The following is a 72,089-nucleotide window of genomic DNA, read 5'->3' on the forward strand; positions in this document are numbered from 1 at the left end:
ATGATATATTAATTCATTTAGATAAATATTTTAAATTAGAATATTCCGGAAACTTTTTGTGCAAGTTATTTGAGTTGGGAAAAGATTTTCTATTTGTGGAAATAAGCGTAAGAATAATTTAGAAAATCGAAATCTTTTTAGTTTAGGTAATTATATGCGTCTAATATTTTATTTTTGGGATTTATTTAGAGAGTTTGTAGAAACCTTAGGACCAAGTTTTAAGATACCTTATTAAATTTAGGCTTTGTATATTTGTCTGCCTATATAAGAAACCCAATAGATTAACAAGAGGCTCGTACAGAACTCGAACCCCAAGTATGCTCTTCTCCCTTGTATGCTTTCGATTTATTTGTGTGTAACAAGTATTTGTTTGGTGTTGACAACTATTTTTTATTTATAAATAAATAATACTAGACCATAATCAATTCACATTAGTTTGATATTGAGTGATTTTTCAGTTCTGACCACTAACAACCGATTTATGTAATCTTATGATATTTGACATAAAACCAATTTAGCCAATAAGGAATAAAGAGCATCTTCAAAAATGTAATTATTGCATCATCTAATCAACATAATTTATATATCACTACTAGAAAAAAAACCTTAGACATCGGTTTTTAACCGATGTCTATGTAAAAAATGTATGATGTCTTCGCGACTGATGTTAAATGTATTTTCTCATAGACATCGGTTAAAAACCGATGTCTATGTAATATTACACATCGTTTCTGGAAAATTTCTGAAGTCTAATTCACATTGATGTTATATAATTGTTTAATGTCAAGTTCAGAAATGTAATATTAGGACGATTAGGCCTGTTTAAAACTATAACACACAATCAATATTTATAAAATAACATCGATTACAAATAAAAAACCGATGTCTATATCTTATTAGACATCGGTTAAAAATAAAACACCTGGTTGACTTGGTCAACAGAGACATATTTATCCTTCTTATGGCCTTGTCGATTGAAATCCACAAGTGTGAAGCCAAGATCGTCGATCTTTATGCCTTTATCATTCTCTGCCCATTTACACAAGAAGAGCGGAGCTTTGAACTCATGGTAATCCAACTCTCATACTTCCAAGATTATGCCATAAAAGGTCATATCACTCTCAATGGGGTTTAAATCTTTCGCACTGGAGACCTGGACTGCCTTAGCAACAACAGAAACTCCACTATTTTGAACAACCCGCGCATCATCTCGGTCTTTCATAAAGTATCGGACTCCATTGACTGAGAAACCTTGATAAGTTAAAACAGAAAATGATGGTTTTCCAGCGAGTCATCGTATCGTCTCTGAAACAGCATCGGGATTTCCCTTCATTTCACTACTTACCTATACATAATATTATATAATAAAAAAATCCGTCAGTTGCAAACTACAACTAACAACTATTTAAGTAGACACTACACAAAACCTACTTTTTTTTCAAACCAATCGGCAAATAGCCGATTGTGCTCTCCCATGAGCCAATGAACACTTTTTTTCTTCCCTCGGTAAATTTCATCCAAATACTCCTTGTGCATTCTGAGAATATGCATAAATATTAGAAATAACCCACAAAAATTATATCTTCAAACAAATAGGACAAGTTAATAAAATAAACGTACACGATATAGGGATACACTTCATCATTATTTTGAAGGACATGCAGATGAGTCTCATCTCGCTCTTTTTCTTCCACGACCTTTATTATCGCGGCAGATAATGGACCAGATTGCTTGCCTTGCTCAACTGGAAGTCTGGCTCATAAATTCTGTGCAGAATTCTACTGATTCTTCTTTAAGGTAGCTTTCTGCCATACAACCTTCAGGATAATATCGGTTTCGTACGGAGCTCTTTAGCACTTTATTGAATCGTTCGAAGGCATACATTCATCTATAAAATACCGGTCCACATAAACGCACTTCTAGGACCAAGTGGACAATAAGATGTAACATTACATCAAAAAATGATGAAGGGAATTTTTTTTCTAGATCGCATAAGGTTATTATTACATCTGACTGCAATTTATCGAGTTTTGAGACATCGACAACTTTGCTGCATAAAGCATTAAAAAAGAAGCACAGTCGTATGATTGTGACCCTAACATTTTTCGGGAGAACAGATCGAATGGCAACAGGGAGGAGTTGTTGGAGAAGGATATGGCAGTCATGGGACTTAAGCCCGTATATCTTCAAATCAGACATGGATACACAATTTTTTATGTTTGATCCATGTCCAGAGGGAAGTTTCATAGACAAGAATGAGTTCAACACTTTCTTTTTTTCGGCCTTCGACAAAGTAAAAGGGGAAGGGGGCAGATAGGTCTTCTTTTCTCCTACTTGAGGAGCTAAATCATGTCTAACACCCATATCAATCATATCACGACGTGCCGCCTCACTATCTTTTGACTTTCGCATATTTAATAACGTCCCAAGCAGATTATCACACACATTTTTCTCGATGTGCATAACATCGAGACAGTGGCGAACATGATGATATTTCCAATATTCTAACTCAAAGAAAACAGATTTTTTCTTCCATGGACATTCCACCTTCTTCGACTTCTTCACCTCTTTTCCAAAACAAAAATCAATTCGTTCCTGACGCGCTAACACTTCTACTCCGGAAAGGGGTTGACATGCGTTCCCCAACTCTTGTTGTTCGTTAAAGGCCGCCTTATACCTCCTATAAGGGTGCTGCCTAGGCAAATAACGGCGATAACCTTGGAAGCACATCTTCCTACTGTGACTTAAATATTTAGCCACAGTATCGTCACCACAAATTGGACAACTCTTATAACCCTTATTCACGCAGCCTGACAAGTTTCCATATGCTGGAAATTCATTTATAGTCCACAATAAAATTGCTTTTTAGAGTGAAATATGATTTACTATAGGCGTCATAAACGTTTGGTTTACCTTCTTCCAAAAGTTTTTTCAGATCATCAATCAACGGTTGTAAATAAACGTCGATGTTATTTCCCGGCTCATGTGGACCAGGAACTAAAACTGACAACATCATGAACTTCCTTTTCATGCATAACCACGGAGGAAGATTGTACTGTTACCAACACAATTGGCCAGCAAGTATATTGATTGACTAACCCATTAGTATGTGGGTTGATACCATCCGCTGATAAAGCCAACCTAATATTCCTAGATTCACTACCAAAGGCAGGCCACCGGTAATCGATATTCCTCCAAGAAGGAGAGTCGGCCGGATGTCGCATCTTGTCATCATTTATTCGCTGATTTGCATGCCAAGTCATGAGTTCAGCAGTAGAGGGAGATTTAAATAACCGTTTAAATCTTGGAATTATAGGAAAATACCACATGACCTTGGTTGGAACATTGACCCTAAGTTGGCCATTCTTCCGTACTTTCCAACGTGACAGCTTGCAATGAGGACACTGAGAAGCATCAGAATGTATGCCCCTATACAGTATACAATCATTGGGACACGAATGAATTTTTATATACTCTAGACCTAAATCGGATAAAGTTTTCTTCGCTTCATATGCGTTAGGAGGCAACACATTATCTTTGGGAAGGATCGAGCCAACTGAAGAGAGCAGCTCAGTAAAGGCAGTGTCGCTAATACCAAACCTAGCTTTCCAATTATGCAATTTTAACATTGACTGTAACTTTGTGCACTCGCTGCCCTCAAACAACGGTTGTTCTGCATCAACAACAAACCTCTGAAAATCATATGAATCCTTATCGTAATTACCCAAATTAAAAGCCGCTTCACAAACTTCAACAGTTTCTGATGCAGCAAAGTGCTATGTAGGTTGGTCTGAAGCAGGACGTGTACTACCTATAGAAGGCCTAGTACTCCTAGTAGATTTTTCTTCATGCCAAATCCAATCAACATACCCCAAACTAAAACCATGATCGTAGATATGTCCCCTTATGATTTTGGTTGAGAATTTTTTAAAATTCACACATCGACCACATGGACAAGGAATTCTTTTAGGATCTTTACAATTTTCTTCAGCGAAAATCAAGAATTCTTCGACAACAATTTCAAATTCTAAAGAATCCCTATCTTTCGATATCCACGACTTATCCATAACTGAAAATGTATGACCAGCAATCTAGCAACCTAACCACCTGATGGTCATTTCAACATCAAATATTAGAGTAAGTTTATATATCATTTATATTCATTATATACTCATAATTCTACTATACTATATTTCTTGGTTATTGAATATAAATATTTATTAATATAAAATAGATATGCTATGTTTTATGTTTTATCCTTATTATGCAGCTAAAATACATACTTAATACTAGGAATTAGCGGTATATATTTATCACAAGTTATGCATCGCTTAATTACTTCATGCTAAACAAAACCAAGAAAGTCAACATTGTTTAACTAGCATAATCAATACATGTGCACATATTCAAGCGCGAATTAATAACAAACATGCCCTTAAAAAATTGAAAGATTTTACACAAATGACAACTAGTACATTCATGGCATCTCATCTATTAAAAGAGAACGATACACTAAATCTGATACATAAACAACAATCCAAATCAAATAATGTATACATAAATAATGACAGATCGGTTACTAGTGAATCCCTTCCTACATAATATATACATAAAAAAGGAAAAAAAGGAAATGAATAAGAATTTATAACCTCCTTCTTGAAGTAAAATGTGCAGGCACTGTCAAATTCCGAGACTTGATGAGATAATCTGCAAATGGACAAAATCGAATTTAAAAACATAATATTACTTAAAACTTTAAACGGACAAAAATCGGAAGATATCAACTAGAAAAGAAAAATACATGGAAATATCAAACCTAATTAATATATTTAGGCAAACCTAAATATATATACACAAGAACACAAACCTAATTTATGTTAAAAAAATGCAGATTTATGTAAATATATATACATGCATATTTAAAATAACTCAAGAAAAAATATAAAATTAGAGTACAAACCTTATTTGGCTCAATGAATCTCAAAACCTGTTCAAAAAGGAAAAAACCCATTAAAATTTATGAACAAACCCTAATTGAACAAATGTAACCTAATCGAACATACAAACCTAAATAAACAAACATACTTGTTCAGAAATTCGGGTTTCTCGTAGATGGATTTTGATTAACTGATGGTGTTCTTCAATTTGGGGTTTAATTAAAACCTATGTACTTATTATAAACTGATATGGTGTGTGTGAGAGATAGAGAGAGATGGAAGAGAGAGAGGGAGAGAAGCAGAGAGATGGAAGAGAGAGGGAAAGAGAACCAGAGAGAGTGAGCTCAGAGAGAGTGAGAGTGAGAGAGCAGAGAGAGTGAGAGTGAGAGAGAGAGAGAGACAGGAAAAATAATTAGGGGGGAAACGGGTTTTTTTTGGTTAAGAAGGGCGGGGAATATTTGGGGAATAAGGGGGGAAAGTTTCCGTGTATTTTTTTAAATTTTTTTAAGTTAACCATCGACAAGGTTGTAAAATACAACCGACGTCTATAAAATAAAGACATCGGTTATATAGAAAACCGATGTCTAACTAACGTTTTTCATTTTTGAAAAATAAGTATAGACATTGGTTATTTTCTGGACCGATGTCTAAAACAATAATTAACATCAGTTTTAAAATAACCGATGTCTAAATGAACTTTAACATCGGTCGTCTGAGCAACCGATGTCTAAGGACCGATGTCTATTGACAGAATTCTAGTAGAGTATGTAATGAATGCTAACAACTATTATAAAGTTTTTATAGTCATAGTATAAATGTACTATTCATACACTGCATTCCTTAATTAATTTTAGAAACTTAGTTCAATTAGTATATGGTGATTAAAAATATAATAATCTTTTCAAAAATACTATGACTATAACAATTTTATGCTTAATTTTACAACTCGCCTATTTTATAAAAAATTATTAAATCAAGAGAAAAGTGACAACCACATCTCACCTATTTTTATAATAGTAACCCGTTAAGTAATATACAAAATTAAAGTGATAGATTATACGTGTTTTCTACGCTTCATCATTAAATTAATTTTTTTAAATTGACGCAATTAGTATCTTGGTGATTATACTGTGTAAGCTGATATAAAATAAAAACAATTTTTTTCATTTTTGTTATACACTTCACTCCTTAACTAATTTTAGGAAATTTATTCAATTACTATCTTCATAATTAACGATGTAATAATCTTTTTTATATTAATATGACTATAATAACTTTATACATGTATTTATGCACTCAAGAGAAAATTGACAACTAATTCTCACATAATTTTATAAAAATAGTTAATTAATAAATATACAAAATTCAATCTGGAGATTAGATGTGTGTTCCACACTTCATTCCTAAACTATTTTTTTAAAATTTAACGATTAGTATTTTCGCGATTGCTGTGTAAATTGATATAAAATAAAAGCAAAAAAAATCATGTTTATTTTACACGAAATTTCTTAACAAATTTTACCAAATTACTGCAAATAGTATCTTCGTGATTAATAATGTAATAATCTTTTTGTATTATACTATGATTATAACAAATTTATGTTTAATTTAAGAATTCGCCAATTAATCAACAACCTTCCACCCATTTATATAAATATAACTAATTAAAAAAAGTCTTTTCAAGTCTCAGTATTAAAATTTTAGATATGAAATAAACTTTTTTAATTTGTAGCATTTTTATATTTAAATAGCCATACTGTAAGACCAGTTCATATATTGTAACTCAGAGCTTCTAAAGATACGTTGTCAAGGAGATTCTCAAAAAATTATGGGTTAGTAATCAGCTTTTAGTTAATATTAATTATTGCATAGTTATGTTTAGTGTCACGTCTATTGGCTTAACTATTAATATTTTTCACAAACCGATTTTCTTACATAGCCGAATACCTTTCATTCGATTTCTTCACTCAATATGTAGAATACTAATTTCAGATTACGAGTCTGTGTTACCATTTTGTAGCCTTCCAAGACTAAATAAGGAGTTTCCATTGGTTGTACTATAATTCTTTTGGAAGATCGGGTAAATCACGTTATATGCATATTTTAATATTATTTTCATAAACCTTCATAGTAAAAATAGACATTTTTAACAATTTCTTTTCCCTGTTTGTCAACATAATCGTATGCAGGCTTTTTTAGGACAGACTTATGGAATGCTTTGGGAATTAATATTATTGAGGGACAACAGTATGAAATATCTAATTTTCTTGCTACACATGCGACTAGAAATTTTAGACCTGTTCCATCTGCCTTAAAAATAATTTTCTCAAATTCAATCATGGTCCATTTAATTCATTAAAATCACGAAGTGGTCAATTTACCACACACATTTTCAAATTTGTGCAAGTGCTGCTTTAGCTATAAATCCGGTTAAATATGCCTTTAATCTGTCATTCGTCATTGATATGATTATATTTCTCGACACTTATCTTATACAGAAATCATATCAAATATATTATTTTTTTACATTTCAACATGTCATTTTTCAGATGTTATTAGAGTAGTCGAACATCTACAACCAATGATTAACATGAACCCGATATTTGGACTCAAACCTCTGATAAGATTATAACTTTATCATGGCAGGTTTTAATCAATAAGTTATAAATAGAATAAATTAACTAATTATACAATAACTTAACTTTTAAATTTAACTTTCCATTTTAATTGTTACAAGGTACCCTGTTAAAGTGAATATAGTGAGTAAATTAACTCAAAGTATAACACCTTAATACGAATATGTTTTAGACATGTCGGTCATAGTTATTTTGTCAAGTGCAAAAGTTATGATGGATAGAGGTAAGCCCTTAGATTTCATTCATGATATTTAAATAAAAATGTAATTAAAACTTTAAACTATGCTTAACTTATGTTAAATGTATTGTTTTTAATTTCATATATTGTTTCAATCACTAATACTCGAGCATCTAGAATTTATATTAACGAGGGTTACGTTGAGGTTTGGAATTTCATGGCACTGGTATGAATATAACAAATTGTATTAATTATTTCTATAATAAGTTTTTCTTAACAACAAAATCTTAGTGTATTATTTATTTTTACAGGCTTGATATTATTGGATATGATTGTCCTAATAATGATGAATCAATGAAATCATGTATTTATGACTTTTACAAATATTTGAAATTTTAAAATTAACTAATATTTAATTTTTCATACAGTAATGTAGTGTAGGTCAAGAATGTGTGTTATTAAATATGATCACGCTGCTTCTTTAAATTTATATAACTAACAATTGAACTAAAACTAATAAACATTTTTTGTCTAAACTTGTAGGAGAAATGAGCTATACTGACATTTTTTGTCTAAACTGGTAGGAGAAATGAGCTATATGTGTTCGTTTGTTTAACTAAAAAAATAGTACTCTACCAATTTATGTAATTCAATTTTAGCATCAAATATAATAAATTTAATTATCAACAATTATTCAACATATCGTTCATAAATATTAAATTTAATTATTTGATGTACATAAATCATATATTATTGTTATAAAATTATGTAAGATATGAATATGTTATTGGATTTTCTCGGTTTTGGGTTTGGATCAGGTTTGGAACGAATTTCGGGTCGGTTATCGGTTCGGTATACCTAAGATCCAAATTCATATCCAAACTCTTTTGGGTCTAAAAACAACATCCACTTCGAGGTCCTATTTAGGGGTTGTTTGATTTGTGGGTTGAGAGGGTTGGGCTGGGCTGGGTTGAGGGGGGTTTTTAAAAACCATGTTTGGGAAATAATTTTTTTAGGAGGGTTGGGTTGCAGAGGGTTTTGTGAAGGGTTGGAGGGGTTCATTTCTCCTGAAAAAATGCGATATTTCTAACACCCCTTTCTTATTATTTCTCCCCAATTACACTTCTGTTACTCTAGGTCTTCTAGCTCCGCTCCTCTCGACTCTCGATCTCTCCTACGTGAACATCTCAAGGTATATTTTCTTTCTCTCTTCCCTTAATCTCTCTCTCTCTCTCTCATCTTCTCTTCGTTCTTTCTCTATTTCTCTCTCCCAATCTCTCTCTCCCTCTCTCTCCATCTATTATCTCTCTCTCTATCAAAGTAACTATTTCTCTCTCGCATTTATTTTGTGGATTTTTAGATTTTTGTACATGGCCATATTTTTGTACTTATGAAATTTGAAATGTGCTTAACTTTGTGCGAGAATTGCTCTGTTTAGAAGGTAGATTTTTTATAATTAGCAGTGTGTATGTTTATGATGGCGGGATTAGTTGATTATTTGTATTAATTGGATAATTTAATGCCTAATTTTCATGTTTGTGTTAATATTGTACGGGGCTCAACCTAGTTTAATATTGTTACTGCGGTGTGAATTTGAAAATCTTTAGTTCTACTTTTCTTAGATTTTTCGATTTCTTGTTGTTTCGAATAATATAGAGTAACATAATTTGTGTAAAATGACTTTTTCGTCTTATGGGTTGTAATTTATTGATTGACTTGTGGTGTAAAATTATAATCTGAAAAGAAAGAAAAATATGAAATCGTACAGTGGAGTAGTTCTATTATTCCTAGTGGACTAACAATGAGATTTACAGAAGGGGGGTTGAATGTAAATCTCAAAACTTTTTCAAGTTTTGAGCAGTTTTAAAGGCTTTGTGTTCAAGATAAACAAGTGTGTGAATTGCTTTAAGCTAATACAGACAGATATATATTCAAGCACTAATGTAAAGAACACAACATACCTTAAAAACTTTTCTGGTGGATTGTTGTTCCACCAGAGATGGTATTTCAGAAAATCTGTGATTCAAGAAGTTGATCACAGCTGCGTCCTAGTACAAACTAGATAATTTTTCTCTCAAGATTTTTCTAAACAGCTCTGGAAAAATTCTCATCTAATTACTAGCTGCTACTTGGTTTATATATCACCAAGTTTACAAGTGAAGACAAAGATAAAAAGTACAATAATAAAATAAGTTCTCCACTTGTTTCTTCTCCATTTTACTCCAGTGCATTGTTGACTATTGCCTCTTTATACTAGAGTAGAACGGCTGCTTTTTCTGATGTTCCTGAAATAGGCTACCACATCTCAGTTGTCTCTGTCAACCCATGTGCCTCTGTTTGTAGGTACAACTACCACTTGTCAACTGCTATTTAACAGAACATCCGTTGAAGCCTTCATCCGTTGATGGCTTTATCCGTTGATGTGTTAGCAGTTGAAGCTCTATCCGTTGATGCACTCATCCGTTGAAGGATGTTATCCGTTGAAGCTTTAGAGACATCCGTTGAAGCTTTGTTTCTCATCCGTTGAAGGTCTTTAAGTTATCCGTTGACACCATTTCATTTATACAAAATTACAAGGCATGAAATACTTACAATTGGCCTTCCTATCTGCATATCCTCTAGTAGTCAACATGACTTATAATTTCCCTCAACATTTAAGAATTTATATCTCAAATTCAGAGACTAAAATGTGCTACAACACTAGACTTATTTCTAAGTAAAGCTACACCATCAACGGATAGCCAAAATGGTCTTATCCGTTGAGGCTACAAACACTAGATTTCTACTTAAGTGTTTTGTTAAACATATCATCAAACTAATGCACATATATTCCTAACAAGTTCTGATGCAGCCTCTCAAATATAGTATAGTTTAGTGGATGATAACTTTGAGTGTGTATGAGGATTAGTCATTCATTCAAATATGTTGAGTTTGTTTTCTCCAGGAAAGCTCGAAGTGCCGCTTACTCTGGTGTTTGTATATATTTACTAATTGCAAAAAGGACTAAGACAAGTAAATTTTTATTATTTCCCGTCTATAAATATCCACCTCTTTTCGCTTTCAGCAATTCATGGAAGAATGAATCGGGAAAAAAGTTAGTCTTTTTGTGTAAATTATAATCAATATCTATAAACTAATCAATCCTCTAAAATTTGGATAGTAATGTACAGGTCTGGAAACTACTGGCCATTTTGTTGATTTCGCTTTTGTGGATGTTGCCAAGAATAGGAGTACTTAGTCGAATATAGAAATAGTCGTGATAGTAACTTCATTTAGCACTCTAATAACTGAAATTAAGTGCTGATCTAAATCAACAAATTGCAAACCGCTAGTTCGGTTATCTACTTGTTTAAGAACTGCAGTTAGTCTTTTGGCTTCTTTGCTACTGCTTCCCACCAACTTATACCTCAAGCCTCTGATTCATATACATCATACATATTTGTCAGGTTCAATGTACATAGATAACACTAGCCATAAAGTCTCTATTTCAGTTTTTTTGGTCCCTTGTATGATAATTGAAGAAAATTGTAGCTGTACAAGTTAAGTTTTTGTCTCATGTTTGGTAAGTTGCTAAAATCAGCTTCTAATATTGGCCCAAGAACCCACTCACTTCAAAACTTTCTAATACAACACGATATCAACTTAGTAAAAAAATATTCATTGAACATAGCAATGTTGATTATAGTCGATTATGCTATTCAAATTTAGTAGAATCTAGAGTTGTACCAGTGTGGCAACGTAGAATCTTGGGTTGTACCAGTGTGGCAACTTAAATGATTTACTTTTCTTCTTCCAACAATGTTGATTATAGTCGATCATGTTGGAAATAATTTAAATTTGATTTATGTTTTGTATTTGAAAAAAGAAGCTGTTAACCCATGTAAACAGCTAGGAATTAGTCGTAGTGTTATCCCTCAGATATTTTAGGATCGTGGAGTTAGTCGAGCAAATGTAGGAAGTAGTTGCAATTGTTTTAGGATAGGAGTCCTCGAATCTCTGGTTACTATTTATTCTGTAAGTGAAGAGTAGAACAAATATTGCCTAAGAAATAAAAACTTTGTCTTTCCAGTTTTATACGTGTTCCTCTGTGTGTGTGCATATGTTGATATATCCATCTAGTTTCATCATCTGGTATCAGAGCAATTGTTATAAGATGGATACAGGGAAAGGCAAGGTCGGGTATGTGGGGCTAACTTACCCAATGTTGGCTAAAGGAAACTATACGGCGTGGGCATTGAAGATGAAGGTTTTTATGCAGGCCCAAGGTGTGTGGACTGTTGTAGAACCCAGTGATGAAAAGACACCGATTGAGGATAAAAGTGATAAGGTTGCCTTGGCTATGATCTACCAAGGCATACCGGAGGAGATTTTACTGTCAATCGCAGGAAAGAACACGGCAAAAGAGGGCTGGGAGGCCATCAAAGTTATGTGTCAGGGAGCCGAACGTGTAAAGAAAGCCAAGGTTCAGACACTCAAGGCGGAATTCGAGTCGCTGCACATGGAGGACAGTGACCAGCTTGAGGAGTTCTACATGAAGCTCAATGGACTGGTATCTACCATTCGAGCTTTAGGAGAAGAGATGCAGGAGTCATATGTGGTCAAGAAACTGCTACGAGTTGTTCCATCTAGATTCCTGCAAATAGCTTCAACAATAGAGCAATTTGGAGATTTGGAAAGCATGACAGTTGAGGAGGCGATTGGATCTCTCCAAGCTCATGAAGAGAGACTGAAGGGTCAAAATTTAACCACCGGAAGGAGCCAAAACAGTACTGTTGGGAATAAGTTACTATTAACAGAGGAGGAGTGGTCTAGACGTGAGAAGAACGAAAACAAACTCCTGCTCACACGGGAGGAATGGATAAAATGATCAAATAGAAAGACTTCTGATGGGCAATCAAGCTTTCGAGGACGAGGTGGACGTGGTTTTCAGGGTGCTGGTCGTGATAAAGATGGCGTGAGGTGTTATAATTGCAATTTGCTGGGTCACTATGCTGCAGAATGCAGGCGACCATGTAGAGAAAGAAACCAAAAAATGGAGGCAAACCTGGTTCAAATCAAGGATGATGAGCCTGCATTGTTGCTCTCTGAGTTAGACGAGAAGAAGATCTTAATGGTGTTGTTGAACGAGGAAAGCGTTGTTCCAAAATTGGAGATGACCGGAAGGGAGAAAAAGATATCTCAAGTATGGTATCTAGACAATGGCGCAAGTAATCACATGACTGGAGACATATCAAAAATTTTCACTTTGGATGAAAGTGTGACAGGAAAAGTAAAGTTTGGAGATGGATCAACGGTATGCATTAAAGGGAAAGGTTCAATCGCATTTAAGTGCAAAAATGGGGAAACAAGAGTGTTTAAGGATGTGTTTTACATTCCAAATCTTTGTAACAACATTCTTAGTCTTGGTCAAATGTCAGAAGACGGAAATAAGGTGGTATTGCAAGATGATTTTCTGTGGATATATGACAATGGTGGGAAGATGTTGATGAAGGTGCAAAGGACGGCCAACCGTTTATACAAGATTATGCTCGAAGAAAATTCAGAAGTCTGCCTGCTAACAAAAGCTCAAATAGATTCATGGCTTTGGCACGCTCGTCTGGGCCATGTAAACTTTGATGCAATAAGTCTCATGAACAGAAAAGAGATGGTAAAGGGTTTGCCAAAGCTGGTACATCCAAGAACTGTGTGTAGAGGCTGTTTGATGGCAAAACAAACTAGGGCTCCGTTTCCGACTCAATCGAGTTACAAGTCAGGGAAGGTGCTGGAGCTAATCCATGGGGACATTTGCGGACCAATCACTCCATGTACACCAGCTGGAAAGAGGTATTTTTTGCTTTTGGTTGATGATTTTAGTCGTAAAATGTGGGTCTTTTTTCTGTCCACTAAGGATGAAGCAATAGACGAGTTCAAGAAATTTAAGAAGCTTGTGGAAAATGAATCTGGTGAAAAAATTAAGACACTACGTACAGATTGAGGGGGGAGTTCTGTTCTCAACCATTTGCAAAATTTTGTGAGGATAATGGGATTGTGAGACAATATACAGCTCCTTACATCCCGCAGCAAAACGGAGTTGTAGAGCGACGAAATAGAACAGTAGTATCCATGGCTAGAAGTTATCTCAAAGAAAAGCAAGTCCCATCAGAATTATGGGGTGAAGCCGTACGACACTCCGTGTACGTGCTCAACAGATTACCCATACGAGGTCTCTCTTCCAATACTCCATATGAGGCGTGGTCAGGTAAAAAGCCTGATGTTGGTCACATCAGGACATTTGGTTGTTGTGCCTATATGAAAATACCTGGAGTTTATACCAAAAAGTTAGATGATCGCTCAAGGATGGTGGTGTACCTCGGGAGAGAGCCAGGGATGAAGGCCCACAGGTTATACGATCCAGAGGAGAACAGAGTTTACATTAGTAGAGATGTGGTCTTCGATGAGGGAAAATCGTGGGTCTGGAGTGATATTGATGGTACAGTTACAAAGAGTCAAGCTCAGTTCACCATTACTGGGCATCCGTTTTCAACAGAAATAGATGAAGAAGCTGTTTCTGAACCTGACACTCCTGTACAAACGCCACAATCAAGTGACAATGAACCAGAGACTCACACGCAATTGTTTGAGTCAAGTCAAGGTGGTACCGAAAGTTCTGAAAACAGCAGCACACCTAAGCAGTACAGGCTGTTAAACGACATCTATGCTAACACGGAGGAAATTGAACTCGAGGAGGATGAGTTGTTATTTGTGGGTACTGAAGAACCAGTCACGTACAAACAAGCTATCCAAGGAAAACCATGGGAGGAAGCCATGAAGAGTGAGATCGAGGCAATAGAAAGAAATAATACTTGGAAACTTGTGGCACTACCACTTGGGCATAAACCGATCGGCTTAAAATGGGTATACAAGTTGAAGAAGAATATTGATGGTGAGGTTGTGAAACATAAGGCGAGGCTTGTCGCGAAAGGATACGTACAAAAATAAGGGGTGGATTTTGAGGAAGTGTTTGCACCTGTTACTCGTTTGGAAACCGTGAGATTACTCCTGGCATTGGCTGCGAAAAACAGATGGGAAGTACATCATCTTGATGTTAAGTCAGCCTTTTTGAATGGAGATTTACAAGAGGATGTGTACGTACAGCAACCTGAAGGTTTTGTGAAACAAGGCAAGGAACACTTGGTTTATAAGCTGGTGAAGGCTCTCTATGGACTTAGACAAGCGCCACGGGCTTGGTATGCAAAGTTAAATAAGTGTTTAGAGAGTTTGGGTTTCATAAAATGCCCTCATGAACATGCTGTATACACTAAACAGGAGAAGGGTGAGACATTGATTATTGGAGTGTATATTGATGATTTATTGATAACAGGGACAAGTGTTTCCATGATTCAGCGGTTTAAGGAACAAATGAGTGAGAAGTTTGACATGAGTGATCTGGGGAAACTATCTCATTACCTGGGGATAGAGGTGGTGCAAACTAAGGAGTATATAGAGCTCAAGCAGACATCTTATGCTAGGAAGGTGTTGGAAAAGAGTGGTATGTCAGAGTGTACACCGACTAAATACCCTATGGAACCCGCTTGTCAACTCCATAAAGATGAAACTGGAACACCCGTGGATCCAACCATGTTCAAGAGCATCGTAGGTGGCTTGAGATATCTGGTTCACACTAGACCAGATATCGCTTTTGCTGTTAGTATAGTCAGCCGTTACATGGAACGGCCCACTGAGATGCATCTCCAAGCTGTGAAATGAATTCTAAGGTACTTGAAAGGAACGCTAAGTTATGGATTGGTGTATTCAAGCGGGAGCAGCAACAATATATTGACGGGGTATTCTGATAGTGATCTGGCTGGGCAACTCGATGATCGGAAAAGTACGGGAGGGATGGCGTTTTATCTCAACGATAGTCTAATAACGTGGGTATCTCAAAAACAGCGTTGTGTGGCCCTATCTTCATGTGAAGCCGAGTTTATGGCAGCTATTGTGGCTGCTTGCCAAGGTATATGGCTGAGAAACTTACTTGGGAGACTTACTGATGCTAACATTGGTCCAGTGATACTCTACATAGATAACAAGTCTGCAATAGACCTCGCAAAAAATCCAGTGTTTCATGGACGCAGTAAACATATTGATATTCGATATCATTTCATCCGTGAGTGTGTTGACAGAGGTGAGATCGTGATCAGACACATTGGAACAGGCAGTCAACGAGCTGATGTGCTGACAAAAGCTATGGCCACTGTGAAATTTGAAAGGATGCGTTCGCTGCTTGGCATCAGAAATCTCAAAACCCAAATTTAAATTAAGGGGGTGCTTGTTGGAAATAATTTAAATTTGATTTATGTTTTTTATTTGAAAAAAGAAGCTGTTAACCCATGTAAACAGCTAGGAATTAGTCGTAGTGTTATCCCTCAGATATTTTAGGATCGTGGAGTTAGTCGAGCAAATGTAGGAAGTAGTTGCAATTGTTTTAGGATAGGAGTCCTCGAATCTCTGGTTACTATTTATTCTGTAAGTGAAGAGTAGAACAGATATTGCCTAAGAAATAAAAACTTTGTCTTTCCAGTTTTATACGTGTTCCTCTGTGTGTGTGCATGTGTTGATATATCCATCTAGTTTCATCATCTGGTATCAGAGCAATTGTTATAAGATGGATACAGGGAAAGGCAAGGTCGGGTATGTGGGGCTAACTTACCCAATGTTGGCTAAAGGAAACTATACGGCGTGGGCATTGAAGATGAAGGTTTTTATGCAGGCCCAAGGTGTGTGGACTGTTGTAGAACCCAGTGATGAAAAGACACCGATTGAGGATAAAAGTGATAAGGTTGCCTTGGCTATGATCTACCAAGGCATACCGGAGGAGATTTTACTGTCAATCGCAGGAAAGAACACGGCAAAAGAGGGCTGGGAGGCCATCAAAGTTATGTGTCAGGGAGCCGAACGTGTAAAGAAAGCCAAGGTTCAGACACTCAAGGCGGAATTCGAGTCGCTGCACATGGAGGACAGTGACCAGCTTGAGGAGTTCTACATGAAGCTCAATGGACTGGTATCTACCATTCGAGCTTTAGGAGAAGAGATGCAGGAGTCATATGTGGTCAAGAAACTGCTACGAGTTGTTCCATCTAGAATCCTGCAAATAGCTTCAACAATAGAGCAATTTGGAGATTTGGAAAGCATGACAGATGAGGAGGCGATTGGATCTCTCCAAGCTCATGAAGAGAGACTGAAGGGTCAAAATTTAACCACCGGAAGGAGCCAAAATAGTACTGTTGGGAATAAGTTACTATTAACAGAGGAGGAGTGGTCTAGACGTGAGAAGAACGAAAATAAACTCCTGCTCACACGGGAGGAATGGATAAAATGATCAAATAGGGAGACTTCTGATGGGCAATCAAGCTTTCGAGGACGAGGTGGACGTGGTTTTCAGGGTGCTGGTCATGATAAAGATGGCGTGAGGTGTTATAATTGCAATTTGCTGGGTCACTATGCTGCAGAATGCAGGCGACCATGTAGAGAAAGAAACCAAAAAATGGAGGCAAACCTGGTTCAAATCAAGGATGATGAGCCTGCATTGTTGCTCTCTGAGTTAGACGAGAAGAAGATCCTAATGGTGTTGTTGAACGAGGAAAGCGTTGTTCCAAAATTGGAGATGACCGGAAGGGAGAAAAAGATATCTCAAGTATGGTATCTAGACAATGGCGCAAGTAATCACATGACTGGAGACATATCAAAATTTTTCACTTTGGATGAAAGTGTGACAGAAAAAGTAAAGTTTGGAGATGGATCAACGGTATGCATTAAAGGGAAAGGTTCAATCGCATTTAAGTGCAAAAATGGGGAAACAAGAGTGTTTAAGGATGTGTTTTACATTCCAAATCTTTGTAACAACATTCTTAGTCTTGGTCAAATGTTAGAAGACGGAAATAAGGTGGTATTGCAAGATGATTTTCTGTGGATATATGACAATGGTGGGAAGATGTTGATGAAGGTGCAAAGGACGGCCAACCGTTTATACAAGATTATGCTCGAAGAAAATTCAGAAGTCTGCCTGCTAACAAAAGCTCAAACAGATTCATGGCTTTGGCACGCTCGTCTGGGCCACGTAAACTTTGATGCAATAAGTCTCATGAACAGAAAAGAGATGGTAAAGGGTTTGCCAAAGCTGGTACATCCAAGAACTGTGTGTAGAGGCTGTTTGATGGCAAAACAAACTAGGGCTCCGTTTCCGACTCAATCGAGTTACAAGTCAGGGAAGGTGCTGGAGCTAATCCATGGGGACATTTGCGGACCAATCACTCCATGTACACCAGCTGGAAAGAGGTATTTTTTGCTTTTGGTTGATGATTTTAGTCGTAAAATGTGGGTCTTTTTTCTGTCCACTAAGGATGAAGCAATAGACGAGTTCAAGAAATTTAAGAAGCTTGTGGAAAATGAATCTGGTGAAAAAATTAAGACACTACGTACAGATTGAGGGAGGAGTTCTGTTCTCAACCATTTGCAAAATTTTGTGAGGATAATGGGATTGTGAGACAATATACAGCTCCTTACACCCCGCAGCAAAACGGAGTTGTAGAGCGACGAAATAGAACAGTAGTATCCATGGCTAGAAGTTATCTCAAAGAAAAGCAAGTCCCATCAGAATTATGGGGTGAAGCCGTACGACACTCCGTGTACGTGCTCAACAGATTACCCATACGAGGTCTCTCTTCCAATACTCCATATGAGGCGTGGTCAGGTAAAAAGCCTGATGTTGGTCACATCAGGACATTTGGTTGTTGTGCCTATATGAAAATACCTGGAGTTTATACCAAAAAGTTAGATGATCGCTCAAGGATGGTGGTGTACCTCGGGAGAGAGCCAGGGACGAAGGCCCACAGGTTATACGATCCAGAGGAGAACAGAGTTCACATTAGTAGAGATGTGGTCTTCGATGAGGGAAAATCGTGGGTCTGGAGTGATATTGATGGTGCAGTTACAAAGAGTCAAGCTCAGTTCACCATTACTGGGCATCCGTTTTCAACAGAAATAGATGAAGAAGCTGTTTCTGAACCTGACACTCCTGTACAGACGCCACAATCAAGTGACAATGAACCAGAGACTCACACGCAATTGTTTGAGTCAAGTCAAGGTGGTACCGAAAGTTCTGAAAACAGCAGCACACCTAAGCAGTACAGGCTGTTAAACGACATCTATGCTAACACGGAGGAAATTGAACTCGAGGAGGATGAGTTGTTATTTGTGGGTACTGAAGAACCAGTCACGTACAAACAAGCTATCCAAGGAAAACCATGGGAGGAAGCCATGAAGAGTGAGATCGAGGCAATAGAAAGAAATAATACTTGGAAACTTGTGGCACTACCACTTGGGCATAAACCGATCGGCTTAAAATGGGTATACAAGCTGAAGAAGAATATTGATGGTGAGGTTGTGAAACATAAGGCGAGGCTTGTCGCGAAAGGATACGTACAAAAATAAGGGGTGGATTTTGAGGAAGTGTTTGCACCTGTTACTCGTTTGGAAACCGTGAGATTACTCCTGCCATTGGCTGCGAAAAACAGATGGGAAGTACATCATCTTGATGTTAAGTCAGCCTTTTTGAATGGAGATTTACAAGAGGATGTGTACGTACAGCAACCTGAAGGTTTTGTGAAACAAGGCAAGGAACACTTGGTTTATAAGCTGGTGAAGGCTCTCTATGGACTTAGACAAGCGCCACGGGCTTGGTATGCAAAGTTAAATAAGTGTTTAGAGAGTTTGGGTTTCATAAAATGCCCTCATGAACATGCTGTATACACTAAACAGGAGAAGGGTGAGACATTGATTATTGGAGTGTATATTGATGATTTATTGATAACAGGGACAAGTGTTTCCATGATTCAGCGGTTTAAGGAACAAATGAGTGAGAAGTTTGACATGAGTGATCTGGGGAAACTATCTCATTACCTGGGGATAGAGGTGGTGCAAACTAAGGAGTATATAGAGCTCAAGCAGACATCTTATGCTAGGAAGGTGTTGGAAAAGAGTGGTATGTCAGAGTGTACACCGACTAAATACCCTATGGAACCCGCTTGTCAACTCCATAAAGATGAAACTGGAACACCCGTGGATCCAACCATGTTCAAGAGCATCGTAGGTGGCTTGAGATATCTGGTTCACACTAGACCAGATATCGCTTTTGCTGTTAGTATAGTCAGCCGTTACATGGAACGGCCCACTGAGATGCATCTCCAAGCTGTGAAATGAATTCTAAGGTACTTGAAAGGAACGCTAAGTTATGGATTGGTGTATTCAAGCGGGAGCAGCAACAACATATTGACGGGGTATTCTGATAGTGATCTGGCTGGGCAACTCGATGATCGGAAAAGTACGGGAGGGATGGCGTTTTATCTCAACGATAGTCTAATAACGTGGGTATCTCAAAAACAGCGTTGTGTGGCGCTATCTTCATGTGAAGCCGAGTTTATGGCAGCTATTGCGGCTGCTTGCCAAGGTATATGGCTGAGAAACTTACTTGGGAGACTTACTGATGCTAACATTGGTCCAGTGATACTCTACATAGATAACAAGTCTGCAATAGACCTCGCAAAAAATCCAGTGTTTCATGGACGCAGTAAACATATTGATATTCGATATCATTTCATCCGTGAGTGTGTTGACAGAGGTGAGATCGTGATCAGACACATTGGAACAGGCAGTCAACGAGCTGATGTGCTGACAAAAGCTATGGCCACTGTGAAATTTGAAAGGATGCGTTCGCTGCTTGGCATCAGAAATCTCAAAACCCAAATTTAAATTAAGGGGGTGCTTGTTGGAAATAATTTAAATTTGATTTATGTTTTTTATTTGAAAAAAGAAGCTGTTAACCCATGTAAACAGCTAGGAATTAGTCGTAGTGTTATCCCTCAGATATTTTAGGATCGTGGAGTTAGTCGAGCAAATGTAGGAAGTAGTTGCAATTGTTTTAGGATAGGAGTCCTCGAATCTCTGGTTACTATTTATTCTGTAAGTGAAGAGTAGAACAGATATTGCCTAAGAAATAAAAACTTTGTCTTTCCAGTTTTATATGTGTTACTCTGTGTGTGCATGTGTTGATATATCCATCTAGTTTCATCATCTGGTATCAGAGCAATTATTATAAGATGGATACAGGGAAAGACAAGGTCGGGTCTGTGGGGCTAACTTACCCAATGTTGGCTAAAGGAAACTATACGGCGTGGGCATTGAAGATGAAGGTTTTTATGCAGGCCCAAGGTGTGTGGACCGCTGTAGAACCCAGTGATGAAAAGACACCGATTGAGGATAAAAGTGATAAGGTTGTCTTGGCTATGATCTACCAAGGCATACCGGAGGAGATTTTACTGTCAATCGCAGGAAAGAACACGGCAAAAGAGGGCTGGGAGGCCATCAAAGTTATGTGTCAGGGAGCCGAACATGTAAAAAAAGCCAAGGTTCAGACACTCAAGGCGGAATTCGAGTCGCTGCACATGGAGGACAGTGACCAGCTTGAGGAGTTCTACATGAAGCTCAATGGACTGGTATCTACCATTCGAGCTTTAGGAGAAGAGATGCAGGATTCATATGTGGTCAAGAAACTGCTACGAGCTGTTCCATCTAGATTCCTGCAAATAGCTTCAACAATAGAGCAATTTGGAGATTTGGAAAGCATGACAGTTGAGGAGGCGATTGGATCTCTCCAAGCTCATGAAGAGAGACTGAAGGGTCAAAATTTAACCACCGGAAGGAGCCAAAACAGTACTGCTGGGAATAAGTTACTATTAACAGAGGAGGAGTGGTCTAGACGTGAGAAGAACGAAAACAAACTCCTGCTCACACAGGAGGAATGGATAAAACGATCAAATAGGGAGACTTCTGATGGGCAATCAAGCTTTCGAGGACGAGGTGGACGTGGTTTTCAGGGTGCTGGTCGTGATAAAGATGGCGTGAGGTGTTATAATTGCAATTTGCTGGGTCACTATGCTGCAGAATGCAGGCGACCATGTAGAGAAAGAAACCAAAAAATGGAGTCAAACCTGGTTCAAATCAAGGATGATGAGCCTGCATTGTTGCTCTCTGAGTTAGACGAGAAGAAGATCCCAATGGTGTTGTTGAACGAGGAAAGCGTTGTTCCAAAATTGGAGATGACCGGAAGGGAGAAAAAGATATCTCAAGTATGGTATCTAGACAATGGCGCAAGTAATCACATGACTGGAGACATATCAAAAAATTTCACTTTGGATGAAAGTGTGACAGGAAAAGTAAAGTTTGGAGATGGATCAACGGTATGCATTAAAGGGAAAGGTTCAATCGCATTTAAGTGCAAAAACGGGGAAACAAGAGTGTTTAAGGATGTGTTTTACATTCCAAATCTTTGTAACAACATTCTTAGTCTTGGTCAAATGTCAGAAGACGGAAATAAGGTGGTATTGCAAGATGATTTTCTGTGGATATATGACAATGGTGGGAAGATGTTGATGAAGGTGCAAAGGACGGCCAACCGTTTATACAAGATTATGCTCGAAGAAAATTCAGAAGTCTGCCTGCTAACAAAAGCTGAAACAGATTCATGGCTTTGGCACGCTCGTCTGGGCCACGTAAACTTTGATGCAATAAGTCTCATGAACAGAAAAGAGATGGTAAAGGGTTTGCCAAAGCTGGTACATCCAAGAACTGTGTGTAGAGGCTGTTTGATGGCAAAACAAACTAGGGCTCCGTTTCCGACTCAATCGAGTTACAAGTCAGGGAAGGTGCTGGAGCTAATCCATGGGGACATTTGCGGACCAATCACTCCATGTACACCAGCTGGAAAGAGGTATTTTTTGCTTATTACAGCTGGAATAGATTAAATCTTTGAAATATTATTGAATGAAATAAAGTTATGAGATACTTCATTAAGTCCCGATATATATATATATATATATATATATATCCGCATATATATCTCTTTATACATTTCCTGAAAACCTCTATCATGTAAAGTATGAACAGAGTTTGTAACATCCAATGAATTTTTGGAAAGGAAAAGAATTGTGGCATAAACCCGATATCTTGCTGATCAGGCAAAGATACCAATAAGTAACCTTTTCTACTGTAGATGGATGAATTCCTCGCCGGTCATCACCCTGGCCGCATTCGGACCTCGCGCTAGACCGTTACCCGGCCACTCACGCGTGGATGGACTATCACCCAGCCTCTTACACCTTCATAGACCGTACCCCGGCCTGTCGCTTATGCCGACTCAATCAGATGGACTTACTTCCCGAACATTGGGTAAGTAATCTAATTGTTGTCTCAAAACAGCAACCACGTTGCGAATATAAAATACACCACAGAGCCGGATCCCTCAGGTTTTGAGCGAGTATTTAAATCCCCTTGAAAGGAAGATCTTAAATATAAAAATGAGTTTTTGGGATCCGCTCTAACCTTTAAAAATTATTTTGAAGACTTGAAATTTTTTTTAAGAATGTTTGGAGAAATGCTGATTTAATGAAATAAATCAGTCCCGGTATATTAGAAAATATCTGAATATTATTAAATAATATTCCCATAAGGATAATCTCTATATAAATAACTTGAAGTAGAAGTTGTAAAACTTATACTTGAAATGAGTATTAAATAACCAAAGATATACTTATACGAAAGTACTATCTTTATTTGAATAATCAAAAATAAGTTTGATTATCGACACCTTATTCTTTAATAAAATAAAGAATATATTTCAGTAAATAATCGGAGTCATAGGTCCTCAAATGAATATTCAAATAATATTCAATAAATAATATAAAGTGAGTCATAAATCCTCGAATGAATATTCAAGTAATATTCAATAAATAATATAAAGTGAGTCATAAGTCCTCGAATGAATATTCAAGTAATACTCATCAAATAATATAAAGTTATCGAATAAACCTTATTCGATTAATAGTTTCTAAAAACCATATCAATATATATATATATATCATAAACTGGGAACATCAACTCCCGGTTTTAGAAAAGGGTTCACCTTTGGGTCCCCTATACTCAGGGTATACGCAACTACTGCTTATCTCTAGCATAGGATTATATATGGATCAAACTGGTATGCGTCTAGTGGGGTAAAATTGTCATCCTTCTTACAGGTGTCTCTACAGAATAGTGTTTTACATGGTGTGCATTCTAGGACTGGCTTACCAAGTTGTTTACTGTGACATCTTTGACAACTACGAACTTTCTTGTTCAAAACAAATCCAAGGCGGTGGTGGTGGAGTGTAGATTTAGCAAAATATTTATGCCCAATCTTGACATTTGAGTAGTGGCGATAAGATGACATCTCGAAGCAGTATCCAAGATGAAATGAAAGATCGCAATCACTGCAATGGTAGAACCAGAAATTAGTATTAATTTCCTCGGAGCAAAACTCGCAGTTGAACTCGTAGTCATGATTCATGACCATGCCCGCATCATATCTCAGGTAGAGGGGGTGAGGATCCCAGGGGTGTGTAACTGTTCTTGGCTTCATGCTACAGCCTACGCATATATAGAATTCACATTGTTCACACCGGTGCTTGCTGCAGTACTCCTTGTAATATATTCCACATGCATTACAAGCGTGACCAATTGTAAAAACTTGATCTAGTTGGTGACGATGAGCCTCATGTTTGATCGTTTTAGGTAGGTTCCAGCATTCAATATGAATCTTCCTGTAACGCCCGTCTGAATAATATTCCAAGTACATGCCATTGCCGTAACCTCCACACCAATCACACTTAAAAATCGTGCATTGCTCTGTGGACATGTATGATCTGTATATCTTACCTGGGAATAAGTCCTTCACAAGAGAACGGGAAATCTCAGCACAGACTTTGTGCAGAAAGAATTTACAAAGAACACATCCAAAGAATTGATCGCCATCTGTTCGTATCGGTTTGATACAGCCATCACATAGCAACTGATCTGTTCCATCATCACCTTTCTGATCATTTAAATCATTACTAGTAATGAGTTGTAAAGGATGTTCGTGACTCCAATGTTTATCTTCTGCACTAAAGTTGTTATCCACCATCAACTTGAGAAATTGTTCGACTAACAAATTTCGGGATGATTCATCAGCTGCTGGGAGGTGTACCAAATTGGAATCATATGTTTCATATTCGCTTGATCTGAAAATAGCAATATTACACAAGTTATATGTCGGGAAATAACATAGCTAAATATAGAATTAGATTAAAAAAGATACTACTATAATATTACTACATCTGATAATGCCATGAAACAAAAAGAACAAAAAATTGTCAGCACAGTACCTTGATCTGGCACAGTGAAGATGGGTTAAAAATGTGCATTCATCCCTACATTTGTAATACCAACTGAGTTGACTAATATTTTCACTGCAGAGTCTGCACCACAGATTATACGCGTGATACCGTTGTGGACGACCGTAAAAGAGGAAGATAGGGTGTTCATGGAGAGATTGAAACAGGTAAAGGAGGTTAGGAGCATCAGCACAACTCTTGTGGATCCAAAACCGACATGTCGTGCATTTATAAGACATGTCTCTAATATTCTCCTCTACATTGCAAGCATCACATTTGAACGAGCAAGGGCGATGGATTAAGGCTAATGAGTGTTGAGGGTGAGCTACATGAGTAATTGTGAGCTCCTTGGCTTGGAACATTGCGCATTTGAGGCAAAGACAGAATTTGAAATGGGAATTGCAATAACCAGAGAGTAACTCAATGTCACAAATGTTACAATGGCACTTATCGCCTTCAATGCCTAATTCTATTTGAAACAGCGTTTGTTTTTTACGGGGATCGGAACTGAGGACAAGGAACTCTTTTCGGTTGGTTGGATTTTCGATTTTATCTGGTAAATTTGCGCATGTTTGGTGGAGTAAAAATTTAGTGCAGCTATTGTATGTAAGATCAGTACTGGTACCTGGGGTTGTGATGAAGCTGCTGCAACTATAAATAAATGATCTGCATGAAACTATTTCTTCTCTGCAACAAAAACACACATCACCTTGCCTTGCAATGTACTTTTTATTCAGGGTAAGTGGATGCTGGTGGCAGAAATGCTTCATTTCCATGCTTGTTTTCTATTTTCTTGCCTTCAATTCTTGTACAATTATATCTATCACAGAAGAATAAAGTATAGTAGAACTTCTATACTTCTATCTATTACCATATATATTATTACTATATATAGACCTGATAGTTGCTTCCACTCGATACCAAGGCATGAACAAAGAAAAGAATAAGTATTAATCACTTAAAGTAAAAGAATTTAAACCAAGTTCATTTCGTTGCTTAAACTTTAGCAAAAGTATTGTTTATTCATGCTTTGTCACTTTCTCTTTTTTTTGGAAAAATTAAAAATGGATTCAAGAGTCTTTACAGATATCTCTTCTGGCTAATAAACTACTTTACTTATAAAATCGTAACTACTTATTTTGAATTGTTTGTCGACCCAACTTATAAGTTGAATTTACAACTTATAAGTTGAATGTTAGTAATAACATACTTTTTTTCAACTTATTTTGATTTTTCACTTTTTTATTAATTTTAGTTTTTTAATATATGTTTTTAAATATTAAGTTAATTTAAAATTTATGAATTAAGATAATTATATTTAAAAATTATTTATTTTAGTTCATTTAAAGTTAAAAAAAAATGACTTATAAGTAAAATTAACCAAACACTTATATAACTTATAAGTATTTATCTACTTATCAATTTAAAGGCACTTATTAATTTTAAATCATAAATTACTTATTTTAACATTTTCCAAACGGGCACCTAGCCTTCTGTTAGTATTATTTTCACAAGTAAAATAATTATGAATTTTTTAGTTTAATAGATCGGGTATAACTTTATATTTTCTTACAAATATTAAAATTTGTTATAGCGAATTTGCAACATTACTAGGGTATTTATTTCCACAAGTTACATCACCGAGTGTTTTTTATTTATCAACAAATGTTCCCCAATTAAGGTGCAGTTATATAATTTAACATATGTAATTTAAAAGAAATAATAAAAGTAAGATTTTTGGTTGCAGAACGTTGCAAAATGTGCAAAGCAACTAGGGTTGTCCAGACATGCTGTGAAACACGACATGGTAAGCTTTAAATAATTACTGAGATTTAAATGGACGGCGGATAGTTTTAGCACATTGTGCAATGATTCATTAGGATAAAAGAGAAAACAAAAATACTTAATTTAATTTTACTCACAAGAAAATTAGGGTATTTTCAGCCAATTAAATCCGACCGCGCGTAAATTCTACCATATTCGGTCGAATTTAGTAGGTGCGGCTAAATTCGAAATAACCCGGTCAAATTTACGGTTATTTTCGACTAACTTATCTTTTCGGTCGAATTTAGCACGAGGAAAAAAATGCGGGAACAATCCCGCCAAAAAAAAATCCGCGTAATAAATTCGACCGAATTTGGTCGAATTTAATAAGTGGGATCGGCGGGAAAAATTGCCGCCCTTTAATTTAATATTTTCAGTAGGCAGGGAATTTCCCTCTAAAAAATAAATTTGAATAATTTCTGCTATTTTCGATCAACAGCAGTCGAAATAATATAAATTCAACTGACCTTGGTGGAACGGAGATAAATTCGACCGTAGGCGGTTGAATGTTATATTTTCGACCTAAGGTAGTTGAAGGTATATAAATTTAACTGACCTTGGTGGAACGGAGATAAATTCGACCGTAGACGGTTGAATATTCCTAACTTCGACTACAATGGGAAGCATTTATTGACATACTACATTCAACTGTGTCTGGTGGAATTAAATCTTACTATATTCGACTAGCTGCGGTTGAATGTAAATAAATACGACTATAACCAGTAGCATAAATATAAATTCGACTGATTTTAGGGCGTTACTAAATTCGACCGCTTCTGGTGGAATTAACCCGTACTAAATTCGACCATTTCTGGTTGAATTAACCCGTGCTCATTTCGGAAACCCTACCCCTTTCTGCATTCCAGTAGTCGTTTTCTCCATTCTTTCTCCCTCCATTCTTTCTCCCCATTTCACTACTTTTTTTGCTTTTCTACTAAAAATTACTTCTTCATGTGAGCATCTCAAATCTCAAATCATCAAGTAAGTGTAATTCTTTTACAGATTTTTATTTTAAATAGTTTAATTGTGATAATCTTTATGAATTTGAGTAGATTAAAAAAAAATTCAAGAATAATGTGATTATTATTTGTTTATTTTTTTATTGACTAATATGGTATTTAATAATGAGATAATCTTAGTTTCCATAATTAAATTGGTAATTTATTTTTATTGATTATTTTGTAGATGACATCCGATCGTAGTTGGATTGGTCGTCATCGATTTAACGAGGCAAAATATTTAACGGAAGATTACAAAAATGGTGTGGATAATTTCATTAAATTTGCTATTGAAAATCTTGATCCCGAAGACAACGGTCTTATAAGATGTCCGTGCAAAAATTGTGGTAATGAGTACTACAAGTATCCTAGTACCGTGAAAGTTGATTTGTATCGACATGGTATTATGCAATGGTATACTAGATGGGATTGTCATGGGGTAAAAGATGTGTTGCGCAACGATGTTGGAACGGGTTTTGGCAATACTAGCTACAGAGATGATGATATGTATGATGCACATGATGATGATTTTGAGGATTGCGAAGATTTTGATGAAGAACCGAATGCAAAAGCAAAAGAATTTTACGAGATGGTAAATACCGCTTCCGAACCAATATATCCAAATAATGCCAATTTTACAACATTGGACTTTGTAATGGAGTTGCTTCGTTGGAAAAATAGGCATAATTGTAGTAATAATAGTTTTGATGGCTTGCTACACCTCATTGGATTAGTATTGCCTAATGATCATAAGTTGCCTGAGAAATACTACACTGTACGAAAGATGATTAGAGGATTGAACATGAAGTATGAAAAGATTGATGCTTGTGAGAATGATTGCATGTTATTCTACAAGGAACACAGTGAGAAGACCAAGTGTGATATATGCAAAAGAGACCGCTACAAAGTGCAAAAAGATCCTAAAAAACAGAAGATCCCGCGTAAGATCTTGCGTTATTTTCCTATTATCACGAGATTGCAGCGTTTATTCATGGCTGAGAAAACAGCAAAATGTATGAGATGGCATCATGATAGAGTTGTTGTTGAAGGTCAATTAAGTCACCCAGCAGATGGAGATGAATGGAAACAATTTGATCGTAGATTTACACGATTTTCAAAGGAGATTAGAAATGTTAGACTCGGACTCTCTACTGATGGATTTGATCCCTTTCGCGATGCTCATGCCAAGGAGTATACTGTATGGCATGTGGTGATTGTTGTGTATAATCTTCCCCGCTCTATGTGTACTAAGGCTCCATACATGTTCATGCCTCTTCTTATTCCCGGACCAACGGATCCTACAAAAGACTTACATGTTTATCTTAGATCGTTAATTGATGAGTTGAAATTATTGTGGCATACCGGGGTGGAAACATATGACATATATTCACGTACAAATTTTATGATGAAGGCTGCACTTTTCACGTAATGAAAAGTACTGGGATGAATTAGCGGTGTTTGTAATGAAAAATACTGGGATGATTTAGCACTTTGCTTTATTAATTGTAATTTTACTAATGGTTACATGTTTGTATTTTTATCATTTTTGAATGTTTATTTGGGGATTATAATTGCAAAATGAGATGTGAGTGGTATTACTATAAATAGGTAGCAAATTTATAAATTGCATATTTAATTTGATTGGAAAGCAATTAAAGCTTTAGCATGTTAAATACTACTGAAGTTAGACTAATATAGCTTGAAAAAAAAATCTGGTATATTATATTCGACCAGAAAAAGTAAATTTTATAGATAAAATCAACCAAAGCTGGTCGAATATAGTGTGTGACCATATCAGGCCGAATTTATATTTAACCAAAGATAATCGAATTTGGTATCCGACTATATTAGGTCGAATTTAGGTATGACCAGATTTGGTTGAATTTAGTATTTTGGCGGGATTTTTGATTTTTTTTTAAAATTATTTGAAATTTCATTCAAAAAAATTGCAAAATAAATTAACACAAAAAACAGTCGAATTTAGTTGGTCGAATTTAGTCGGTCGAATTTAGGGCGGTCGAATTTAGATAAATTCGACCGAAAAAATTCGGCCGAATTTCTTGTAGTGATTGTAATATTTTTTAACTTTCTTTCTTTTTCCTTCCTAAAAACTCTTGAATAAATTTAAGAATGCAAGTTTTTCTAGTTTTATTCTTTTCACTCAAAAAATATTTGTGAGACCTTGCAAATGTGACCCAGATTTGTGTTCTATTATGCTTTTTTTTTAACCAGAAAAAGTAAATTTTATAGCTAAAATCAACCAAAGCTGGTCGAATATAGTGTGTGACCATATCAGGCCGAATTTATATTTAACCAAAGATAGTCGAATTTGGTATACGACTATATTAGGTCGAATTTAGGTATGACCAGATTTGGTTGAATTCAGTATTTTGACGGGATTTTTGAAATTTTTTTAAAATAATTTGAAATTTCATTCAAAAAAATTGCAAAATAAATTAACACAAAAAACAGTCGAATTTAGTTGGTCGAATTTAGTCGGTCGAATTTAGGGCGGTCGAATTTAGATAAATTCGACCGGATTTGTCATTTTCGACCCGCCTCTGTTCGACCAACACAATGCCGGTCGAATTTAGCTAAATTCGACTATTTTCGGTCGAATTTAGCTAAATTCGACCGAAAAATTCGGCCGAATTTCTTGTAGTGATTGTAATATTTTTTAACTTTCTTTCTTTTTCCTTCCTAAAAACTCTTGAATAAATTTAAGAATGCAAGTTTTTCTAGTTTTATTCTTTTCTCTCAAAAAATATTTGTGAGACCTTGCAAATGTGACCCAGATTTGTGTTCTATTGTGCTTTTTTTTTAACTTCTAGTGTGACAAAAATATCACCTAGTGTACATCTTTGAAATAATTAATTTTATATAAATAATTATATCTTCGTAAAGTAATAAGGGTGTTTGTGTGGGGTTTTAAACTCTGATTTAAAGTAATTTATAACTTAAAATTAAAAAATTTGTATTTGCATAATGATTTAAAATTAAAAGAGTTCAAAAACGTAAATATTATTCATAATTTTGTATTTGTATTTAAAGTAAAACGTAAGTTCAAAAGATATATTTTTTCACTTGACTTAAATATTATTCATAATTTTGTTTGACGGAATTAATTTATGCTATCATCTACATGTATTATATATGTTTTTAAAATTTTATAACTATTAAGTAATTATATAAAATTAAAATTTTCACAAATACATTAAAAACGGATTTTCATCTTTTCACTTTGACCAACTTTAAATCATAAAAAAATTCAAAATTAGCAAACGAATCATAGTCACGTAGATCACATTTAAAATTCGTTTCAGAATAAATAAATACAATTAAAATAAAAGCCACCAGTTAGCTCAGTCTATATATATATAAGTGGGTGAGTATTTTCCTCATTAAACACGCTAATAATTTTACACAATTATTAATTACATAAACAATCACTTACTAATGGATCCTGTTGAACAATTATTGAAGTCATTATTTTTGTGCTCTGTCTGCTACCACCTACCACTAAAACTTCATTTTCATGCTCTCACTTAGAGTAAAAATGTCTATATATGGTGAAGCAGACACTAATACTTGATTATGTAAAACTGTGAATCATCAAACATGAAAATGCATCTAAAATTACATTCAGATGAGTTTATTTTCATGATCCTCCTCCTCTTTATAGCAGTCCTCATTTGCATTAGCCATAAGCTGGTCAACTCTAAATTCATTCTTATGAACAACTTGCTTCTGTACATCTTGAAACCTTCTGCAACTACTAAGAGCATATATCCGGATGGATTAAGACGAAGCAGGTACGAAGAAGAAGGCGAAAATCGAGGTGAAGAATGTTCGGTTTGCTTATGTGAAATCAGACAAGGTGATGAAATCATGCGACTTCCTTGTCATCATTTTTTTCATGCACTTTGTTTAGACAAATGGTTGGTTTCTTATGGCCATCTTACTTGTCCTTTTTGCCGTGCTTATTTATCGCCGTCTTCGCCTTCTTCTGCCACAACTAGAGTTCTGTATTCGGAATCAGAAGCTCAAGAAGTTATATCGTTCAATTTTTTCAGTTCGCGTCCTTCTAAAGGAAGAAATTGTTGGGGACTCATATAAAGTGCACCTGTATTTGTGTAATCTTTTTCTATGTTTTAATTAGAGTGTATATTATATATCAGTTCCAATTATCAAGGAACTAGTCGCTCTAAAATCTCAAGAATAAGATCATTCCCCAGATCTTATGTTGGTATTCTAACACTGCTCATCACTCGAAACCTCGTTTATGGGTTGAAGAGTGGATCACATGCACCCATCTTTGCGACATTAATTTGCTTTTCATGTCCAAATATAGATGACACCGACAATATACAAGGTTTAATCTCAGCACAAACAAATTGACCAATCTCTCTTATGGCCGGTCATACAGCTGATGCGAGAGTCATACCAACTGCTGTTCCTATCTTTCTATACGAATCATCGAGCGAGTAAAAGAAGACTTATTCTAGTTAACTGTACACTTGCGAGAGAACCTTCGAGTGATATGCATACCTCAATTTTTTAAATACTACCGGTTACTGCAGATATTTCCAGTAATTAATGGAACACGGAGCAAGTAGTATAATTATATATTCACAGATTCATCAGTGACAGTAGTGACACTTTGTCAAGCCTCGTGCATGTTTTAAAATTTGAGCAACTATGCTCCTGACTCTGCCTCATCTAGCAACCAGCCATGAAAAGAGGGAGAGAGAGCGAGAGGGGGAGAGAGAGCGAGAGAGAGAGGGGGGGAGAGAGAGGGGAGAGAGGGGAGAAGGAGAGAGAGATCGAGGGAGGGAGGGAGGGAGGGAGGGAGGGAGAGAGAGAGAGAGGGGGGGAGGGGGGAGAGGGGGAAGCAGAGAGAGAGATCGAGGGAGGGAGAGAGAGAGAGAGATCGAGGGAGGGAGAGAGAGAGAGAGGGAGGGCGCGGGAGAGAGAGAGGGGGAGAGGGAGGGAGCGCGAGAGAGGGAGGGAGAGAGAGGGCGGGAGAGAGAGAGCGGGAGGGAGAGAGAGAGAGAGAGGGAGAGAGAGAGCGAGAGAGCGAGAGCGTGAGCGAGGGAGAGAGAGAGACCTCTTAGAAGCGCGGTTCAATGCAGGAAAGTATCAGCAAAAGAGATGAGGCTTGTTATTTAGTGTCGATGGTGGCGTTTAAGCAATTAAATGTCGAGAGTTGAATCTCACTTTGAATTGGCTAATTGTTTCCTGAGATTTGTGTGGCAAAATTGGAGGTGCGAGGCTGGCAACACAGCTTCAACTCACAAGCTTACTGTTCGAAGGAATCATAACAGCTGATAACTTTCGTCATCTCACAACTAAAAACTTACTTACTAGACTGCGGATCAAATACATAATCAAAGGCTTTTGTTCGGCTGATCAATCCGACAAAATACATATAAAAACAGAGTGTCACATTTCCGGTAACTCATTTTAAATCTTTAACAAAGAATATTTGTTCTACTTGTTTATCGGTATGAAAAGCCTAAGCATATACGCACTTTCATAATTTGTTAAAGATTTAAATAATTTATCAATCTACTTCATTGACAAGTTCAAGCCATCAACATTATCAGCTTTTAAAATCATCTTAATATTGTAACTTGTAAGTTATATATACTGTTTTAGCATCTTATATGCTCTTCTTTATCGGCCTGGCGTTTTAGGTGCCTAAAAAAGTTCATGGCTTCGTTTTTTGTACCGTAAGGTGTCTAAAAGAGGTCATGCGGTTCGGGTGCCTAAAAGAGGGCATATTCGAAATTGAGGTCATGCAGTTTAGGTGCTCAAAAGAGGTCATGCTCGATTTTTTACCAAAGAGGTCATGGTTTCCACTTCGGTAACCGACAATACCCTGGATATTTTCTGAAAGTTTCACTTTTCCCCTAAGTATCAGATATTCCGTTTACATATGTAACAAGAGCATAACTTATGAATCTCACTGAAAATACATACACATTGATGATTATTCATTGATTAACAGAAGCAACAAGGATAATCTTTATATGACATTACAGAAAAAGGAAGAAACAGCAAACATCAATATAAACAGATACATTCACTTTCTATTAACTCATTCTTAAAGATCTAGAATTGAAAAATGAAATTTAAGTTCTGAAAATATAAGTCTTGTATTACTTGATCATTAGTCTCAGATCTTCAAGATTTGATTTCCATCTTTCTTACTTGCACTTCTCCAGCCATGATGATGATGACTGAAGATCCATCTCCAAACCTTCTGTCCTTTACTTCCCTTATTAATCCTCTTCTCATTCACTGTAATTCTGCATGATCCTCCATGTCCAGCCATCTTGTTTTCCTTCAGGTTCCCAAATTTTCTTCCATTTTCTGATCCTGAGACTGCAAAATCACTCATCTTCAAAGCAGAGTACTCTGTTTTCGGCTCGGATGATGATGATAAATCAAGCTTCAAGTCTATAAATCTTGAATCATCCATACCACTAAACTCACTTTCTGGAAACACACACTTCTTCATCTCCTCAGTCTCTAACAACCCTCTACTGAATCCACTCTTTCTAGGCTCTGAAAAGTCTGAAATCTTCGCGCTTTCGACATCCATATACCCTCTACTGAATCCACTTCTTCTTGGCTCTGACTCATTAAAATCAGAAATCTTAGCACTTGAAAATGCAAAATCACTACTTTCATGATCAGGGTCATTCAAGAAATGATTACCTCTAAAACTACAAAGAGATCTTGATCTAGAAACACCCATATAATCAGACACACACATCTCACTTTTCTCACACACACCACTCTGTTTCTCCCTTTTCTTCCTAAACAATTTCCCAAACTTCCAAAACTTATTACTCCTCTTAACTTCAGTACAAGTACTATTACTCCTCTTCAACACTACAACTTCATCATCAGATTTCTCAGTTTTGAGCTGATCAGTCTTCTCATTCTCAATCAAAAATGAGATTCTACCAACACTCCCAATCTCCATAGTACTACAAGAATTTCGATACGAAGAAACATCAGAACAAGAACATGAAGACAGCCTTTGTTCACCACAATCTGAACAAACCAACTTGATCAACCTTTCTTTAAGACAAAATGGACATATTCCAACAGAACTAGAAGAAGGGTGTTTTTTACATGGCAAAGAATATGCATAAAAATCAGGATAATTGTTATTCCCACTAGATTCTTCAACAGACTTGCCTCTTTCCCTCATGACTACAAGATCAAGAACCTAATAAAAACCGTAACCAAAGGACTCTTACGCGAAAAATCCTTTTAACGGATAAATATATGTAGTAACGATAAATTATATATGTGGATATGTGTTACAAGTAGATATTTGATCAAGACAGATAGATATATAAAGATGATAACATAGCATAGCCCTGCATTTCTTGAAAAAAGACAAATGCAACAGATAATATGTAGGACTAACAAGAATCTTTGGTGAAAATATTTTGGCCTTAAAATTTGGTTTTATGCAGATCTGAGAAGGGCTAGTAATAGCAACAAAATTGCAAACAAGATAGATTTGTATACAGAAAATGTACAGAGACAAAAGGTTGAGATAACATGCCTTCTTAAATACTGTTGTGTCTTGTATATATAATAGTAGGGACATGTGTTGTCTTGCTTTTTATTTTAAACGGGAATTTGTCAAGGTGACTAAAGCTTTGTTTTGAATTTAGGGTCGTTTTTTCATTGTTTCTAATTGTCACATTTTCAAGAATCGAAATTAAATGTTAAAGTTATTGTTTTAAAGTTAGATTAAATCAGCTTCGTTTTGTTTTGCTCAATGTTTACCTTCGTAATGTTGAATGTAGGTGGATGTCAAAAAAAAATGTTGAATGTAGTGTTTCAAGCAAGGTTATAAAATTCAAAAATCAATTATACTTAATTGTATTTTGTTGGAAAATATGGGTATAAGTCCCATATTGGTAAGTCATATTTTTGAGCATTATGACTAAAAGATGTGTGAGATATGATGATATTCTCTTAATAATGGAAATTATTATTTTCCATTAGAATTTGGCTCAAATATTATGGCATAAATTAATTTGATTTTGTTTCAGATTAATTGATATGGTGTATGTCTTGATATATTTAATCTGATTCTGTTTCAGATTATTTATGGAATAGAGTAGCTTGCAAGTATTACACCGATTCCATAATTAATGATATTTAATTATGGAAAAGAGTAGCGCACAAGTCTATCTACACCTATATAAACACCTATAAGGCGTTAGGGTTAGACACACCAAAAACATATTCGCCTCTAAACACAAATCTCTCTCTCTCGGTGATAGTTTCGTGCCCGTTCAAGCTCGCTGAAGGTGCTCGTTATCCGTAACGCCGCCGCTACCTCGTTTTATCCTGGGAGGCTATCGACTCGCACATACGGTGAGAGGCGAAATAGCTTTAAGGAGACAGTTTCAACTGGACTCGAGGATCTCTTTTTGTTTATATCTTTTCTTCCTCCGTTTGATTTCGTTTACTCACGCACACACTTGTTTGATTATTTGTATTAATCGCAGATTGTTTTCACAATCTTAAAGCTATCTTTTTTATATACATCTGTGACTGATACATCTGTATCTGCTTGTTTTGTTGAGTAACAGATCGATGGAGAACCAAACTATGAACGATTCGATGAACATGACGGCTGATCCCAACGCACAGATCACTGGATCTGATGGGGTTCACCAGCAGCCGATTAACCCTAACGCACGGATCGTACGATCTGATGGGGGTCAAACGCCTGTTGGACATGTGCCTTCGGGACATGTGCCTGTGGGACACACTGTCATTGGACAGTTTAGTGTTCCTCTTGGACAGATATCGGCAGGATTCACTCCTCCGATCATACCTGCGGTGCCTACTGGTGTGCATACACCTGTAGTACAGACGCACGTACCATCTGTTCCACCCGTGGTGCCTGCTGCACCTGTTATGCCAACTGTGCCTGCTGCACATGCTGAAAAACCTGAGAAGTTCAACGGAACGAACTTCAAACGTTGGCAACAAAAGATGCACTTTTATCTGACCACGTTGCATATGGATCGCTTCCTTAAGGAAGAACCACCGTTGCTCACTGCTGAGAGTAACATGCAGACTGTGTATGCTGCTGATGCTTGGAAGCACTCCGACTACATCTGTCGGAACTATGTGTTAAATTGTTTGTCTGACTCGTTGTATAACGTATATAGCGCGAAGCCAACAGCTAAGGTCTTATGGGAGTCACTTGACCATAAGTATAAAACCGAGGACGCTGGGGCAAAGAAGTGGATTGTTGGCCGCTTTCTTGATTATAAGATGGCAGACTCTAAGACTGTGGTCAGTCAGGTGCAGGAACTGCAGGTGATCATTCATGACATTCATGCTGAGGGAATGGTCATAAGTGAGTCTTTCCAAGTTGCTGCTGTTATTGAAAAGCTTCCACCTGGATGGAAAGATTTCAAGAACTACCTTAAGCACAAGCGAAAGGAGATGTCTATGGAGGATCTTATTGTTAGACTTCGTATTGAAGAAGACAACAGAGGGTCCGAGAAGAAAGTTAACGCTGCCACTGAGAAGGCAAACATGGTGGAGCATGCTCAAAGCTCCAAGCCCAAGAAGGCTAATTCTGGTAAAGGGGCAAAGCTGGCACCCAAGGGAGGGATTTCGAAGTCGAAATTTCAAGGGAAGTGCTACAACTGTGATAAAGTTGGTCATAGGTCTTCTGACTGCAAGAAGCCCAAGAAGCCCAACAAGAAGAAAGAAGCAAACATGGTAGAGAATATCTCCAAGGAGATGGGTGACATAGACCTATGTGCTACGGTCTCTGAAGTGAACCTGGTCGGTTCTAATCCACGTGAATGGTGGATTGATACTGGTGCTACTAGGCATGTTTGCTCAGACAAGGCGGTTTTCTCTAGCCTCAAAGCTTCCGATGCTGGTGAGAAGCTCTACATGGGGAATTCAGCAACTTCTACCATTGAGGGTGAAGGCACGGTGATCCTGAAGATGACCTCTGGGAAGAATCTGACTTTGAAGAATGTACTTTATGTGCCTGATATTCGCAAGAACCTTGTGTCTGGTTCTCTGTTGAATAAGCATGGCTTTCGCATTGTAATAGAGTCAGATAAAGTTATTTTGTCTAAGAGTGGTATGTTTGTAGGCAAGGGTTATTTAACTGATGGGCTTTTTAAGCTCAATGTAATGTCCGTTAAGGACGATAATGAAATGAAGAATTCTTCTGCTTACTTGCTTGAGTCTCCTAATTTATGGCATGCTAGATTAGGACATGTAAATTATGACACTTTACGACGTTTAAGTGCAAAAGAATACATACCTAAACTTACTATCGATCCAAAACATAAGTGTGAGACTTGTGTTGAGGCAAAATTAACGAGATCATCATTTAAACGCGTGGAAAGGAACACCAAAGTGCTAGACCTAATACATAGCGACATATGTGATTTAAAATTCGCTCCAACAAGAGGAGGAAACAAGTATTTTATTACATTCATTGATGATTGTACAAAATACTGCTATGTATATTTGTTGAAAAGCAAAGACGAAGCTATAGATAAATTTAAAATCTATAAGGAAGAAGTTGAGACACAACAAACTGAGAAAATCAAAACGATACGAAGTGATCGTGGAGGTGAATATGTTGAACCGTTTGGGGAATTCTGTTCACAACATGGTATAATCCATGAGGTCACTGCACCATACTCCCCTCAGTCAAATGGTGTGGCTGAAAGGAAGAATCGCACTCTGAAAGAGATGATGAATGCGATGTTGTTAAGCTCTGGGCTCCCACAATCGATGTGGGGAGAAGCCATCTTAAGCGCAAATAATATTTTAAATATTACGATGCGCAAGAATAAGGATGTAAGTCCTTATGAAATGTGGAAGAAAAAGAAACCAAGTTACCAACACCTGAAAGTGTGGGGGTGCCTTGCAAAGGTACTGATCCCTACACCGAAGAAGGTGAAGATAGGTCCTAAGACTGTGGATTGTGTCTTCATCGGATATCCTCCACACAGCACTGCATATCGGTTTCTTGTTCATGAATCCAAGATTCCTGATATTCAAAAGAATACCATTATGGAATCAAGGAATGCCTCATTTTTTGAGACGATGTTTCCCTGTAATCCAGGAAACCAACAACCTACGACGTCTAAACGATCTCATGAGTCTGTAGATGACGATAATGAGAGTGACGAAAGTGAAGACGAAAATGTGGGGGTAGTGAGAAGGAGCAAAAGACAACGAACGGAGAAATCCTATGGGTCTGATTTTATGACCTATTTGCTCGAAGAAGGTGACCCAAAAACTTATAAGGAGGCGGTTACCTCACCTAATGGGCCTATGTGGAAAGAGGCCATCAAGAATGAAGTTGATTCAATTATGCAAAATCATACTTGGGAATTAGTGGACTTGCCAACTGGTTGCAAACCATTAGGTAGCAAGTGGGTTTTCAAGAAGAAGTTGAAAACTGATGGCACTATTGATAAGTATAAGGCCAGACTTGTAATTAAAGGATACAAGCAACAAAAAGGCCTTGATTACTTTGATACATATTCTCCTGTAACGAGAATAACGTCCATAAGGATGATGTTTGCTATTGCTGCAATGCGTGATCTAACTGTACATCAAATGGATGTGAAAACAGCTTTCCTAAATGGAGACATAGATGAAGAAATCTATATGGAACAACCTGAAGGGTTTGTTGTCCCAGGACAAGAAAGGAAAGTGTGTAGATTGGTGAAATCATTGTATGGTTTGAAACAAGCGCCTATGAAATGGCATGAAAAATTTGATGAGGTCGTGCTGGCCAATGGTTTCAAAATCAATGAATGTGATAGCTGTGCCTATTACAAGGATAACGAGAACAGCTATGTCAAGGAGAATGACAATGGCTATGTCATGATAACACTATATGTAGATGATCTACTTATTGCTGGAAGCAATGATAAAGTTATCAAATCTACAAAGGACATGTTGAAATCAAGGTTCGACATGAAAGATATGGGACTAGCAAATGTAATTCTGGGAATTCAAATTTCTAGAACATCAGAGGGTCTCGCATTAAGTCAACCACATTATGTTGACAAGATCCTTGAGAAGTTTCTTAAGGATGACTTTGAGAAAGCTAGGACACCTGTGGATATGACTTTGCACCTATCCAAGAACAAAGGTGTAGCTGTTTCCCAATTGGAATACTCGAGGATAATTGGTAGTCTGATGTACCTCATGAGTTGTACAAGACCAGACATTGCATATTCAATTAGCAAGTTGAGTAGGTTTACGAGTAATCCGGGAGCTGATCACTGGAAAGCGATTATAAGGGTACTAAGGTACTTGAGGGGAACTCGAGACTATGGACTGCACTATGGTAGATACCCAGCAGTATTAGAAGGATATACTGACGCAAATTGGATATCTAGCAAGAAAGCACTTAAGTCTACGAGTGGCTATGTGTTTACATTAGCTGGAGCGGCAATATCATGGAAATCCTCAAAACAAACGGTGATAACTCATTTCACGATGGAAGCTGAGTTTGTGGCACTAGATAAATGCGCTGAAGAGGCTGAATATCTACGTCAATTTTTGGAGGATATTCCAAGATGGCCAAAGCCTGTAACTGCAATAGGGATTCACTGCGATAGTCAATCCGCTATTGGCAGAGCACAGAGCACGATGTATAATGGAAAGTCTCGTCATATACGACGACGACACAGTTCCATTAGACAATTGATCTCAACCGGAATTATCACTATTGACTATATACCGTCAAAGGATAATATCGCGGATCCACTAACCAAAGGGTTATCAAGAGAAGTGGTTGAGAAATCATCGAGAGGGATGGGCCTTAAGCCTATTGCTTAACGGCATCATGGTGGACACCCAACCATTGCTGACTGGAGATCCCAAGAACTTGGTTCAATGGGACAACTAAATCATGATGACCAAATCACTGTGGGGGTAACCCCTGGCCTGTTCCTATGATGAGGAAACAGTGAGACCCGTAAGGTACGAGGTTAAGCTTTGAGCCTTTAATGATCTTTGATGAATACATGGAGCTCAGGAGTGAACGCATGGAATTCAGTTGAGTAAACGCGGGTTACTCTATAAGATAAAGATCACCTATGTGGGAGAGAAGTGGGGCCGCTTCAAAGGAGAATTGCGAGGCACAATTCTTTAGAAACTTCTGCAGAACCAGGACGATGTTCCATGGCCAAAATGGACATACTCATGAGAGCTGAACGAGTCAGAAACGATATAGTGATAAGTATATCATCGTTTACATAAACGGTCGAACAGTTCAAGGACAAGCACGTCTACTGTCTACCAGTAAAGTCGGTATGCTTACTCGAGCGAAGGTTCAAGGAGCATTCTCTACCTATCGTATGCTATATCTGATCGAAGAAACTATCACCAAGTCAAACTCCGTGTCTGTCTGTCTGTCTGTCTGGTGTGTGCTACTAAGACCACCAATCTCACCCATGTGGGGGATTGTTGGAAAATATGGGTATAAGTCCCATATTGGTAAGTCATATTTTTGAGCATTATGACTAAAAGATGTGTGAGATATGATGATATTCTCTTAATAATGGAAATTATTATTTTCCATTAGAATTTGGCTCAAATATTATGGCATAAATTAATTTGATTTTGTTTCAGATTAATTGATATGGTGTATGTCTTGATATATTTAATCTGATTCTGTTTCAGATTATTTATGGAATAGAGTAGCTTGCAAGTATTACACCGATTCCATAATTAATGATATTTAATTATGGAAAAGAGTAGCGCACAAGTCTATCTACACCTATATAAACACCTCTAAGGCGTTAGGGTTAGACACACCAAAAACATATTCGCCTCTAAACACAAATCTCTCTCTCTCGGTGATAGTTTCGTGCCCGTTCAAGCTCGCTGAAGGTGCTCGTTATCCGTAACGCCGCCGCTACCTCGTTTTATCCTGGGAGGCTATCGACTCGCACATACGGTGAGAGGCGAAATAGCTTTAAGGAGACAGTTTCAACTGGACTCGAGGATCTCTTTTTGTTTATATCTTTTCTTCCTCCGTTTGATTTCGTTTACTCACGCACACACTTGTTTGATTATTTGTATTAATCGCAGATTGTTTTCACATATTTTCATAATCGAAGCGGCTAATTTCTCAATTTTCTTAATACTCGTTTTCAATATCGAAGTACTCAACCGAATCACTAGAAGTTTAAGACACTAATTTTAAGTAGTTCAATCTGAAATATTATTTCATGTTTAATCTAAAGCATAAATCATAATACCTATTTCTACTCAATGTTACAAAAATCGGTCAAATTTTCAAATGAAATTTGCCGATAAGTTATGTGATTTGTCAAAAATCACCCCTCATTCTTCGAGAATCAAAAAAATCATTTTCAACTGAAATCTAATTTCTTATACGTCACAAATCAGTATCTCAGTCGAATAATTTCAATTTTCGAAATTTGCAGCTCCGCTTTTGCTACATATAGACATGATAATGTGCATGTAAAATCAAAATGAGAATATTTTGGGGGAGGGAGTGCAGCATGCATCACTTATTAGCAGAGCAAGAAATATGAGTCAGATTTACGTTTTCTTTATTGGTAGTACATGAGAGACATTATTATCAGTTACACAGGGGGGTGAAGAGTGAAGAGAAAATAAGGTATCAAAACAAACAGTGGCAGTGGTGTGAGTTATTTGCTTTGTTTACACAGAGAGATGAACAGATATGATTGAGTGGGGAAGAGTGATCAGACATTTTAGTAATTGAGTGAAGGAATGTATCAACAACATCTTACTGGAAAAGATGTAGCCTCTGTCTGTAGCCATGTAGCTATCTATATATTCCTACTCCATCCTCTTCATTCATTCATGCACACTTCTATTATTACTGTTTTTTTTGTTGACATATGTTCCAACTTGAGTGCTTGTTAGGTCAACCAGCCCCTTCCCAACTCATTCAGTCCATAGTTTCCTACCTGCACTTACCTCGATAAAATAATAATCGATAAAATAATATTCTCGCTAAAATAATATTTTTCTCCAGTACAAACATAATTGATACAGTATATTTTTACTCCAGGTAAACTAATAAACTTCCTAAAATAATATTTTTTCTTGATTCCGATCTTATTACTTTAAAAAGTTTAAACTGTATATTAAATCGATTTCGGCACCTGAGACGATGTAGGAGAAATTTATAATCATTTGAACTATTGATCTTCGAAATCTTAAATTTTGTTGCCTAGTTAGAGTAGTATTTAGATATTATAAATTATTATTAGAATTTTAAATAAGTATTAGGATTTTAAATTTGAATTTTTTTTGTAATAATAATATAATAGTAATTTCACTGTTTAATAAAATACGAACAAACAGTCCCTATTATCGTAAAATCACAAAAAAAACATTTTAAATTAGTGCAACAAGCACATTTCTATATATTTATATGGAAAATGCTGGAGGCCTCAAATATTGTTACAAAAGTTGTTCTCAAATACTTTATAATTGATAATTTTCCTAATAATAATATGGGACCCCGCGTGCTTTCATATGTATCCACGAATTATATTTAAACACGTATCATGCCACGTCATTTTGTAACTATTTTGGTACGAGTTTTGGGTTACGTAACATTACTTTGTTTATATTGATAATGTATGTTATCCGGTCAATTAAAACGAAACACATTATATGATTAAAAGAGAGTATAGAATTGCAGATTTTATTCAAAAATTTATCTCATATCTTAAAATTTTAGACGGAACGAAATTTGAACGGTAATTATAAGCATGATTGTGGTTGCGCAGGCGCTGGGCATGCGGGGGGATCGATGAATGCGAAAGGAACAAAACAATAACACATACCTATACTTGGTGTTTGATGTGTCAAGAATAAATAAAGCAATGCTATAGGTTCATCTCCCTTTTTATTCTAAATTTAAAATTATTCTACTATATGCTAATCATCATGTTTTTCTTCCTTTTTTATCATTTCTTTACTATTAAACAATACCCAATTTGCTTGTGTTATTATTGCATTTTCACTTTTTGACTAGTGCTATATAGCTAGATCATCATTAACATGCTAATACGTGTTATCATTTTTTGTTTTCTGGCATTAGCAGGTCGGTGTTAACTTAATATAATGAAAATAAGAGTAATAACTTAATTTATGTTAATTATTTCACGGACCTTGTCAGATGTAAGGCGATTACGAAAGTGTTTAACTGGTAAAATTTAATAAACGTATATAATATGAGATGTACCAAATCTTCTAAATTGGAGTATTATTTTTTAATTTCTTACTAAAATCGTGGAGTATTATTTTAATTTCTTAATAAAATCGTGTTATCTCATGGGGTTGAAAAGGGTTGGGCTGGGGCGGGTTGGATTTCATAAACTTTGTTTGTGAAAAAAATTTAGAAGGGATTGTGTTGGGTTGGATGGTGTTAAACACAGGGTTGTCAAAGGTTAGTTTCTAATAAAAAAAGTAAATACTATCGATCCCCAATTGGGGTGTTCAATTTTTATGATTTACTAGCTTAAATCCCGTGTTATGCACGGGTTTGTTAATATTCAAATAATTTTAAAATTTTGTTTATCCAATCATATAATAACTTTTATATATTTATATAAGTATATAATAATTATAAATTTTTAATAAAAATAATAAAAGAATTAGGAAGAAGTTGTGATCGTAGTTTAGTAAAATAAGTTTTGGTTGTAATTTAGCAGGATAAGGAGACTTTATCCAGTAATTTAGTAATTTAGTAGCTTAACATGTACATAACACTATTTATTTTTATTTTTAATAATCAAAATAGGGGATAACCGTTGAAACAAAATATATTTGATTCCCGTTATTATATTATAATATAGATTCTCCACAATTTCCATCACCTGCTGCTCGAGCTTTCTCGTATCTTCAAGACTTTCATCTCTCTACTAACCTCTTTCCTCCCCTTTCCCTCTCTCTCACTCCTTTTTCTCTCTTTCCGTCTCTCCTTTTTTGCCTCTCTCCCTCTCTCATTTTTTGTCGCCTCTTTCTCTGTCTCCCTCTTTTCCCCTCCCTCCTGCTCTCTCAAACACACACACGAACACATTTGTGAATTGATTTGTGTTATTGGAATTACATTGTTTGTGTTGATCTTTATCCTAATTTCGGTATGTAAACAGTAATAAAATGTAGTGTATATATTATTTGAGTAATGTTCATAACCTATTTAATGAAATATTTCTTATAAATGTAATATACTTTAGGTGGTGGATCTTCGTAATGACACTAGTTTGAATAGTTTGAGTACTATCTGGTTAAATTTGTGATCATAGTTGTGGTAGTGGATTAGGATGACATAAAAAAGAAGTAAATAACTTTCACTCTCCGATTGAAAAAACATTCTAAGTGATTCTTCGTTTAGGTTTTCATTTATTTTTAAGTGATTTTTTTAACCATTCATGCCCTTGTCATTACCCGAGCATTGATTATTATCCTTGTAATTATTCCTTAGTATGTGTTAGTTGTGAACATCTTTCGGAACAAGAGTTATCATTGTACTTGATGGAATTCTGCTTATAAATCAGTATATGTGTAGTTGTGAATTACTTAAAAAGAATTCTAGTGCAATTTATTTTTGTTGCTTATTTGGTAGTATAGAAATGGTATTATAGAATGTTCATGAATGTGCATTTGCTACAATCTTCTATGTCCATGAGTCTCCTTTTCACCATCATGTCGAGTAACTACAATGATGAATGGAATTCTAAATTGAAGGATTATTCATATCCCATGTCTCTTCATAATATTTCTAAGCACTTGCAGACAGCTGAAGCTGCAATCAAGAATCCCCCATTGTTTGCCCATCTTAAAACTTCTACAATGATGATAAAATTTGTACAGTATACACAAGAAAAGGCTCAAACTCATATGGATACACTAATGGATGCTTTTCATGAAGCAAAAACCGAAAGTGATTTTGAAGTGCAGAAGCAATTGAAGCCCATCATTTCCGGACATGACAGACTTAAAGCCAATCAGGCTAGGCTAGAAGCCACTCAAAATAAGATGTCTGGGCAATTGGATGAGATCCAACAGTCTATGGAGCTAATTGTCTCTCTCCTGCTTGGTGATGATGCTAAAAGGGGGGAGATAATTTCTAAATCTAAATGTAAAGTGCTCAAGACAAAAGCTGATGACAAGAATGACACCCCATATAGAGGAAGTAAGGGTGGAAAAACACTGGGGAGATATAAAGGTGGAGATCTAATTGGATCTAGTGGTATTTCTAAAACCACCAGTCAATCTAGAAAAGGTGGAGGTAGAGGAGATAGAAGAAGGAGAAGTGGAAAATAGCAAGTCTCATAGACCGTGCTCACAAAAGAACTGACAACAACTGTGACTACTATCAATCAAACTCTAACAGTCACAAATGCTAATGAAGACCAAGTTGTTCTGGAGGTAGAAGCTGGTGCTGAGGCAGGTCAATTTTTACAAACTCTGAAGGATAAAGGAAATAAGACAACTTTATTATACAAGGATGTTAAATTATAACTTATGATTTTAAGGTGAGTAGAAGGAATTTTTGAAAGAGAAAATCCTGGAGTTGATCTTGAGCAACTAAGGTTAATGGAAGAAGAATTCAAATCTTTGAGATCATTAAATATTGATGATGTCTCACCATATGCTGATATTCCTGGGCAAAGACCAACCAAAGGAGTAGTAATCAAAGAAATCAGCCAAACTGAAGCTGAAAGACATGTTTAAATGTCTCAAGCCATTTTAAATGCTGATAGGAGGTATAAGGGAAAGGAAAAGGTTGGTGAATCATCAAAGCTTGTACTGGAAGACTTAAACTCTAATTATGATATAACAACCCCTGACAAAGCTCATGTTGAAGACATTCTAGTAAAAGCTGATGAAGTTGCAAGATTAACCTCTGACACTGCTAAAGTTAAGAAAATAGAAATTCAACCAGTCACAACCTCTGATACTACTCATGTTGTTGACATTACTGCTTGACGAACAAAAGTTGATTACACCATTCCTGAAAGAAACTCAAACTTTGATTCTGAGGGCTCAAATGCTGATAAGCCAGAATTTACTTTGAAGAGAAGAAAAAGCTGCTATAGGAAAGTAAAACACCAGCACCAAAGAGAGATTCTTCTGAGACCATTAACAAAATCTACAGTGGTAATTCATAAGCTAGAATGGCTGGAAAAAGAGGTGGCTTTGGACTTTCAAATGTTGATAACTTCACACTAAATGCTTTACTTCTAAGGGAGCCTAAGAATCTAACAGGGATAGGTGAAAATGTGAAGTTTGAAGATCTATAAAAGATTCTTTCAGTTCAAATAGTGCTTGATTTGTTTGATACAAATAAGCCAAAAGAAAAGATGTTGTATTTTCTTGAGTCCTGGAAAAGGTTGAAGATCTCACAAGAACAAATGAGAGACAAACCATGACAGGAGTTGGAATATGTCACAACTTTACTAAAGGTAATCAACTCTACAACTGCTAGGTGGTCTGCTTATTCGAAAGACTTGGTATTTAGGAAGCAAAGAGGAATGACTTACAAATCAAAATACTTTCCGAAGTACATTAATGAAAATGGAAATACTGTTGATATGCCTAAAGGAGGAGCCGGAGTGACATCATCTATTGGTATAAAAGTTTTTACTTTTAATTAAAATGGCAAGAAAGTTGGATTTCTGGAGCTGGATGATTTGTCACTTGGCAGATCATAAATTCATGATCTCAGAGCTGCTATTTATCAGAATGATGAAACTATAGAAGAGCTCAAGGATATCAAGCAGAGAATGGAAATGTATTTAAATTTTCTTGAAGAAAATCTACTCAAGAAATTCTTTGATGATGCTACTGGATTTGCCAAAGTTGAAGACTGAAGATAAAGTCTGATACACTGATAGTAATATTGTACATATGTTCGTATTTCTGCATTTAGATGGTTTTGACATCATCAATTAGAAACTTGTACATATTTACATAATGCACAAGTTGGGGGAAATTGTTAGATAAAATTGATGATATCAGAATTTAGCTATCAGAGTTTGCCAACAGAGTTTACTACTGGAAGATAACAGAGATTATGAAGACTATTAGTATTTGACAGATCAAAGTTTAATATCAGAGTTTGTCTGTCAGTATCTGTCGAGACTGATTTCCAGGAAGTAATTAATTCTATTTAGAAGACTTTGATTTGCAGAGATATGTCGGCGTAAGACTTTATTTATTGTAGCAATCAATAGATGGATATGTATTAGGATTCCTTATTCACTTGTAACATATTTTCTCAATTGATTATGTAACTGTGCAGTATATAAGCACAGGTTAGGTTAACACTATAGGTGTGTTCGAGCATTGATATATAGCATCTCTCGAGAATATATGTTCATCTTTTGAGAGAGTATTGTAATCAGTTTTTATTCATTAATACAAAAACTGTTCATTATGTTGAGTTCTTTAATTCGAGTTGATTCTTTAATTATATTCACCCCCCCTACAGTTGATTTAAGGCCTAACAATAACTTATAAGAGTTGCATGTTAGTTATATAATCAGATAAATGGTATGATTTTTCATAATTAAAATAAGTTTGTGTTTTATTAATTATTAATGTAAATAATCCAATACATATAAAGCAAGTAGTTCGAAGATATGTATACTAAAGAATCGAAGAGTGCTAAAATTTCATATATTTAGTTGAGTGAAGTTCATAGATGACATGTCATATCAGGTTATTCGATATTAACAAACTCAATATCTCAATAAAAAAAATTAGGACACGCTACTCATATTGTGCTATCACACTATACTATTCTAGCTTAACAGGCCTAACATAACAAATTAAGGACATGTTAGTGTGTATTCTATGCCGAGAATTGTTTAGGATTTTCTTACAAGATTATTTACTGTGCTTACTTTTGACATTTTATTTCGCGTTAAAAAAAACTTTTATGAGAATCTTCATCTGTATTATAAAAGAATTTATTACTTTAAAAAAATTAAATATATCTAAACAGACTAAGCCCAAAATCTAATATTTCCTCTCATAACTTCTCTTCATATTTATACCTCTAACGCTAAATTGAAACTCAAAAATTTCAGGATTATAAATCTCGGATAACTCAAGTACACTAAGAATTTCAAGAAAATGCTTGATGGGAATGACTTGAGAGTACATGGAGAAGTGTACAATAAGACACTAGAATTAGTGAAGTGCTCCATGTTTGCTGCACTTGGTGGTCTAACTTATATAACGGGAAAATGATTAAAGCAGAAAAGGAAATTACTTAATTTATAACGCGTGAAAGTGGTCGGAATTTTGATATTATTTCCGATTTATTTAATTTGACATATTTTATAAGTTAATTGTGAAAGCAATTCTTGATTGAGGCCAACAAAAAGCTGTAAAGAGGATCATGATCAAGGAATTCAAGTGTACGCTGAATAAATGGGTTATTAGGTAGGCGTGCCTGAATTTATTAGTTATTACGATGTATGTATCAATGGTAATACTGATAATAAGAATATAACTTTGGGACACTTATCTATTTTTGGTGGAGTTAAAATTTGGATGGCGAAATAGATAAATGCATTGCAAGAATTAAATGTGAAAAATGTATTTTCATTAGAGTTTTTGAAAATATTTTTGGTAAAAGATATAGTTTTTGGTTAATGTGACTATAATATTAAGTCGGGAATGTTAAAATACTGCTCCATAAATGAGTGAGAATAATTTAGTTGGATGGTTCAAATAATTGTAGACCATGTCAATAGTGGGAGCTTTTACAATTATTTGATAAATACATCAAGTGGGATATGTCTATTTGACTTCATTTGTCAAATACTCCCTCTGTCCCTCCCAATTATTATCGTTTCTAAGAGAGTATCCGAACCCATTTTAAGATGAATAGAAAGTATAGTTCTATAACGTTTTTTTAAATTTTCTTTTTCTGAATAAAAGTTTAAATATTCTATTTTTATTCAAAAAAAGAAAATTTTAAAAAAATGTTATAGATCTATACTTTATATTCATCTTAAAATGCGTGTCGGACACTCTCTCAGAAATGATAACAATTGGGTGGGACTGGGGGAGTATAAGATAAGAATAAATATATCTATTATGTGGGAGTTACAAATATATATGGTTTAATTGTGTTAATAATAATTTCGGAGTTACACATGAAAATAATTAGTTGTGTTAATTATTATTAATGAGACAGTTATGATTATAAGGGCATACAATTTGATGTTAATGCCTCTAAATAGTGGTTAAAAACTAGGGAATAAGCACACAAAATAATGTGATTTTACTTGTTTCAATCACAATCCAGAACTCATTCCACTACTATCCAATTTTCTGTCTAGTAGACCTAATATTTCATTTATATTATGTAGGTTTTTTCACTACACTTTTAATTTATATTTTGCTCTGAAAATAGTATTTTTCTTAATTTAAGATCCTTATTTAGAAGATCCTTATTTATATGAGAACTCGTGTACAATAACAAGATTAAATCAATATGACAACCCTAAGTAAGTTGTATGATAATCTATGTTTGCATTATGTATTGTAATTCTTAAGTCTGTAAAAATGTTTAAGGGCAGACTGGAGTCTTTTTATGTAAATAGTATCAATCCTAAGAATTTTATCTGGAAGAAGATCAAAAAGATCATGCCTCGGAAGAATTGTGAAGAAGCTTGGAGTTGAATAAATCTGTTTTGGGAAAAATATTATAAGTCAAGATCTCTACAAGTCACGGATTAAGTATTATAGAGAAGTCATTCGAGAACTCTAGAATGACTTATCGAGAAGTCAAAAAAAGGCTACTAGAGAACTCAATGATATCGACAAGCCAAATTGCAAACATGAAGATTGGAGATATCGATAAGTCATTTCTTCACTAGAGAACTCTGAGATATCGACAAGTCAAAATATCACTAGAGAATTTTGAGATATCGACAAGTCAAAATATCACTAGAGAACTCTAAGTTATCAAATAAGTCAAAGTGAAGACATGAAGATGAGAGATCTCGACAAGCCAAATTCTCTTATAGAGAACTCAGAGACTTTGACAAGTCAAAACAACTGTAGAGTGACTAGAGATCTCGATAAGCCAATATACTTATCAAGATGTCAAGTTATTTACATGCCAAACTGAGAATCTCGAGTTAAAACTCAAAGTACAAAATGCAGACCAGTTCAATATCCAAGATTATCAATCAACAAACAATCTAATCAAGTTGGATTGATAAGTCTACAAAATCAGCTTGAAGAGTACAAGATCAAAGGCCAAGATTAACTGGCAGAGTAAAGTCACAGACGTGCAAGATAAGCAAGATACACTAAGCCATAAATAGAAAGATTTGATTATCTAAAAATAGGGTTTAGTACATGCTGTTGCATGCTGTGTAATAACCAGTGTTTACTATTCTATAAAGTAAACACTGGATGCTTTGTTAAGTGTAACAATTTAGATCAGAAAAATCTTGTATTCTCTCAAGGAAGAAACTAAGCTCTTTATCAACAAAGAGCCTAGAAATTTTGTAGCAAAACATTCTTAATTTTAATATAAAATTAAGTGAGTTTTGAAAGATATGTGCCTACTGTTCTTACTTGTTTAATTTCAGTATTAACACATTTTACTACAAAATTTAATTTAGTTTGTTCACCGCCTTAAACACTACAAGAAAAGCAGAAAAACACAAAAATACATTCACCCCCCCCCCTTCTGTGTGTGATTCATTACCTAACACAAACCTCAACCAATATTGTGATATCAACTCTACATCATTCAACAGATCTTCATCCGAGATACTTATTCTCGAGTCCATCATATTCTAAAAATCTCCTGTAAGATTTAGTAAAATATAGGGGTGAGATACACAGCTCATTAAGCATATAGTGTACAATTTAACCGAGGCTTATTTAAAAAACAAAGTTCTTCGGTTCATCAAAAATACCAAAATTTTGAGAAAAATAAATAATTCATCAAGAGTCATGTATGCATCATCACAAGATATCACAATCATCAAGAGTTCATCAAAATAGTTCTAACAAGATTAAAATGGAGTATTCAAGCACGATAGGTTCATCAAGTTGGGATCCCGACTAGCTAAACAATTGGTCTAGCTTACTTCCGAAAAGGAAGCATCATCATCAGTTCATCAAGTATCAGTGCAAGAATACTCATTTTTTATCAGTGAATCATCAGTCAAATCAAATTAATCATCATTTAAAGATCAAAACATCAATAGTAAAATAGTCCAGTATATACTTACAAATACCGCCGACAACCAATTGTTATTACTCGTGTATCCTCCGCGTTTACCACCTAAACAATTATGATACACACAAATATTTAACAGCATCCTTTTGAATTAATTAACTCAACTCAAAATTCTAATCAACAATATTTTTGAGTTCTTAGGTCCATCTAAAACTAATCTCTCAACTAGTTCAAAATCGATAATCAAACCATCTATTAAAAATGTCATTGCGCACACTGTACTTATGTATTTTTAATAAATCAAAAAATAATGTTCTTAACAAGATATTCTCCAGATCTCATCCTTAATATCATTCAAATCACTCATAAAAATTTGATCACATAATTAATCTTTTAACCTAGCAAACCAATTGCTCAAATTTGTAACAGAACACGGAAAATTCTACGGTACGCTGCCTTCACTGAAACATTTTTCTTAAATTGAAAAATAACTATTTTAACACCACATTTCTACAACACCTTTCTGGATATCATATAAATTTATCATAAATATATTGAATCGTAAATAAGTCATTACATAACCAAATGATTCATTTTAATATGAACAGAACCTCTAAAATTTATGTTCTGCACTCCTCTTCTAAAATAGCAATTACTCCCAACTCATATGTTCAAATAACGTCATATTTTGTATGCATATACTAGAGACCATATAGAACAACTTTCATTCAGAACCTATCATCAAAATCAGTCATTAAAGTCTTTGAATTACTTGTTCAAAATCTGCGCAGAATCTGTGTGGCTTTTAAAGCTATGGCAAGAGTTTCTTCTTCTTTTCTTTATTCTTCTTGTGTTCATAGCTTAATGAGAGAGAGGAAGTGATGAGGTAAGGTTGTGTTTGGCTAGCTTATTTGAGAAGTTTTGGGTTTTTTTTCCTCCTTATCTTTTTTTTTATCCTTCATATTTATCTCTTCCTTTTTTTTCTCTTTTCTTTCCTCATGATTATCCACTAATGAACAAAAGAAAGATCTAGAGATCCTTATAGATAATTCTTATGATTTCTAGAAATTGGGATTGATTATGAAGACTTGAATTTGGGCTTGCTCAATTTGAGAATCAACCAAAAAAATTCATAAATCTCATGGGCTTTCTTGATAGGACTTTTGGCCCACCACTCTATATAAATTCTTAAATATATTTTACACCTTAAAAACCCAAAATTATATGATCAAAACTTTTTCTTCTAATGATTCACAATATATACTCCAATTCAGAAATCTTTCACTCCACTTAAAATAAGTCTTTCTCTAACACAATCCCCTTGAGTCTTAAATTAATTATTTCCCAATTAATATTTACTTGAAATAATATATTCTATTTAAACATTATGTAAGTTGGGGTATTACAATCTTCCCCCCTTAAGAAATTTCGTCCTCGAATTTTTTGCACACCTGATGCCCAACACAAAGCATTTCTCTTTTATCAAACAGTTTGCTTCCTAAGTTAGATAGTCATACTCTACTTTATCTTCATATCTCAATTCTTACCAATTTTGCAATCGTATTCTAATATTCCTAATCCTGAACCTTAATTCATTTCTAACTCAAGACACTTTCAACTATATCTTATTCGATCAATCACAATATTATATTTTAACTTAAGAACATTGTTATTAATACTTTCTTGGTCATAAAACTTCATATCTTAAATTAGTCTATTCCACCAAATTCTCATATACAGTTTTATTCCAACTTCAAAGTCAATTAATCGCAAAACCTTCCAAATTCATTAACAACTTTAATCATGAAATTGAAGTTGATTACTCAAACTCAAATGTCATACTTTACCAAATGAATCTAAATCCTTATATAACTTCATCCTTGATTTACAATTACTAAACTCAAATAATCTTATGTCCTTAAAGCCAATTTCAATTTTTTATTTAAACGATATTCCTCAACCATATATTCATGTCACGCCCTTAAGTTAATGTCAATCTAAAACATTATCTGCTTTGATGATTGTTTTCAGCATTTATCTATTATAAATATTCAACTTACATAGTGAATAGTCAACCCAAAATTCTTAACATATTCTCATCCAACAACTTCACATCACTAATCACTTTTCTAATAAAATTTTAGACTATACTCTTCGATTTATTCACAACTTCATTTACAAGCCTTTCAAATATACAAATATCCAAGTCGTATTCCTCTACTGAAATCTTATTTCAAATATCGATATTTAATCCTCGAATACAACTCGAGTTTTCCCAAACCACAATATCCAAATTTTTTTCAACAATAAGCTCTCCAACTTGAGACTCCAAATTCTACCAGACATGTATGTCTTTCAATCGATATTGGACAATCTTGAGGAACTTCATCCATAAAAAAATTCTTTCATTAAAATTCAATGCCTAAACTCTATACAAAAAACTTCAATCCTTTTTATTACAAACCTCGAAACTTCAAGAAATTTCATATATACTTTGCAACTGATAAGTTCTCTTATTTTACACAAGCAACTTCAATTCCATTTCATTCTCCCTATATGGTAGGAATATTCCTTAAAACACATATTTAAATCTTATTTAATTCATTATAAACAATTATCTGTTTGCCTCACACTATCCCACCAAAACACAGTTCCCCCCACAAAATTGTGCGATATCTTTATTTTGACTTAACTTAATCCTTTTACTTATTGTAAGACTAACATCAATCTGGTTGAATAACCCTTAAATCCTTTCTTTTATTTTTTCTAGTAACGCTGATCTAATCCCTAATTTGAGACAATAACCTCATATCATTCCTTTGCGTAGCGAACAAAATTCAAAGTTTTTCCACCTCTCCAAGATTTGTTGACTTTTTTCTATAACACCTAATAAATCCTCAACTTCTCTTCTTGTATCATTTTTGCGTTCCCCGCAATCTTACATCCCTAAGAATAATAGTCATTCCATTTGCACCATAATCAAAACTTCTCAGTCCGTTTCTATTATTGACTACTTCGTTATCATCAAACCATCTTAACTTTACCATTATAATTTCATATTAGTTTGATCATCAATATCCGATAATTAACCATTCTTTAACATCATAATGTTTTCCATCTTGAAAGGTATCAAATCCATACTAATTTGGTACCTTAGTAAATTTTCAGTACTTAATTATTCTTCTTACTATTGCCTCACAATCTCAAAGCATACTTCTTATTATTCGTATTTGAAATGCTTTATTCTTATTTTAGAAGAATTACTAGCAGACTGTCTCGACTGTACCACTATAGCACTTAACTAAGCATCTCATACACATTCTTATACCAGTCTCATTTTTTTTCTTTGTGTCTCTTTTTTTTTCTATCATTTTATTTCCACTTTCGACTACAACAACTTCTTGAACCATACTAGTATGGTTTATCATCTCTAGTTCGGGGACTTTATTTGAATCCATACCATATAAAATGACAATCTTAATATTAATCGTAAACTCGATTCATAATCTAACACACTTATCTTATTTTTGTTACAAAGTTTTAACTCTACACAACTCCCTAAACATTTTGGAAAATATTCACATGATATAAAACTTATCATACTGATCTTGGTTCACATTTAGCTCCGAGGTATCACCTTTATGAGCTTCTCCTCTAATCGCATGTCTCTATAAAATTGAATTCACGGGTAACATTTTTTAAGTGCTAAAACAACCAACCTTTGTTTAAATCTCTTACATGAAGGAACTCACATTAAAACATCTTTCTTTCAGTCACATAGGTTTAAAACTCAAAAATGTTTTTTTCTGTCGTATGATAAAAATCTATTTAATCACTTGTTTCAAGCTCAACAGCTTCTACCAACTTTTCGGGGAAAAAAAATTCCTAAAAAAAAATTCAAAAATCCTCACAAGTTAAAATAACCTGGATATGACTAAGAACAACCATGTTGTACTAAAGATGGCCAGACTTTAGTACTATTTGGCTTCCAACACGTAAGTGGGTAACACCCCACCAGACTTTTATCACACAGGCAAAAAGTAATACCATACGCATTGTTTATCTCAATCAACTGACAAATTATTTATACTAGGAAGAAAAGAAATGGTTCTGGAAAAAAAATAAGTGAGCCTTCTGTTCTAAATATGTCTTGAAACTTAATCATAAAACAAGTTCGCAATCACCATATCCTCAAATATACTTATATAATCCGTGTAACGTCACATCTCTATTTACGCAATTAATGTCTCTCGATTTCAAATATGAACAGTATTGCAATCAATTCTAAATCATATATTAGGTACCTTATCCCATATTTTGCTAGTTACCTAAATGCATTTTCAATCTTTTTTTATATTACAATAAAACACAACTTACTCCCTATACCCTCGACTATAATGACACCATGAAAATCATCAAAGACTGCTCGGACTACTCCTTATACGGAGCCCCACTACTATCAAAAATAAAGTTTTGTACAACACTTATATATTAGCTCATCTATACTTGAGGGCATAACCATCTTATTTAAAATGCATCGGCCATCTCCATCCCGAGATAAATGTCTCGATCCGAAAATCCATAACATTTTTAAAATCTCACAAAGTGTGCTACCAAACTACTTGTTGTGACGCTACATTATATCAATATCATAGCCACATAAGCTAGCACACTAGTCATCAATCCTAACTGGATCCTCAACGAATTCCTAACATCTCTAATACTCGTCATCCGTTTATGAAAGACCGTATCGCTACCTACTCCAGAATTTCTCTTTTAATTCTAACTCTCGCTATCTAAATCCCAAAAGGTTCTTCAAAACCCTGACATTACTATCTCTAGTAAATTTCCTTATCTTAACACATTCATCGGTACTACACCTGATAGTCTAGTAACCAACTCCATATGAGTTCTTAATGTATCCTTATGTCTCACATACGGTTAATACTCTCATTCATATGCACCATAACCACTATCTCTGATACCACCTATGATGCCCCAAGCCCCGAAAGTCCCAACTTAGGCACGGGACCGGGGTCCGTCAAATCCAAACCTCTTCTCAAAATTATACTCACAAAAATTGAATTAATATAAATAATAATAACATCTACAATTTATTTCATTTCTGTAAATCCGACATCTCAATATATTACAAACCCTGATACAAACCTTGTTAGGTATGAATACAACACACAGGGGGGGTGAATGTGTTTTGGCTTAAATGTTTGATTTTGATCGACTTTGGCTTTAGCAGTTGGTTGTTATCAATGATTTAGTAGAGTAGATGTTAAACATAACTAACTGTGCAAATATGTAAAATAAAGATCTTCAAAACTCACTTAATTTTATATTAAAAATCAAGCAGTGTTTTGCTACAAAATCTCTAAGTTCTTGTTTTAAAACTTAGCTTCTTTCTTGAGAGAGAATTACCAGATTTTCTATCTAGATTGTTCTTCTTAACTAGAGGACCAGTGTTAACTTTATAACTCAGTTAACTGCTGGTTTACACAGTGGATAATAAATATGCAATTAGCTTTTCTAAACTATCACTTGTTATTTCTATTTATAGAAAAGCAAATCTTCCATTTTTGGCTTAGCAAATCTTTAGCATCCCGTGATTACTTTAATCTCCTCTGTCAATTAATCTTTACCATTGATCTTGCACATCTCTTAAGCTACTTTTTGTAGACTTGTCAATCCAGCTATGTGAATTGTTTGTTGATTTGCAACCTTGGATATTGAACTGTTCTGCAATTCTGTACTTAGAGAAATTTCTTCACTTCGAGATCTCCAATTAAGCTGTAGAGAACTCGACATCTCGATAGGCATGTTGGCTTGTCGATATCTCTGAAACTTCATTGTTGACTTGACTTATCGACAACTCTGAGTTCTCTAGTAAATTTTGGTTTATCGATAACTCAGAGTTCTCTAATGGACTTTGGCTTATCGATAACTCAGAGTTCTCTAATGAATGTATACTTGTCGATATCTCTGAGTCCTCGAATGGGTATCTGACTTATCGATATCTCCAATAGCATTTCCTGAGTTCTCGATAGACAATTCCTGAGTTCTCGATAGGTCTTTCTGAATTCTCGAATGACTTCTCTATAACACTAATTATGTGACTTGTAGAGATCTTGACTTAGAATATTTTACACCAAACAGATTTATTCAACTCCAAGCTTCTTCATAATTCTTCTGAGGCATGATCTTCTTCCAGATAGAATTCTTAGGCTTGACACTGTTTAGAGAAAAATGCTCCAGTCTGCTCCATTTATATTTTACAGACATTAAGTGTTACAAGTATAAATTACAGATTAATGTTACAATACAACTAATCTCAGGGTTGTCAGTATGACTTAGTCTTGTTATGATACAGGCATGTCTTGCACAACAATCTCCCCCAATTTGTGAGAAGATTGCTTATCACAAATTCATGCCTGTTAACAAGACTAACCCCAAGTTAAAGAATGAAAATAAAATGATACAAAAGCTGATACAACACTTGTACAATGAATATTTGACAGTTTACAATAATTAAGTAAAGACTGAGATGTCTGATTCTTTCTCATTTATGTTCTTAATTTGCACAAGTATTTCCAATTCTTCTAGGATGGGGGTGTCAGTTAGAGCCTCTATTATTTTCAGCAAATCTGGCTTAGGATAACTAGCTACCATCCCTGTCCTGTATCTTGATAAAGAGCCAGCTTTTATATTCAGAAATCTTCCATCCTTTGATATTCTGCTCTTGCCTGCTGCCTTCAACTCTTCTGATCTTCTGATATACTCAGATCATAGATGTTGATGATATTATTAGCTCCAGTAATCTTTGACATCATCTATTATATATTACAATCTCCCCCAACTTGTTCATTATGAAATTATGCACAAGTTCTGATTGATGATGTCAAAACTTTATCCAAATGTAGAAACCAAAACCAATCTTCCCATCAGGTCTTCTTTTGTTGAGTTGCATTTAGATTTATTCAACATCCATTAGCTGTTTTGGCATTTAGATATATTCTCCCCCTTTTTGACATTATCTCCAGGAAGAAAGATCCAGCTCAATGCACATTGTTCAAGATGCTGTCATTGTTCATTTGGAGCACTGTCTGCAGCTTCAAGCTTCATTGAGATTCTTGGTGATAAGTTTTAAAAAAAATAGAAGTTTCGCTTAGATCTGCTAGAAAAAGTCTGTTAGTGATAAAAGTCCTAAGCTCTCTGTTCTTTTGAATAAGTAGTCTCAGAAAATCTCATTGCACTAGTCTCATGACTTTTGAGAGTCAGAATTCCCTCACTAGGATTACTAAATCCATACATTCATCTACCTCTCCTTTTGCCAGGAAGGATACTGCCTCTCTTATTCTGTATTTTTCACTCTGTCTTTTCTCTTATCCTCACATGAAAGGCTCAAATATTGTTTGACCTACAGAAATAAGAGGTGGCTGAGAAGAGGTAATCTGTGATCATATGATTAGAGGAAGACCATATAGGGCTAATCATACTTATTTCACCAGAAAAATGAGTGCATTAGCATCCATGACTGGGGTCACAGTTTGACTCACAGATTGCTCTGTGGTTGTGACAGTGTGTTATCCTCAACTTGTAGTGGGAACCTCCATTGGAATTGGAGAGGATTTGACTGGGTTATTGTCATGTACACCAGCCTCAAACCTTTGTGCACCTTGCAGAGCACTGTCACATAAATGTGATAAGATTGCCCTTCTTATGACATTGTCATAGGCAATTGTTCTTCTAGCTTTGACTGCTAAGACAGCTTCTGCTAGAGTTGTGAGGGGAGTTGTTCCTTTTTGAGGAACCTCTAATTGAATTGGAGAGGATTTAGATAGCTCCCCCTCAGGAGTACTACCCTCAAACCTTTCAATCTGTGAAGACTGTTTGTGCACATGAAGGTGCAAGAGAAACATTCATGAAATATTCAGTAAACTGATAAACTTTCATGTTTGGTGGATTCTTTTCTCAAACAACTGAATCAATCTGAAGGTCATCAAGAAATTGTTGTCCTTTTATAAAACAGGTGGCTTTTGAGGGTCACCTGAGTGGGATTGTGTTTGTGTTTGTGTTGCTATGATTAGGTAAACCACGGTTTGGTTTTGAGGTGATTTGGCTGCAGTTTTAGCACTAATACGTGTGAATTGATTATTTGAATTCCCTGTTGATGTCTTGTATTAGACCTGAAATGCATTGAACAACTGTATCTCTTTGGAGTTTCATTAGACAAACACATTGTAAGATATTTCAGTTGCAAGCATTATTGAAGAAAAGACAAAATTTAATACAGATATAAGCACATAATAATTATTACACAAACAAAAGATTTCAAGACAAGAATCAGAACTTTCATTAAAAAAAACATAGTACATTAAGACATAGATTTAACAAGTAAATCCTAATCCTAACTACTCTAATTCAGACTCCTTCTTCTCGGACTCCAACCTCCTTGCCCTGCGCTGGTAAGCTCTGGACATGGAGTGTGCAAGAGAGATGATCCTCTCCTGTAACTCCAAAGAAGCAAGGCGTTGCTGCTCAGCCACCCTGGCTCGTCTCTCCTGCTCGAAAGAGGCTTCCATCTCAAAGAAAAGAATGTCGATTTGATCATCCCGCGAGAGTTCGTAAAAGTCCTCAAGTGAAATATCAAAGGGGCTGTAAACAACCCCCTTGAGACGGACACGAAGTCCGAAAGGATCAAAATCCACTAGATAATCATCCAAATGATGGACCGGTTGATAAGCTCCATTAATAAGTCTGTAGAAGACTGGGGCATCCATTTGAATGAGAGAAAGAAAGATGAACAGGAGGTGATTTTGAAATTTGATGTTTGTTGAGAGTAGGAGAGTGATGAAGTGATAAGGAGTAAAGCGTTTTAATTTATAGAGGGAGTAAAGATAGAAACCAAGAGACTCTTGAGTTGCCCGGATAATAGGAGTAATAATCACATAAGCCTACTAGACAGCTAGAAATGACTAGTGACCATTCCCCGTGCAAGTACTTAAGAATATTAGTTTATTTTAAAGAGTAACTATTCCCCATGCAAATAAGCATGTACTCCCTACACAAAAAAGTAACTCTCCCTATCAGCAAGCAATCATATAAATTTATCACTATCAGCATACTCAAAACAACACAAATAATGTACTAGTCTACTAACATTGGACTAACATATTTCCACGTAAGCAAGAAATCATATAAGCATGTGAATGTGTCAATAAGTCATAGAAATTTAGAGACAAAGTATGTCAAAAGTATTTTTATGAACAGAATTTATGAATTAAATTTGTTCATGTTTTCATACTTTTTGCTTCTTTTGATCTGTTATTTATTAAGTTCACATACTGAAGATATGACGTAATAAATATTCAGTTTACTTAGAATTTTGAGAAATATAAAGTTAAGATTAATGGAGAAGTCTGGGTATTTATAGAAAAAGTAAAATACTTATCGAGAAGTCAAATAAACGTTTAATATTAAACTTATCGAGAAGTAATTTTGAATATGAAAAAGGTACATTCGAGAAGTCAAATGACTTATCGAGAACTCTGATAAATGCCCAGTTTGTCCAAAAAGGACTGAAATAATTCTAATTTATTTGAATTGAATCAAATTAAAATCAGAATAAATTTTCTAAAAGTATTTGTCTAAAATAATTCATTGAGTTAAATTATTTTAGTTCTGAGTTATTGAAAAGTCTCAAAATATCCTTGTCGAGAACTCTGTGAATTAACACTATTAGAGAACTCTACATGGTCTTATCGATAAGTCATAATAGAGCTTATCGAGAAGTCATTCGAGAAGTCTGTAAATAGACTTGTCGAGGACTCACTCGAGAACTCTAAAATAACTTGTCGATAAGTCATTTTGACTTATCGAGAACTCGGTTCTCTATACCTTTGAGTACTGTAATTATGCCTTGTGTTAATTTTACACATTTAAGATGTAAATTAACAACTGAGCGGTTTACTTAGAATTTTGAAATATTCTAAGTTAATTTTTGAATTTTTAAGAAAAATAAATATACATAGATTCTGAAATATTTATAATTCATATTTCAGTTAATTTCCAATTAAATCAAACTAGGTTGATTTATTAGAAATTAATCTGTTGCAACACATTAGCTGAGTTCTTTGCCTTAGGATGAAGAATTGAGCATTCCAATTTCACTCACAAGTCTAGTGAAGGTTGCTTCATCCAAAAGTTTAGTAAAAATGTCATCTAATTGTTGTTCTGTTGGAACAAAAATGATCTCAATGGTACCATTTGTAGCATGTTCCCTGATAAAATGGTACCTAACATCAATGTGCTTTGTTCTAGAATGATTAACTGGATTAGCTACTATAGATATGGCACTAGTATTGTCACACATAATGGGAATTTTGTGTAACATTAGACCATAGTCCATTAGCTGATTTCTAATCCAAAGCACCTGAGCACAACAACTTTCAGCAGCTATATATTCAGCTTCAGCTGTGGAAGTTGACACAGATTGTTGTTTCTTACTATACCAGGATACAAGTCTTTGACCAAGAAATTGACAGCTTCTACTAGTACTTTTCCTATCAACCCTGCATCCAGCAAAATCTGCATCTGTGTATCCAACAGCTTCAAAACCAGTTCCCTTAGGATACCATAATCCCAAGTTTGGAGTTCCCTTTAAGTATCTGAAAATCCTTTTTACAGCCATCAAATGTGATTCCTTTGGATTGGCTTGAAATCTGGCACATAGACAAGTAGCAAACATGATGTCTGGTCTACTAGCAGTCAAATAAAGCAATGATCCAATCATCCCTCTGTAGCTTGAAATATCCACACTCTTGCCTTTCCTATCTTCATCCAACTTGGTTGCAGTAGACATAGGTGTAGATGCAGGTGAGCTATTCATCATACCAAATTTTTTTAATAAGTCATTCACATATTTGATTTGGCTGGTGAAACTACCATCATTTCTTTGACTAACTTGAAGGCCAGGGAAGTAACTCAATTCTCCCATCATGCTCATTTCATACTCACCCAGCATTATCCTAGAGAATCTTTGACACGGCTTTTCATTTGTAGATCCAAAGATGATATCATCCACATAGATTTGAACTAGGATCATATCTTCACCATGCTTCTTGTAGAAGAGAGTCTTATCAATAGTACCTCTGGTAAAACCATGTTTGAGTAGAAATTCTGACAGTGTGTCATACCAGGCTCTAGGTGCCTGTTTCAATCCATATAGAGCCTTGAGTAATTTGTAAACAAAGTTAGGGAATTCTGGATCTTCAAAGCCAGGTGTCTGTTGCACATAAACTTCTTCTTCTAGTTCACCATTAAGAAAAGCACTCTTGACATCCATTTGATACACCTTGAAATTTGAGTGTGCAGCAAATGCCATAAAAATTCTTATTGCTTCTAGTCTTGCAACAGGAGCAAAAGTCTCATCATAGTCAATTCCCTCTTCTTGTGAGTAGCCTTTAGCAACCAGCCTTGCTTTGTTTCTAGTAACAATTCCATTTTCATCCATTTTGTTCCTGTACACCCACTTAGTTCCAATTATGCTTCTATTCTTTGGTGCAGGAACTAATTTCCAGACTTTGTTTTTCTCAAACTGATTCAGCTCCTCCTGCATAGCAAATATCCAATCAGGATCCAATAGGGCTTCTTCAGTTTTCTTGGGCTCTACTTGAGATAGAAAACATGCATGTAGGCATTCATTAGCAGTTGCACTCCTAGTTCTCACACCAGCTGAGGGATCACCAATAATAACTTCTATTGTATGACTCCTATCCCACTTTCTAGTATGTGTCTGTTGACTAGTGCCTTCATCATTTTCTTCAGTATTATCATGACTGTCATTTCCATTCTCTTCTTCTCCCCCTGAGTTTGTGCCATCAAATTCAGGTGTCTGAAGAGAGCTTTCATTCCCATGATTTTGTTCAGAGGTCTCTTTATTTGTCACTTATTGTGCCACAACTTCATCTTCCTCATCAGGATCACTATCAATGGTTAGATTTTCAAATACAAGGGTTTCAGCATCATTTACATCAAGGCATTCCAAGCCTGGATACTTGTCATCATCAAAAGTCACATCTGTGCTTTCCATAATTTTCTTTTGATCAATCACATAAACTTTGTAGGTTGTTCTTTCCAATGAATATCCCAGAAAAATTGCTTCAAAAACTTTAGAGTCAAATTTTCCTACATATTCAGAGTTGTCTTTTAGAATATAACACTTGCTTCCAAACACATGTAGATGCTTCACTGTAGGCTTCCTGTTAGACATGATTGAGTAGGGTGATTTGCCATGAGCTTTGTTGATGAGATATCTATTTTGAGTGTGGCATGCAGTATTAACAGCCTCTTCTCAAAAACTTGGCAATTGAGCATCTTGTAGCAAAGTTCTAGCAGCTTCAACCAATGATCTATTTTTCCTCTCAACTACTCCATTTTGTTGAGGTGTTCTAGCTGCTGAAAATTCTTGAACAATACATTTGCTTTTGCAGAATTCACTTAATGTTGAGTTTCTGAATTCTGTTCCATTATCACTTCTCAATCTTTTCACACTAACTTTTCCTTCAGCTTGCTTCTCAATTTTCTTGATGTGCTCAATTATAATGTTTGGAGTTTCATCTTTAGTGAGTACATGAACTCAACCCAAGTGTATCTTGAAAAATCATCAACCATGACAAGGGCATATTTGTTCCTTGAAATGGACAAGACATTTACTGGCCCAAACAAGTCCATGTGAATAAGTTGCAGAGGTGCACTTATGGAATTCACAGTTTTTGACTTGTGACTAGATCTTTTCATCTTTCCTTTCTGACAAGCTTCAAAAACTTCCAGTTGAGCAAATTCCAGACTGGGCATGTCTCTCACAAGCTCCTTCTTGACTAAGGTGTTGATTGCTTTGAAATTCAAGTGAGATAGCTTCTTATGCCATAATTTTCTTTGCTCTTCTGATACCTTGGTGTAGAAACAACACACTCCATCCTTATTTGTTGAGTCTAAGTCTGTAACAAACAAGCTTCCCTTTCTTACTCCTTTAAGAGCAATTTCACCAGTCTTTTTGCTAATAAAAGCATAATCTTATTTGTTGAAAACAACTTGAAAACCTCTGTCTGCAAATTGACTAACACTTAGGAGATTTACTTCCAATCCAGAAACTAGTGTTGCATCTTCAATGACAACATTTTCAGAAACAATCTTGCCATATCCCATTGTGAATCCTTTGATGTTGTCTCCAAAGGTCACCAAAGGGCCAGCCATCTCCTCAAATTGTGAGAGCAGGGCCTTATCACCTATCATATGCCTGGAACATCCACTATCAATGATCCACATGACCTTCTTTCCTTTGCCCTGCATACAATGAGGATTAATTATGTTTAGTTACCCAAGCTATGTTGGGCACTTTCTTCTTGTTAACTGATTTTGCAGAAGTAGAATGAGAATTTTCAGATAAAATGGAATTCATAGACTGTTGAGCATTTTCTCTTTTAGATATAGAACCAACTTTTGATTCTATGAGATCAATTCTCAATTTGTGGAAACTCTTCATCACTTTCATGTTGCAGGGAATGCAATCAAACTTGTCACATAATGAATAGGGATCATTAGCCTTAGCTTCATTGTACTTGCAGACTGCTTCAGGTGGATTGCTAACAATCTTTTTACAAAGATGAGTTAGGTGATTCATTGATTCACAATTCTCACACCACTTTCTAGGAGCATTTGTAACATAAGAAAAATTATTGCTTTTGTTTATCCCAATCTTTCCATTTCTATTCTTCTTTTTCTTTTTGACATGTTCGGCTTTAATCTCCTTCACAGACTCCTTAGTTTCTTGATTGGCTTTTGGTGTTTCAACAGAGATGGAAGACTGAGTTGTCTCATCATTTTTCTTTTCCTTGTCCTCATCAGCTATCTCATGTTTGATGATAAACTCTTCTTCATTGAAGTTCACTTCACACGCCTTGAATAAAGGTGATTCAACTTTCTTCAGAATAATTGGAACATCCTCAGTTTCAATTGATTTTCCTTTGTCACTGACAAACTTCTTTTTGTTGTTCAAACCCTCATAATCAAGACCAATGGCAATGTTTGCACATGGCTTATTCTTTTCATGATATTGGCCAATCAAATCAGAGGCATTTTTGAAGGATTTCAGCTTCACTTCATTCTTCTCCAGCTTTTCTCTCAATACTGCTTCAATTTCACTTGCAAACTTTAATTTATTCTTTAAGTATGCATTTTCTTACTTAGCAGTATCAAGCTCAACCAGCAACAATTCAGTCTCTTGTTTTTCACTCTCAATTTTCATTGATCTTTTTCAATCTGCTAACTTCCTCATTTGCAGTAACCATGCTTGTATGAATCTGGAACATTTCTGTGCTAATCTTTTCAACAGTTTCCTTATATTGACTCACATTTAAATCAATTGTGGTCAGAGTTGGTATCTGTGATTTAGATGATGAAGAGTCTCCTTGCTCTAAGGCCATGAGTGCATAGTTTCTAACTTCTTCATCTTCATCATTATCTGAATCATCCCAGCTTTTACCCTCAGCAATATAAGCTTTCCCTTGTTGCTTCTTTAGAAGAGCATCATACTTTGCTTCCCATTCAAGATAGGCTTTGTCTTTCTTTGCCTTCTTGGGTTTCCTACATTCTGTAGCAAAATGGCTCAGCTCATCACAATTAAAGCACCTTATGTTTGATCTATCAACAGATCCAGTTCTGTAGCCATTTTTGCTATCAGGAGTGTACTTCCCTTTTCCTTTCCAGCTGTTGTCTTTGTTGAAGGACTGTCCTTTGCTCTTAAAAAATCTTGGTTTCTTCACTCTAATGTTAGAGAATTTTCTAGGCAAGTAAGCCATTGATGTATCTAGCTCATCAAGCTCATCAAGAGTGTAGAACTCATCTTCTTCATCCAATTCCAGTATGACTTGCTCTTTAGTGTCATTGGCTCTTTTCTCACTTGTAGAAACTTCTGGAGTTTGAGATCTTTGCTCATCATTGGAGGTCTGGCCATCATTCACAATTAGTGCACTTGAGCCGTCCAGTACATATCCTTGACCAGCCCTTAATGATTTCTTTTGAATCATTTCAAGTTCATAAGTTTTCAGAACCCCATAAAGCACTTCCAGTGTGATTCTACTCAAATCTCTTCCTTCTCTGATTGTAGAGATCTTTTGTTCCAAATGGTCAGGGAGAGTAAGCAAGAACTTCAAATTCACTTCTTCAACATCATAAAATTTATCATGAAGCTGCAAGTCATTTATCAGCTTATTAAATCTTTCAAACACATCAGTAATACCCTCATTTGGTTTAGCCATAAAACCCTCATACTGAGAAATCAATATCCTTCTTTGATTTGACATAACCTCCTCAGTTCCTTCACAAAGTATTTCAATCTTTTCCCAGATCTGCTTAACAGTGTCACAGTTGACAATGTTATTATACATTATATTGTCAAGTGACTCAATTAGTATCAGTTGCAAAGTACTGTCTAGGGAAACTTTCTCTCTTTCAGGTTCAGTATACTCAGAGGGATCCTTGGGAGCATAATGAGCTGGAATAACCATATCTCCATCTGTGGTTTCCTCAACTCTAACCACAGGAGTGAAGGGCCCATTCTTAAGGATACCAATGTAAAGGTGATTGGTCATTCTTATAAACAGCAACATTTTCTTTTTCCATAAAGTGTAGTTGGCCTTATCAAAGGGAGGAATCTTGATACTACTGATTTTCTGTGTATTCATTTTTCCAAGATCTAATCTGTTTACTTTCAGATTTTGCTCTGATACCACTTGTTAGGTATGAATACAACACAGAGGGGGGGTGAATGTGTTTTGGCTTAAATGTTTGATTTTGATCAACTTTGGCTTTAGCAGTTGGTTATTATCAATGATTTAGTAGAGTAGATGTTAAACATAAATAACTGTGCAAATATGTAAAATAAAGATCTTCAAAACTCACTTAATTTTATATTAAAAATCAAGCAGTATTTTGCTACAAAATTTCTAAGTTCTTATTTTAGAACTTAGCTTCTTTCTTGAGAGAAAATTACCAGATTTTCTATCTAGATTGTTCTTCTTAACTAGAGGACCAGTGTTAACTTTATGACTCAGTTAACTGTTGGTTTACACAGTGGATAATAAACATGCTATTAGCTTTTCTAAACTATCACTTGTCATTTCTATTTATAGAAAAGCAAATCTTCCAACTCTGGCTTAGCATATCTTTAGCATCCCGTGATTACTTTAATCTCCTCTGTCAGTTAATCTTTGCCATTGATCTTGCACATCTCTCAAGCTGCTTTTTGTAGACTTGTCAATCCAGCTATGTGAATTGTTTGTTGATTTGTAACCTTGGATATTGAACTGTTCTGCAATTCTGTACTTAGAGAAATTTCTTCACTTCGAGATCTCCAATTAAGCTGTAGAGAACTCGACATCTCGATAGGCATATTGGCATGTCGATATCTCTGAAACTTTATTGTTGACTTGACTTATCGACAACTCTGAGTTCTCTAGTGAATTTTGGTTTATCGATAACTCAGAGTTCTCTAATGGACTTTGGCTTACCGATAACTCAGAGTTCTCTAATGAATGTATACTTGTCGATATCTCTAAGTCCTCGAATGGGTATCTGACTCATCGATATCTCCAATAGCATTTCCTGAATTCTCGATAGACATTTCATGAGTTCTCGATAGGTCTTTCTGAGTTCTTGAATGACTTCTCTATAACACTAATCTTGTGACTTGTAGAGATCTTGACTTAGAATGTTTTACACCAAACAGATTTATTCAACTCCAAGCTTCTTCATAATTCTTCTGAGGCATGATCTTCTTGATCTTCTTCCAGATAGAATTCTTAGGCTTAACACTGTTTAGAGAAAAATGCTCCAGTCTGCTCCATTTACATTTTACAGACATTAAGTGTTACAAGTATAAATTACAGATTAAAGTTACAATACAACTAATCTCAGGGTTGTCAGTATGACTTAGTCTTGTTATGATACAGGCATGTCTTGCACAACAATCTCCCCCAATTTATGAGAAGATTGCTTATCACAAATTCATGCCTGTTAACAAGACTAACCCCAAGTTAAAGAATGAAAATAAAATGATACAAAAGCTGATACAACACTTGTACAATGAATATTTGACAGTTTACAATAATTAAGTAAAGACTGAGCTGTCTGATTCTTTCTCAACTATGTTCTTAATTTGCACAAGTATTTCCAATTCTTCTAGGATGGGGGTGTCAGTTAGAGCCTCTATTATTTTCAGCAAATATGGCTTAGGATAACTAGCAAACATCCATGTCCTGTATCTTGATAAAGAACCAGCTTTTATATTCAGAAATCTTCCATCCTTTGATATTCTGCTCTTGCCTGCTGCCTTCAACTCTTCTGATCTTCTGATATACTCAGATCATAGATGTTGATGATATTATTAGCTCCAGTAATCTTTGACATCATCTATTATATATTACAAACCTCAACCAATATTGTGCTATCAACTCTACATCGTTCAACATATCTTCACCCGAGATACTTATTCTCGAGTCCATCATATTCTAAAAATCTCCTGTAAGATTTAGTAAAATATAGGGGTGAGCTACACAGCTCAGTAAGCATATACTGTACAATTTAACCGAGGCTTATTTAATAAAACAAAGTTCTTCAGTTCTTCGGAAATACCAAAATTTTGAGAAAAATAAATAATTCATCAAGAGTCATGTATGCATCATCACAAGATATCACAATCATCAAGAGTTCATCAAAATAGTTCTCACAAGATTAAAACGGAGTATTCAAGCACGATAGGTTCATCAATTCATCAACTTCATCAAGTTGGGATCCCGGCCAGCTAAACAATTGGTTTAGCTTACTTCCGAAAAGGAAGCATCAACATCAGTTCATCAAGTATCAATGCAAGAATACTCATTTTTTATCAGTGAATCATCAGTCAAATCAATTCAATCATCATTTAAAGATCAAGACATCATCAGTGAAATAGTACAGTATATACTTACAAATACCGCCGACAAACAATTGTTATTACTCGCGTATCCTCCGCATTTACCAACTAAACAATTATAATACACACAAATATTTAACAAAATATCTTTGAATTAATTAATTGAACTCTAAATTCTAATCAACAATATTTTTGAGTTCTTAGGTCTATCCGAAACTAATCTCTCAACTAGTTCAAAATCGATAATCAAACCATCTATTAAAAATGTCTTTGCGCACACTGCAATTATGCATTATTAATAAATCGGGAAATAATGTTCTTAACAAGATATTCTTCAGATATCATCCTTAATATCATTAAAATAACTCATAAAATTTGATCACATAATTAATTTTTTAACCCAACAAACCAATTGCTCAAATTTGCAACAGAACACGAAATATTTTGCGCTACGCTGCCTTCACTGAAACATTTTTCTTAAATCGAAAAATAAATATTTTAATACCAAATTTCTACACCACCTTCCTGGATATCATATCAATATACCATAAATATATTGAATCGGAAATAAGTCATTACATAACCAAACAATTCATTTTATTATGAACAGAACCCCTGAAATTTCTGTTTAGCACTCCTCTACTAAACAGAAATTACTCCCAACTCATATGTTCAAATAACGTTGTATTTTGTATGAATATACTATAGACCATATAGAACAACTTTCATTCAGAATCTATCATCAAAATTAGTCATTACAGTTTTCGAATTACCTGTTCAAAATATGCGCGGAATCTGTGTAGTTTTTAAAGCTATGGCAAGAGTTTCTTGTTTTATCTTTCTTCTTCTTTTCTTTCTTCTACTTCTGTTCATAGCTTAATGAGAGATAGGAAGTGATGTGATAAGGTTGTGCTTGACTAGCTTATTTGAGAAGCTTTGGGGGGTTTTTTTCCTCCTTTTTTTTATTTTTCATATTTATCTCTTTCTTTTTTTCTTTTTCTCTTTTCTTTCTTCATGATTATCCACTAATGAACAGAAGAAAGATCTAGATATCCTTATATATAATTCTTTTGATTTCTATAAATTTGGATTGATTATAAAGACTTGAATTTGGGCTTGCTCAATTTGAAAATCAACCAAAAAAATTCATAAATCTCATGGGCTTTCTTGATTGTACTTTTGGCCCACCACTCTATTTAAATTCTTAAATATATATTTTACACCTTAAAACCCCAAAATTTATGATCAAAACTTTTTCTTCTAATGATTCACAATATATACTCCAATTCAGAAATCTTTCACTCCACTTGAAATGTTACGCTGTTTACCGGATTTACGTGTCGCCTCTAAAATTCCCATAACGAAATCTTATAAAATTTATTAAATCTTTATTCCATCTCTAATCATCCACCAAACATTTTTACTCAGATATAAATTTTATCTAAGGTCTCCAAGGCCTCTAAATTGTTTTCTTGCATTTCTCAATCCATTCATAGAATCCTCCGTCAAAAAGTATATTAAGATTTCATTAAAATAAGTTTTCCTCCAACACAATCCCCTTGAGTCTTAAATTAATTATTTCCCAATTAATATTTACTTGAAATAATATATTCTATCTAAACATTATTTAAGTTGAGGTATTACAGTTTTAGTTTTAGAAAAAGCCGAGAAAAGAAAAGCAAGATGAGAGCTTTGGAGAAGACACAAACTCGTTAGATGTAAGAAGATTGAAGCCACGCCACGAGTTTTATCCTTTATTCATCTTTTTTATTTATTTGTTGTGTTTCTTTAAGATGTTGAATTAATTGTTATTCCAAGGTTTTAACGGATTTTTGAGTTTTTATATAAGTATTCTTTTTAATTATATGTTTTATGTTCATTTTAATTGATTATTTAGATTTATGTGTGTTATGCTCAAATTTTGACATGGGCTCTAAACATGCCCATAATCGATTTCCTCATAATTAG

The 72,089-nt window shown here is 35.2% G+C and overlaps 3 protein-coding genes and 1 long non-coding RNA gene across 4 annotated transcripts; 1 reads left to right on the forward strand and 3 right to left on the reverse strand.

The window, feature by feature from the left end:
* Window positions 1-1,291: 1,291 nt before the first annotated feature.
* LOC141680825 (uncharacterized) lies at window positions 1,292-4,067 on the reverse strand. Its single transcript, XM_074486939.1, has 7 exons — window positions 3,812-4,067; window positions 3,122-3,760; window positions 2,914-3,003; window positions 2,008-2,828; window positions 1,900-1,919; window positions 1,432-1,537; window positions 1,292-1,345 (listed from the first exon to the last, which is right to left on the reverse strand). The coding sequence occupies exons 1-7, from the start codon at window positions 4,065-4,067 to the stop codon at window positions 1,292-1,294; spliced, it is 1,986 nt and encodes a 661-aa protein (XP_074343040.1).
* Window positions 4,068-23,698: 19,631 nt separating this feature from the next.
* On the reverse strand, window positions 23,699-25,881 carry LOC141676929 (uncharacterized). Its single transcript, XM_074482644.1, has 2 exons — window positions 25,025-25,881; window positions 23,699-24,880 (listed from the first exon to the last, which is right to left on the reverse strand). The coding sequence occupies exons 1-2, from the start codon at window positions 25,807-25,809 to the stop codon at window positions 23,791-23,793; spliced, it is 1,875 nt and encodes a 624-aa protein (XP_074338745.1). The 5' UTR covers window positions 25,810-25,881; the 3' UTR covers window positions 23,699-23,790.
* A 2,161-nt stretch (window positions 25,882-28,042) lies between these two features.
* LOC141680827 (uncharacterized) lies at window positions 28,043-29,284 on the forward strand. Its single transcript, XM_074486940.1, has one exon. It carries the CDS (start codon window positions 28,043-28,045, stop codon window positions 29,282-29,284), a length of 1,242 nt encoding a protein of 413 aa, XP_074343041.1.
* A 39,978-nt stretch (window positions 29,285-69,262) lies between these two features.
* LOC141679689 (uncharacterized) lies at window positions 69,263-71,060 on the reverse strand. The gene is made up of 2 exons (XR_012558159.1): window positions 70,895-71,060; window positions 69,263-69,728 (listed from the first exon to the last, which is right to left on the reverse strand). It is a non-coding gene; the product is annotated as an uncharacterized LOC141679689 (long non-coding RNA).
* Between the last annotated feature and the right edge of the window lie 1,029 nt (window positions 71,061-72,089).

The sequence above is a fragment of the Apium graveolens genome, chromosome 8 (assembly GCF_009905375.1).
Source record: "Apium graveolens cultivar Ventura chromosome 8, ASM990537v1, whole genome shotgun sequence".
Taxonomy (NCBI): domain Eukaryota; kingdom Viridiplantae; phylum Streptophyta; class Magnoliopsida; order Apiales; family Apiaceae; genus Apium; species Apium graveolens.

What these genes read in the sequence shown, in the direction of transcription:
- LOC141680825 (XM_074486939.1), bottom strand. Translation starts at nt 4,067, where the DNA reads ATGGATAAGTCGTGGATATCGAAAGATAGGGATTCTTTAGAATTTGAA. An exon ending in GTTGGCTTTATCAGCGGATG is followed by an intron (nt 3,004 to 3,121) that starts GTATCAACCCAC and finishes TGATGTTGTCAG; the next exon opens with TTTTAGTTCCTGGTCCACAT. An exon ending in TCGATAAATTGCAGTCAGAT is followed by an intron (nt 1,920 to 2,007) that starts GTAATAATAACC and finishes ACTTGGTCCTAG; the next exon opens with AAGTGCGTTTATGTGGACCG.
- LOC141676929 (XM_074482644.1), bottom strand. Translation starts at nt 25,809, where the DNA reads ATGGAAATGAAGCATTTCTGCCACCAGCATCCACTTACCCTGAATAAA. An exon ending in CTTCACTGTGCCAGATCAAG is followed by an intron (nt 24,881 to 25,024) that starts GTACTGTGCTGA and finishes TGCTATTTTCAG; the next exon opens with ATCAAGCGAATATGAAACAT.
- LOC141680827 (XM_074486940.1), top strand. Translation starts at nt 28,043, where the DNA reads ATGACATCCGATCGTAGTTGGATTGGTCGTCATCGATTTAACGAGGCA.